The sequence below is a fragment of the Pinus tabuliformis genome, chromosome 2_1 (genome assembly GCF_031772625.1).
Source record: "Pinus tabuliformis cultivar Carrire ecotype Pingquan chromosome 2_1, CPIR1, whole genome shotgun sequence".
Lineage (NCBI taxonomy): Eukaryota > Viridiplantae > Streptophyta > Pinopsida > Pinales > Pinaceae > Pinus > Pinus tabuliformis.
The window spans coordinates 16043752-16115840 of NC_142299.1; positions in this window are offsets into that span (position 1 = coordinate 16043752).

The following is a 72089-nucleotide window of genomic DNA, read 5'->3' on the forward strand; positions in this document are numbered from 1 at the left end:
CATATATGCTCTTTGGAATTGATAAAATGGCCTCTGGTATGCTAATAAATGGAGTGATAAGCATCTCCATAAAGGCCTCTATTACTATGATAGTGTCACCTGACAAAACATTCTCAAGATCAAGTGAAATATTCAATCATTAGTGACAATAACCATAAATGCATCATAGTGGACTATACCTAATGCTAGGGACATCAAAATACTTCACCCAAAGCTCACCTTCAAATGTCTAACTAGATCAAGTCATGTAAATAGGTTGCCTCCTTGTGTTGGGGATGATTAGATGGATAACCTATTAGGCATTTCTAGCCTCCAAGAGGAATTGATGTGTCCTAAGATAGCTCATGAATTCAGAGGTGTGTGTGAGAATGGTTGCTACAAAGTGGGAATTGTAGGTTTTAACCCTATACAAAAATTACCTACATACAAATTCTAAAACACATAAAATAAACAATGCGAGAGCATAACACATAAAACACATATACACAAAGATTTTCCCTTGGATCCCAAAACTGGGACTACCAGCTTGATTTTTCATTATGTTCCTTTCAATGTTACAATACATGTTTATACATGTCGAAGCATCCAGTACCATGGACCAAAAACCATCGCATCCAAAACCATGGACTAAAAACCATCGCGTCCAAAAACATGTGCGAAAATCATGCACAAAACCATAGGTGGGTCCACCCAACCTAACATAGGTTCCAAAACCAAAATTTTCCGAGGCACTGCCTTGGACCCCATAGAGTGGGGTTACCTGTGACCCCCTCGCTACGCAATCGTCACAACGAAGGGGGGGCTCTGCCCCCTCTCTAACCACCTGGTTAACTACGTGGGCTAGTCGTGGAAAGAATAGAACACAACCCAACATTCTCTCACTTGTTGTTTTCTTTCCATAGGGGGCCACAAGAGAGCTTAGTCATTTATCCAGCCCTGAAATGCCCATTGTTTCTCTACACCAAGAGAACTTCTCAGAGCTCACATATTTTGTCAATGCATTTGCTGTATTCTTCAAATTGTCCACCTTTAGTAGCAACACCTTTTTGTCTTCTATCATATCCCTCACAAAGTGATATTGAACATCAATATGCTTTGTCTTTGAATGATATGCGGGGTTCTTTGCCAAGAAAATTGCACTTTGGCTATCACAGTCTATCCTTATAGCTCCTTGTACTAACCCAATACTTGAACACAGTCTCTGCAACCAAACTGCTTCCTTGCTTGCATGAGTGGCTGCCATGTATTCTGCCTCTGTAGTTGATAATGCCACTACAGATTGTTTCTTACTCATCCAACTGATTGCTCCTCCAAATAGGTTAAACACATACCACTTGTAGATCTTCTTTGATCCAAATCTCCAGCCTAGTTTGCAACAACAAAGCCACGGATATCCAAAACTCTGTCCAATCTCGTTCTTCCTTGGTAGCACAAACCATAATCACTAGTGCCACGCAAATATCGGAGAACCCGCTTCACTGTTGTCCAATGCTCCTTCCCTGGTTTTGACATAAACTTGCTCAATACTCCCACTGCATGTGCAATGTCTAGTCTAGTACAGACCATTGCATACATCAGGCTACCGACTGCACTTATATATGGAACACGGACATATCCTCTTCCTCTTCTTGTGTCTTGGGACATTGTTCAGCAGATAGCTTTACACCTACAGAAATAAGAACCTTCATCGGTTTACTATCCTACATATTAAACCTCTGTAGTATTGTCTCGACATACTTCCTCTGGTTTAACCAGAGCTTCCTCTTTGCCCGATCTCTTTTAATTTCCATGCCCAAAATATAGTTTGCAGCACCAATATCTTTCATGTCAAATTTGGAGGATAATTGGGTCTTCAAATCCTGGATAATTTCTTTGTCATTTCCAAACAACAACATATCATCCACATACAAGATCACATAAATAACACGGTCACCAATTAATTTAAAATACACACAGTGATCTGCTTTGCTTTAGGTGAAGCTAAGTCCCCGTATAAATGTATCAAATTTCTAATACCACATCCTTGGTGATTGTTTTAACCCATACAGAGACTTTTTTAACTTGCATACCAGTTCTTTCTTACCCTTCACCGCAAAGCCTTCAGGTTGCTTCATGTATATCTCCTCTTCCAGATCCCCGTGAAGAAATGTTGTCTTCACATCCATCTGTTCCACCTCAAAATCAAAAGCAGCAGCAACAGATAAAAGTAATCTAATAGAAGTTACCATGGCATCAGGAGAAAAAATATCACAAAAATCAATTCCTGGCACCTGGGAATAACCTTTTGCTACCAACCGAGCTTTGTATTTCTCCACCTTTCCTTCTGCATTTGTCTTCTTCTTGAACACCCATTTGCTGCGAATGGGTTTCCTTCCATCTGGCAACTACACCAGATCCCAAGCCTCATTTTTTTGTAAAGATGCCATTTCATCAACCATGGACTCTTTCCAGAGTTTTCCATTCTTTGAATCTACTGCTTCCTTCACAGTTATGGGATCATCATCAATAATAGATAAAGCAAAATTTGAACAGAAAGCAGATGGACTATACCTTTCTTGCTGCCTTCTTTCTCGAATTGATCTTCTCACACCCGGAGTTTGTGGCTCTTCATCTTCTGATTCCTCCTCTGTTGTAGAGTCTGATTCTTCCTCCTTTAGCTCAATCTCTATCTTCTCAGGTTCCTTTGGTTAGACTTCATGTTTAATAACATCTTTCACCTCTCTGAACACCACATCTTGACTGTACACAACCTTCCTTGTTACTGGGTTCCAAAACTTATAACCCTTTAAACCATCCTTATACCCAATAAAGATGCACTTTTCAGATCTACTATCCAACTTGGTTCGTTTCTCCTTTGGGACATGTACATATGCATCACATCCAAATACCCTCAGATGTGAAAGAGAGGGTTTCTTACCAGTCCATACCTCTTGTGGAGTTTTATCCTCCAATGCTGATGAAGGTGATTTGTTGACCAGGTAACATGCTGTCTCCACCGCCTTTGCCTGAAATTCTTGTCCTAACCCAGAACCACTGAGCATGCTTCTTTCCCTTTCCATCAATGTCTTGTTCATTCTTTCTGCAACTCCATTTTGCTGAGGTGTATATGGAGTAGTATTCTGCAGTGCTATACCACACTTCTTACAAAATTCTTCAAATTCCTTACTGCAAAACTCTCCACCGTTATCTGTCATCAACACCTTTATCTTCTCCTCTATCTGATTTTCCACCAGAGCCTTGAATTCTTTAAACCTGTCAAAGACTTCAGATTTCTTCTTAAGGAAATATATCCATGTATTCCTTGAGAAGTCACCTATAAATGATACATAGTACACAGACTTACCCAATGATGGAACCTTCACAGGTCCAAACACATCACTATGCATAAGCTCTAATATATGTTTCACCCTCTTACTACTAGAGGGAAAACTCACCCGATTTTGCTTCCCATATACACAATTTTCACAGAAATCAAAATACAGAGAGCTATTACTCATACCTTCTACCATGCCTTTACCATGAAGTATTCGAAGACCCTTCTCTCCAATATGTCCAAGCCTTTGATGCCACAACATGGTCTTCTCTCCAGAGACCACTAAATTTTCTGCTCCACTTTCAGGAACCACAGAACTGTTGCACACATCAACAACCGTGCTACCTTGCAGCTTGTACAGAGTTCCAATCCGAACTCCCCACATCAATACCAGTGCTCCCCAAACCATCTTGCAGGTATCCTTCTCGAACACTATTTTTACACCTGCATCATCCAACTTACTTACAGAAATCAGATTTCTGGCCAATGCAGGAATATGCAAAACACTCGGAAGTGTTCTAACCCTTCCACCTTGCAACTTCAACTTTACTTTTCCGCAACCAACGATTCTAGCCTTCCTATCATCCCCTAAGAAGACATCACTACCATCGTATTTCTCATACTCGCGGAACCACTCTCTATGGGGAGTGAAGTGAAAGGATGCACCTGAGTCAATCAACCATGCCTCATGATCTACATGTGTACTTGAAGAAGCCAAGTACACATCTCCACCTTCATCTGAGGTGGTTTTCGCCTCTGCAGAAGGAGCATCATTAGATCCCTTTCCTTTTTCAGGAGCTTTAGATTTACAGTCCCTTTTGTAGTGCCCTTCCTTTCCGCATTTCCAACACACAACCTTTATAAGTTTTCCTGGAGATTTAGATCTCCCTCTAGATTTAGATCTCCCACTCGATGACTTATTTTTGTTTCTGTTTTGGGACCGTCCTCGTACAGACAAGGCATCACCATTCTGGCTCTCCATATTTTTCCGTTTCATCTCCTCCGTCAGCAAGGATGAGACTATTTCATCAAACTACAAGGCAGTTGCATTGCTACCTATTGCAATAACTAGACTATCCCACGAATCTGGTAGAGAACACAACAAAATGATGCACTTATCTTCATCTGAAATTTTAATATCAACAGATGCTAACTGACTTACCACAGTATTAAATGCGTTCAGATGCTCTATCACTGAGTCTCCATCTTTTATCCTCAGGTTATATAGCTTTTTCCGCAGGACCAGTTTATTCACCAGAGACTTAGATTGGTACAAAGTCCCTAACTTGTCCCACAAAGCCTTCGCCGTAGCTTCCCCTGATACATTCAACAATACTGAATTTGAGACACACAATCGTATTGTGCTCTTTGCCTTCTGATCCAACTTCTTCCATTCTTCATCGGACACTCCAGTTGGTTTAGTACCCAGATCTACCGCGATCCAATGATCTTTATCCACCAACAAATCCTCCATCTTGAGTTTCCACAACTCAAAACTCTGACCATTAAATTTCTCGGTCTCTATCTTACTGCTCGTCATCTTCTTTCACCACCAGAATCGATCTCACAGATCTCCCACTGAACAGGGTCTACCATAGGCCCGAGCAAAACCCCTTAGCGACAAATGCGTCCCCTTGAAGCCAAAACAGCGCCGATACCAAATGTAGGTTTTAACCCCATACAGAAATTACCTGCATACGAATTCTAAAACACATAAAATAAACAACGCGAGAGCATAACACATATACACAGAGATTTTCCCCTGGATCCCAAAACTGGGACTACCAACTTGATTTTTTATTATGTTCCTTTCAATGTTACAATACATATTTATACATGCCGAAGCATCCAATACCATGGACCAAAAACCATCGCGTCCAAAACCATGGACCGAAAACCATCGCGTCCAAAAACATGTGTGAAAATCATGCACAAAACCACAGGTGGGTCCGCCCAACCTAACATAGGTTCTAAAACCAAAATTTTCCAGGGTGCTGCCCTAGACCCCATAGATCGGCACAACGAAGGGGGGGCTCTGCCCCCTCTCTAACCCCCCAGTTAACTACGTGGGCTAGTCATGGAAAGAATATAACACAACCCAACAGGAAAGACTTTAGGGCCAAGTTTCAAGCCATGTGACCAGCTAATGGAGGACCAATATCCTAAGTGTACAAATGTAAGGAGAGAGAAATTGTGAAGACAAGAGTTACCCCTTTCCTGAGCCTATTTTTTCTACCCCTTTAGTGCACCTTTTACTTTTTATAGTTTAACTTTATTTGGGTGCATAACTCAGGATACCAGGCTTCCTTTTGAAACTTTCCATTAATCCTTAAGGATGAGTTAGTTTATCGCTAGATAATATAAGAGTTCCTTTTCTAGATGAAGCATCATGTTCTTGAGAACTAAGTGATGGCTAATGAGCAAGGTAGAGCTCATGCTAGGATTTTTCCCACACGCTAATCAAATGTCCCAACCATCTTTTGCATTTTATATTTTTCTTTCATTATGTATTTTCCTATTTTCTTATACTTTATCTTTCTTTTAGTTCCATCAACCTCAAGGGTAGATTTTTCTAGGCCCAAACTTAAGGACGAAGATGAATGGTGCCAATCCTAATGACTAATGACCACCAACCTGACGAATGGAGATGAATAAGGGAAAAGATGGAAATGACAAGCATGGAATATACTTGATAAGCTACTTCAACCAATGGCTCCCAAGTAGTGCCCTTCCTAAACCCAAAGGCCTAAAAAGAGGTCACATTGGACTAGAGTCAGAGACTAACATCCCAAGTGAATTAAGGGAACAAAAATATAGTCAAGATCAATCATTCATCGAATTTTCCCCTTGATCTGTATTAGTATTCCCATAACATTAAGTGAAAGCACATGATTGCAAAATGGTTAAATTACTTGTCGGCGAATGACCCACCTTCCTTAAGAAGGAATGTCATATGTGAGAGAGAAATCTAACCGGTGCAAGAAGTGGAGGATCCTGGCATCATGTTATGTGTTGATCATATAGGGCTACTAGCTAGCTAGTTGTCCAAAGAGGAGAAAATTTTTCTCCTAAGGGTTACCCACTTTTTGGTAGGTAACATGCCTTACCCTTTTTGGCATATACATTGATAAGCTAGAAGAGTGTTTGAAAGGTGCAAGTTGTGTGGCCCCGGCCATGATTATTGGTAATCATAACTCTTCTCCTTTATGTTAATGATAGTGTTCTTCTAGCAAGGAGTCTTTACGATCTTAGCAAGCAACTAAGAATCCTCCAAGATTTTTTATCCAAGGTGGGTATGACTGTCAATATTGACAAAACAAGTCATGATAATTAAATTAAGAAATATCACATGTGATACTTTCATATATGACTTCAATAACTAGGAGGAAGTTCCTTCCTGCAAGTTGTTAGAATTGATATCCATTATAAGATCAATTAGAATTATAGCATTGCGAAAAGGATAAGTGGAGGATGGAAAGTTAAGTATGGGCTTAAAAACAATTGTAAGTCAACAAATCTTTAGATATGACATAAAAAGAAACTCCTCTTTGAGGCTCTCATTACTCATGTTATTTTATATCGATGTGAGGTTTGGAGTTGCAATATCTCCAGAGAGTCGTAGAGGAATATAGAAGAGATCCAAAATCAGTTTATAACCTGCAATCTCAAGATTAAAGGAAACACCCACTATCGTATCCTCCTAATTGAGACAAGCTTTCCCCCCATTGAAAGCATGGCTATGACTAGGTATCTTGTGTATAAGAAAAAATGGAACAACATGGAAGAAAAGAGGTTTCCTACAATTGCTTCTAACTCTAGCCAAAATCATCACCTTTAGCTCAAGCAAGGATGGCATAAGGATGCCTAGCCTTGGCTAGACCATTGGGCACAAAGGAGGACATCATCTTGCAAAAGAATAATAATCTTAAAAATAGTATAATGTCAAAATTTAAAGGGAATTCGTGGGGTGATAAAGAGTTAGTGGGAAGAAGGAAACTAAGATATTATAATGAGGTGATCAATCCCAATCTCAAAACTAAAAACAAAAATAAAAATAAAATATTTGTCCTGACTAGTGTAAAGAAGATAAAACATTGCTAAAATTAGAACAAGCTCTCTTGAGCTTCATAATGAAACTAGATGATGGCAAATACCCAAAGAATCAAGGGATGCAAGGGTCTATCATTTTTGCAACACTAAGAGTGTTGAAGATGAAAGCACTTCTCTTATATTGTCCAACTTGTATTCATATTTGATCTAAATTTCAAAATATTTGTCACACTAACAACACCTTTTACCTTTTAAGTGATAAAAACTATTGTGATTTTAGAATGCTTCTACACTTTTCAAGCGAAGAAATAAATGTTAAATAATTTTGAGTAATTTATTACCATCTTATGATCCAATAGACCATTTCAATCTTATTGGATGTTAACCATCATCATCTTTAACTTACTTTGTTTTGATCCCACGTGAATGAAAAATTGGATGGTTTTTGCAGGGTTGTAACAAACTAATAAATTTGGAATGAAGTTCAATTATTTTTTAGTCCAATTCATAAACCCTATTGGATTTGTTGAACCCCAAAGCCTAAAATTTGGGCTTGTCATCTTGATTGGTAAAGCACAAGTGAGCATCACAACACAAATCCACCAAATACTCTAAAAAGTGCCATTATACCACCTGCATGGAAGCATTTAACTCTAGAGTATTTAATTATGTCATTATGTAGTTGCTTAACCATGCATAAGAGGAGAAAGGGTATCATCACTACAAGGCCCTGGTGATTAGAATCTAGATTAGGGGCAAGAATTAACTCAAAAATCAAAGTGCTTAGAATCACTCAAAAGATGAATGACCGCATCCGTCTCAACGATATGATCCCAACGCAACTCGTTTCATTCAAAATGGAGTTCGTATGAGGAAGTTAGAGTCCGCTGATCGTTTCACCAAATAGTAAAAAAAATTGCACGTACTGCCTAGTCAGCAATCCATATTGCTGACGTGGCAGATGATAGGGTAGGTGACTGTGCAAGTCAATAGGGTCAACGCCCAATGAGGGATCGCCTAGTGTCACAATTTGATTGGTTTGCATCTTGGTGATGTGACACCTTATGATTGGTTGTGGAAGAACCAATGGGAAGGTGACATGTGGCAAGCTGATAGGCCGCCATGTGCCCCTACAATGGTATGTTAAAATTTTTGATCGAGGTGTCGGGGTTCAACCCCACGACCTCCCCTCCACAGTCCACATGACATACCATCTCCGCTAACTGTGTTACTTAACAGTTATGGCATGCCATACATATTTATGGTTTGATAGTTTTAAGATTGGCGGTTCGGAGGGCCAGCCCTCCATGTGAACACTACTGCGGCAAACAGTTAACGTAACATCCGGCGGCTCCAACATAAACCACGACCCCGACGGTTAGTGTAATCCATGTGAATGCTCCGGCGGGACGTTACAGTTAACAACCGACGGACAACACATAACACTCACCACATACATGTGAACGCATTAAACTCTGAAGGTTAAGGTTAAGGTTAAGGTGGTGGTCAGTTGAAACCGGCGGACAGTTAACATTTAATGTGAGGCATGTGATACCTTCGCCTAAACCGCTAGGGTTAGCGCTAACGGTCAGCCTTTAATCCGCGCGATTAGCGCTAATCAGATTTAGTAATTAATTAAACTTGAGTTAATTTCGACGATGTTTTTGGTGATGCCCCCAAATTTGACCTTAACTCCAAAATTAGCAGAGTTAACTGGAGTTCCTCTAGTTTTAGTGGAGGTTTACTAGGAGAAAATTGTTTCTCTCATAACTTGGGCAAAATTCAACCAAATGAGGATCAAGAAAAGGTGTTCCTAGATGATTGAGAGGCTCTTAACACAATGGAATAGGTCGCAAATGCAGAGAGGCACTTTTGTATGTGATTTTCCCACGTTGAAGTTTAAGGAACCCTAGGGCCACCAGGAGAGGAGTTCAAGCCTAGATCAGTCAGAGTCCAATTGAGGAGTTTAGAGAGTCATCTTAGGGGTTTTTGGATGCTCTGAGTCCATTGAAGCAGGTTTCAGGAGTTGTAGAGCATTGTAAATTGTACTTTTCTCCATTTTGATCAAATACAGAGGCTCAAGCCATGGAAGCTAGACCAAGGAGATGTAGCCCAGGAGGGGTGAACTCCTTTATCAAAACATTGTGTTAAGTGTTATTCTCGATGGTTTGTTGTTCATTTACTTGTTGTTGTTCTACACTTCATTTTTATGTTATTTTTCTTATGAATGTCACATAAAACTTGACATAAATTTACCTGTTTTGAATCACAAACACTATAAGGGAACCATGCACATGAAGCAATTGACAAGAATATTTTTATAAATATGGAGTTGATATTAGCACAAAAAAACTAACATTCAGCTACGGATCACCTAGGAATATGAGCTACCTCATAGTAAACATGTGCCATTCATAAATTTGTTGTGGTTGTAGTTGATTGATCCACTATTCTAAGTGATGGTTTGGTAAATCAATGAGCCATTAAAGCATTAACACCTCAATTTTATTCCTTAATGCTTCATTCGCCAATTGGTTTGATTCCACGTTTTTCATTCTTAGAACCTAGAAGAAATTGATTTTTTGAAACAATATCACTTCATATGCTATTTTGAAAAGGATGAAAGCAAGTTTCTAATTGTTTGGTCTAAGAGTTTTCTACATTGATTGAATTCGAATTATGATTAAAGAATGTCCTAAAACTATTATGGAGTAAATTGAATGAGATAATGATGATTCCAATCTTTGGAGGATAGTATATACCTATACTTTATTGTTAGTGCAAATTCCAAGTTCCTTTTTTCCTTCAATATCATAAAGAATTCTCCCACACTTACAACCCCTACTTCCATGAATTTGTTGAAAGATGCTTGCAAAAATAATAATAATAAATATAAGTGATTAGTTTTATGCATATCTACATACATGGAAGATAAGTGAGCTTGCTTGAAGATTGTAATTATGTGAAAACATAAGAGATTGATGAAGCATAAGCATTAATAAACTTGGGATCAAACCATCGAGATCTTGTTGGATGGTGTTGTCATTGATGTCAACCCATGGAGTTTTCCTGGGTTTGACTTTGACTGAAACACCTGTCATTGATGTCAACTTGACAATGAAGGCTTCTTATAACTATCTGAATTATATCATGTTGGTAGCTCCACAATTGGATGGTTGAAAACCAATGTCCTCGGGTTTGGGTTCCCTAGATTGAGGACATAACCTGACTTTTTTGAGTGTTTTTGAAATGGTAAATCCTTGAGGTTGGCTTGGAGATCCATGTCATTGGGTTTTCCTCAAAAATATGTTTCTGATGGTATGTGGCATGTTATCACTCTGATAATTCCTTTGAAGTAATAAGAAGGAAAAACCAAAGGTAACCACTATCCACTTTTGGAGATCAGGACCTAGCCTTCCTGATGCTCAGAGAGGGCTCTCTCTTTACGATTTAATAGTTAAGATGTTTTAGGCTAGATATGATTGTTCAAGGGGTTGTGATTTTGTATGAAATTGGATGGTGGGATCTTTTAAACAGATGGATAAATTGATGTCTTTCAGACCATTGGGCTATGGAGTCAACTGATAAGGAAACAAGGCTGGATAAACTCACTAAAGGGGATGTTCCAAGGGCAAGATAGTAGAGTGTATTTCAGATGTTTGAGACAGAGGGGTGAAAGGGTTTCACTCAGGGTGAGAGAGTAGTTAAGGGTTCTCAGACCCGGATAATGAATGAGGAAGGTAGGGGTAATCGAAATCAAAGGGTAGTTAAGAATCCTTTAATCTAGATTATTTATGAAATCAATTTAAACTAAAGAGAAATTAAGAATTCTTTAATTTAAATATCAGAAGAAAACATTCAAATGCTTAACTGTTAAAACAGAGTGTGATTTAAACAAGTTCTGAAATATATTTCAAGTTATAGCATTTAGATTGAGACACATATAAGATTATGAATAAATTCGAGAAAATGACAAAGACATATGAAAATACTTGTCTGCTATTCACTCAACACATGAATCCTTGGAACATTCTGATCTTTATTAATCAATCTAGCTTGCTGGCTCATCAACTGATATAATAACCTTCTAGTTATTCTTGATCAAAAAGTATATAGAAATGTCTAATAGAATCCACCCTACATACTTGAATTGTGAAGTATTTATACAAAAATTTATTATAGAATATCTCAAACTAATTTGAGATTTAATCTAGGAAATAAAAATATCTTCTTGTAATAAGATAGAGACAGCTATTGAACTGTTTCATGATGTCCCTTTTATTTTGGTACTGTTGGCTTTTATGGTTTGATTTTAGCCCTTTATGCTGCTTTGTTGTTTGATCTTTCATGCTGGAAGCTTCATTTACTTTAGGCTTTCATCTAATACACTTTGACACTGATACACTTTAACTCTTCTGATCTGTCTTCATCTTTTTACCTGGTTGTTTTACTTTTACTGTACTTTAACCTTTTTACTGCATATTTCTTACAGTAAATCAGTTAATTTCTCCCATACTTTAGCATCAGGTAATTGGATTTTTAGCATCCTCCTATATATTTCATCTGCCTCGGTGTACTTGGAAAAAGTAGGCTTATTGATAAACAAGTGTTTTACCTCATGCTGGAGGTAAAACAAGTTTTCAAATGTCTGATAAAGTACTTTGCATGTTGGCAATGCCTTGATTGATGGTGTATTGACTTGTTCTTTTGCTAACTCTCTGATTTTGCTGTTGTAATCCTGTTGTTTCATGAGCTTGTCATTTATTACTAAGGGACTAAGTAACCCTTTCTCTCTCAAAATTTGAAACTTAGCCATAAATATGTCAATGGCTACTTGCATATTCTGACACTTGTCCTCCAAGTTTAGCATTAAGTTTCTCTTGGAGAGGATTTTTCTCACCTTCAATATTATCTCTATTCTATCATCTATTTCTAATTCTTGAAGCTCATACTTATTCTTACTGTTAAGGAATTGGATAATTCTAGTAGCATCTTCGGGCATTTCTCCTAATTCTTCTTTTACTCTTTGGATGGCCTCTGTAGCCATCTTTATTAAATCTATATGTTCAAAAATCACTTGAATAGATGGCCAAATATCATTGACAGAGTCAATGATATTGGCCCATAATAGTTCCTTGGCCTGCCCAAGGGGTTCTTTCAATGTTAGGTCCTTCTCCATGGCTTTCAATCTCTCATTCATCCTCGCAACTTTTTGCACTTCTTCTTTGTGCATGATTTTGGCAAGCTTGTAATCAGTTTCCAAGCTTGTCGAGTTTCTTTGAGCTTGTTCATCTTTGTTGCCTGTATGGACATCTCTTCCATAGCTTTAACTAACTTTGCTCCTTCTTCACCTGATGTACATGCTGCTGATGTAGACTCTGTGGAAACTGGTTGTGTTGTGGCCATAGGAGCTGTGAGAGTTGATGAGGCTGCCAATGTAGAAGGAACAACCGTTGATACTGCTGGGATGACATTCACTGATGTAGAGGCAATATCAGTTTGATTTAATTGGATTAGGATGCCCAATTCCTTCTCTGTCTCCCTCAACTGATCATTTAGTTTGAGGACTAATTCCATCAACTCTTCATGCCTAGTTTAGTTTTCCAAGACTTCTTGTGTCTGGAGATGCTATAGTTGAGGTATCTTCAATTGCTTTTTGAGTGCTGCAATGTCATCATTCTTTTTCTTGATCAGTTGTTCAGTGGCCTTGATGTCTTTGGGATCATGTCCCAATTCAATGACTAAGTCTTCCAAAGACTTGATTTTGGTGTGTTTGGCTTGTGAGGAGGTCTTCTCCAATTGGTACTGAGCTAAAATGTTGTTCAATGAATTCTGCAACTGATGGGCAGTTATGGCTTTTCCAGTAAGGGTGGAGTAAATCATTTATCCAGCATGTTTGTGAAATTCAATTTGGTCAATGGGATGAATATCCCTTGCCAATACCTCAAAATCAATCTTATTGAAATCTGTTGATGTTCTTGGTTGTTGTACAGTTGGTTTTATGAAGGACATCTACATCTTTCCTTCTTTGATGTCAAAAGCTGACATCAACCTGGTTTGATTTGTAGGTGTAAGTTTGAGATACTATGCATAAGATTATGCCTTCAATTTCTCATTTCTCATCTTGATTTCTTTGAACCTGTCCTTTATGTACTTATCCTTATCAGCAGGCCTACTAAAAGAGGAGACTTCTACACTAAGCTCCCTTTCTAACATTTGAGTCTGTGATGTAGATGGGTCCTGTGTTTCTCCAAATCGAGTTGTGCCCTTGCTCATGTCTAGCTCAGAATTAGTTACTTTTGCTGAGCCTTCTGTGTCTTCCTGTTTTGAAACTGGATTGAGCCTTGGCCTTTTGCTCTGGCTGGCTTCATACTGCACATTGGATGTGTCCATGCCTGAACTGGAGGCTCCCTCTCTGTTCCTCTTGGGATTATTTTCCTCATTCTGAGGAGTCTGCAAAATAGTAGGGGTACTCATGGTTGCTTCTTGTTGTGGTACCTGCAGGAATGAGCTTTCATCAAGCTTGTCTTTCTAAATCACACAAGGTATTTTCAACATCTACCTTTGTATTATCCCTGTCTATGAGAGTGTTTTCCAACCACTCAGATTGATTGGCATATCTTTCTATCTCTGGTATGGGGTGATGAATGTAAGGCCCCAATTTGACCTTTTGTCTAAGTTTAGTCATAAACCCTTGAGGGTCATATCTCCACATAAAACTGTTTTGGAACTTCATTTGTTGTAGAATCTGATCTCCTTCCTGCCCTGCTTCTCTAGAATTGCAAATGAAAGGGACTAACTGATTTTTGACTTTGAACTGAGTTCTTTTCTTGGCTGAGACAAAGTTGACTTCATCAAAGTTCATTATTTGTCTATAATACTCTAGAGCAAATAACCTCATGGGGAGGTATTTGGGAAGTTTGTATGGGGCTAACTAGAAACCATAGATTCTTATTTCAGTGTGATTTTGGTAAAGGTACCAATCTCCCACCTTACCTTGCTTAGACAATTGGAGGACTCTTTTGATCTCTTGACTTATTCTAGGTGGAGGACTTCCTGTCAGCATAGTCATGACTGGATGGAAAAAAGAGTCAAAGAAGTCTGTATATGTGTATGGTGATGAATACTTATGGAACAATGGTGTCCAAAATATGACAGATCTGGGGTGGCCTCTAGTATCCAGCTTCTAGAGGGTGAAGGGGAACCTGTCTGACTGATAATACAAAAACATATGGTAAAGTACAGATGAGTATTTGAATACTCTCTCATTGTGCATTCTGCTAAACTGTTCATGCATCCTTTCAGCTATGAACTAGGCATAATTGTACAAAGTAGCAGGAGGCTTTGCTGGGGTGAAAATAGACATGAAGGCTAGGACGAGCTCATCAACAAATTCATCTGTAGTACAACCCAGAATACATGATATCATAGTCACAATATGCTTGCCCCTTTCAAAGAAAATGGCAAAAACATATGGAGGGGCATCTTTAGGAATGTGCTGCTCTTCTATAATGAAAGTTTGGCACATTTGGGACAATTTTGATGGACTCAATTCGGTGTACTGGTCTAACAAATCTCCGATTGAGAGCGGGGTCAAGTTTGGACCTGGTTGGACTTGTAACATCTCATTGGTTGATTCAACTATAATTGTGAACAAAACCTTTTGGTCATGGGACATTATAGCTCTCTGGCTCGGAATGTAATAGGCATGGCACATATGGACAATTTCATGAAAGATATGTACTTGAGGAAACTGGCATTTAGGCAAATTGGAGTCCAAAGGCCAATGTCATCAGAATGGTTCAGATATCTATCTTTACTCAAACAATGAATTTTGAACAGGACTTCATATGAACTTGTGTCTCTGATTTGAAAATCCCTGTCCGCTAGGGGGAGGTGGTCAAGGTCCAAATAGGGAGTTGTGATAGGTCTGACATCCATGGCGACGGGGCCAGCCATAATTCAGTTCATGTGGATTTGAATTTGGAAATATAGGTTTATTCAAAGGTTTTGATGGAAACTGGAAATTTTCAGAAGGGTTTGGGCACACAATTTAACTTTTAAAGTAATTTTGATTAATTTTACTTAATTAAAACACTTTGCAGACTGAACATTTTCAAATTTGAAAGGGTGACTGGTAATTTGTTTTCAAATACCTGGAATTGGGTGAATTAACTTCAAATTCAAAGTTCACGGCAATTGCAGAAGTTTGAATGGCTCTGTATGGATTTGAGAGCTTGATTGGGGTCTATGCAGCTTCTTCAAGAGTGGAATTGGAGGTCAATTGATGAATTCAGCATTTGGAGTTGTCGCACTAGTTCACAGAGATTTACACAGAAAATGAGCGAAAAAAGGCGAAATAGGGCTTCTCAGGCTTTTTATTGAGCAATGATCACTTTTTTGCAGGTAATTTATGAATGAACAATGGGCGGTTTTTTGGGTTTGGCGGGGAGGTGGTTTCCCAAGCCATCGCACCGCTTTTGTGGAGGAGGCAGTATTTGGGAGGGGTCACCTGATCTATGCTAGCGCGTGACACGTAGCAGTTGGGGGGCCAGGGAAAACCACCTTATCAGGCAGGTAATGGTCGGCCGTTGAGTGAAACCAATATGGCTGTGGACCGTCGGATGTGGGGCGATGATGATCGAACGGTAGTCGGGCGAGGGATGTGTGTGGATGATATGAGTATAGGCTTCGAGGGGGCCCATAGCTTTAATCCTTGGCAGTTTGGGATTAATTAGGATTTAATCATGGGTTTAAACAATCGGGCGAGGCTTAATGACGAGATTAGTTTAGCTTTACCGCGCACTGGTGTATTAAGTGGGTTTTGTTGGGAATATGGGACAAAGTACAGTTTATATTAAAACTAAGGGTTGGGATATTTATACAGGGGATTTATTTAATATATGGGAAAAGTTATATCAGGGATTTATATAATTAAGTTAAAAATTAATATGAAATGAATGTGCAGAGTGAACATACCACTAAGCATAATGTAATATTGATGCACTTTCTTCACATACACTTACACTTAGGATAAAGCACTTTTTGTGGGTTTTTTGAATGAAATGGAATTTTAACTTGGGGTTATTTACTTTTCCTAGGCAAATGAAGTTTAACCTTAGGAAAAGGGGTTTTATCAGGGTAATGAGGGGAAATGAATTTCATGAAGGGAATTCTAACACTTGATGTCCATAAGTCATTAAGCCAAGGGTCCGGTCCCACCAAAAGTCAGATAAATGCTCTGAGCCTTTATGACTTGAAGGATTTTAAGTACTAGAACTTACTTGTGGATGGGGAAATTAGTAAGTAAAGGGGTGAAAAGAATGAAGGGGAGTTAATTAAATTAACTTGTAAACCATTGTTTTTTGTCTTCTTAAATGCTCATGCACATTGAAACATATAATCAAGCATGATAAATGTGCTTTTATCCAATCAACTTTATACTTCAACAACCTTTCTTCTACTTACCCATTACTTACCCTACCATTTTTTCTTCATTTTATTTGGGTGCATTTAGGCTAGTAGACTCTTATCATTCATTTTTCTTTTGAAAAGTAAACTATCTAATTCTAACCTTATATCATCCAAGGGCTCAGATTAAACTGATGAGCTCCTTTTATTTTCTCTACCTATCTAATGATCTGCCAAGATTAAACTGTTTGGTCAGATTTTATTCTCTAACTATAAACATAAAATTGAAAGCATGAAATAACCAAGATTAAATAGTTTGACTACCATGGGTTGTGGCATGTATGACAAGCTGCACACAAACACTATTTAAGATAGTAAAGCAGTAAAATAGTAGTGGCATTTAGAGTTGCATATTTTCATGGTCTATTTTTGTTTTTGGGGTTCATATACTTTCATTTTTTGATCTTTTCTTATTCTTTTTGTCCTTTGAGTTTCTTTTAGGGCATACCCTCTTTACATTTTTTCAATTTTTAATATGGAAAACATTTGGAGAAAGCAAAGGTATGCACAATATTACAAGGCTCAAACTTAGCCAATTCAAAATTATGAATCCTATCACTATAGGACTCTAACATGGCACACCACGTAATTCCTCCTGGTTTGAGAGAAAAGTGAATTTGAAGTCGATGATCCTAGTTTTTGGGCTAAAACCCCAAGGGGTGGTGACATGTCATACTTTCATTGGTTAAGGGAATCTAATATCAATCATATGGGTTCCTTGGTCATTTTCTATGGTAAAATCATCTTTGGAAGGGCATATGACTAATTAGAATCCAAAAAATCCTTACTTAAACCTTATCCCTCCTCCATTAGGCTAACGATCTCTTTGCTTAGGACCTAAGATAATTAATTAATTGTGATTATTTGAGTAATTAATAACTAAAAAAAATAAACCTACTTGAAAGTCTACTTTTAAGAGCCCCTAACTAAGCCTAACCAAAACATTATAAAAGGGAGACCTAATGCCTTCCAAAACATAACATTCTCAACACATATCTCATATTTACCTCTAAAATTTCGGCCTACCTATGGAGGAATTGTTTTTGGCCTTCTGAGGATAGCATATAGGTCTCTTATTTATGAGAAGACAATGAAGTTGCAAAGCATACATTTGTGGGGTGGTTGATCTCTTTAATTTTGATTTTTTTAAGGGACACATTGAGAGCAACTCAGCCTAAGGTATGTATTGATTTTATTTGCTTGTAGACAAGAGTAGGTCTCTGGTTATAGATATTCAGACCTATCTAAGGCAAAAAAACCAAAACAAGAACCTATTGTGTCAAACCTCTTCTAACTCTCGGCTCCCTGAATATCTTACATGATCTCAGTATTTAGGTCTCATACTTGTGTATTAGGGCTTGAGTACCATTTTTAGACTAGGGAAACAAGCTTGTTTTCATATCTCAAGCATCAAACTTGTGTATTAAAGGTTGAGTAACACACTTAAAAACCATTACCAAGTCTTCATTAGGGCATCTTTGGGTTGTAGTAATTAAGGCTCTCATTGTTTCATCATTTTTTTTTTAACAAGAACGGTTATAGTGTTTCATTATTTGCTTGGCCAATGGCCACAAATTCGGTTACAAAATGAGGAGCATTTTCCAACATGCCTTTCTGCCAGGAGGGGATTGGCTTTTGCTCTTATCCACTTCCTCTTTTTACAATTTTCAAAATGATCTTTGAATGCTAATTGTCCTAGATGAAAGATGCAGACAAACTGATTTAAAAGGGAACAATAAAACATATCTTTTCATGGAATAGGAGTCCACAGAAATTCCTTGTTTCTGAGAACAGTTCCAGCTTCTAAGTGAACTGCAATGTTTGCTTGGGTGTCTGCTGCTTTATTATTTGTTCTTAGAACATGAAAATATGTCAAGCGAAGCGATTTTGAAATGCTTTTGATTCTGGAAAGAAGCCTGGCTAGGTGCAGATCAGAAGGGTTGGAGTTGGTCACCACAGCTCTTATGATAACTTGGGAGTCTCCAAGAATGTTAGCTTCCCGAATTCCCAGCTCCTTGAGGAAGATTACCCCTTGCAAGAGGGCGAGCGCCTCGGCTTGCATGCTAGATGTATGGCCTAGCCCCCAGGCAAAATTATGAGAAGAAATGTTGTCTGGCATGATAATGTGTCCTCCCGCCCCAGCCTTCCCTGGATTCCCTTTAGCTGCTCCATCAAAAAATAGAGATGGAATTAATTGTTTGGACAACCATTCCTGGAATTCGATCTCATTTTTCCTGATTTGCCAAACTTCAAGTTCTGGAGGTGAGCTTCTTGGTTTATGGAAGCTAAGCTTAAGAGCAGTTCCCAGCTCTCTGTCATGTTGACTAAGATTTGAATCGTCATCTATGCCTTCCAACCACTCGCTTAATTGGCACTTCACTGAATTAGCTACTATTCTATGATCATGAGCTTTGTCTCGAAATATCCTCCTGTTCCTTTCTAACCAAACCTGCCAACTAGTAAATTTTGGCAAAGCACTCCATGCTGCTCTGATCTTTTTGTTCTTTGGTTGAACACTTGGATATCTGGCCATCCAGCCTGCAAACAGCTCTTGAACTGAGGTGGGGAAATTGAGATCGAGTTTCCAATTGTCCAGCAGCTCCTGCCAGACAGATATTGTGAAGTTGCATTCAATCATTATATGGAGAGCGGTTTCAGAATTTGTCTTACAAAGAACGCATTTGGACGGTCCATTAAATCCTTTGTTTTGAAGTTTGTTCTCGGTAAGAATTTTTTGATGACTGAGAATCTAGCAAAAATGATCAATTTTTGGTATAGATGGGAAGTTCCATATCCCTGCCCAAGGAGCTGGGTTGGGAGGGACGTGGGGGCGCTCTAAAAACTTGAAGTAACCCTGCTTAACAGTATATCCTGAGCGACTATTCTCCCAGCCTCTCGCGTCCTTTCTGTTGGTGTGGAGGGGGGCCAGTCCATGAAGATGGGCTCTGAATGTCGTCCAATCGTTTTCCAGGTCAATGGGCACTGATAACCGCTTCCAGCCCGTCCAATAATTCTCTGTCCATTCCGAAATATCCCACAGAGTATGGACGTGCGCTGCCTCCAACCAATTCCTTAGCGCTGTAAAATTTCCAGCTTCTTCCAAAGGGGATCGATTCATGATTTTGTCCTTCCATAACTGAATTTTCCTACCGTTTCCAGGTACCCAATGAGCATAACTGTTAATCATCGGCGCGATTCTATTGAGGAGATTGCTGAAGTGCGTTCTGAGCGAGTTTTTTGGGTGGTCTAAGCACATGAGCCTTGGACCTCTAAAGTACTTCTTCCATAATGCAATCTGAGCCCAGATTGGATTAGGAGCGATTATTTTCCATACTAATTTGGCTCCCATAGCAAGATTTTTGGCCTTCAGATCTTTGATATTTAGTCCTCCTTCGAGATATGGTTTTGTGACTGTTTCCCAGCTAATTAGGGAGAATTTCTTGTCGATTTGCTTGCTTCCTTTCCAGAAAAAACCCCTGATTGATTCTTTCATCTTTTTTATAATTCCCACTGGTGCCAGGAGGACAGTAAATTTGAAGATCAAAAGACTGTTGAGAACTGCTTTGACGAGCACAACTTTGCCTGCGATGTTAAGCCAAGAGGAACCCCAGGATTGCATATTTGTTTTGAATTTATCTAAGGGAGGAGCCCAGTCTTTGCTTGACACCCTCTTATTGAAGACTGGCAGCCCAAGATATTTGAAAGAGGACCAACTAATGGAGGTAGTAAATCCCAAACATCTAGCTATGGAGTTTGCAGTGGAAGCAGGAATATTCCAACAAAATATCTGACATTTCCCCTTGTTTAGCTCACTGCCTGAGATTTTGCAGAAGTCATCCAAAACTGCTTTGAAGTTGATAGCTGATTGAGGAGTTGCAGCTCCCAGAAGGAGGGTATCATCAGCAAAAAGGGCATGATTGATGCGCTTCACCCCTCTTGTAATGCACAACCCGGTGATAGCATGATCTTGCTGCTTTTTATTCAGATAGAAACTAAGAACATAAGCTTGAATGATGAAAAGGAGAGGTGAAAGAGGGCACCCCTGCCTCAGTCCTCTAGAGGCTTTGAAAAACTTAGCGGCCCTTCCATTCACCAGAGGAGCAATCCAAGGCTCCGAAATACAGGCTTTTATCCACTTTATAAAACCTTGCCCGAATCCCATTTTAAACATTACATCAAACAAAAATTTATGACTAACACAGTCAAAGGCATTAGCTAGGTCGAGTTTGATGACCATACCTTTTTCCTTACGATGTTGGCTGGAATGGATTGCCTCCTGGACCTGCACGAAATTGTCCATTAGCTGTCTGCCTTTAATGAATCCCCCTTGATTGTCCGGGGTGATTTTGGGGAGGAATCTTTTCAGCCTGTTTGCTATCACTTTGGTGATCACTTTCTACCCAATGTTGCATAGTGAAATTGGGCGGAATCTGCTGAAGGTGTTTGCCCCTTTTTCCTTAGGGATAAGGGCAAGAAATGCCGAATTTGTGCAGCCTCCAATCTTCTAACAGTCCTGTGATTTCTGGATCATTTTGAGGAATTCCTTCTCAATAACCTGCCAACAAGTTTGTAAGAATATTGGGGTTAAACCGTTCGGGCCCGGGGCTTTATCCGGGTCCATGGCGAATAGAGCCTCCTTGGTTTCTTTAAGCGTGATTTTGATTTCTAGAGCCTGATTTATTTTGGATGTGATGAGCTTAGGAACAGCATCTAGAAGGCTGAAATTTTGATCTGCTATGATGTCTTCCCTATACAGTTTCTCAAAATGTTCTGAGGCTGCCTTTTTTATGCTTGTAAAGTCCCTTGGACACTGCTTTCTTCTTTTATTTCTCTGATAGAGTTCCAGCCTTTCCTAGCTTGAGCTTGTTTGTGAAAAGAAGGAATTCCTGTCTCCGGCTTTAAGCCAAAGACTTCTAGATTTGAGCCTCCAGTACTCTTCTTCAGCCAGGCATGCTTTGTGGAAATTTTGCTGAAGCTTGGCCTCCTTTTCCAGATCTTCTTTTGAAATATCAGCTGTTTCAAGTTGAAGGTGATGCAGTTCCAGTTCTGATTGAGTTTTTTTCCTTTCCTCAGCTGGATTGGGCAAGGTCCTGGCCCAATTTTTTAGCATGGCTTTCACTCTTCTGAGTTTTTCTTCCCACACAAAGAAGGCAGAACCCTTGACTGGGTTTTTCCAGCAGTCTCTTACCTTATCCATGAAGTCTGCCTCCTTGATCCAGAGAGAGTAGAATCTGAATGGAATAGGCCCCAGATCTTTAGAGGTCAGCAATTCCAGGCTGATAGGCTTGTGGTCTGATGTACTGCTGTGCAGAATGCGCGATCTAGCTTCTAATCCAATGAGTAGGAAGGAACTTTGTACCAAGAAGCGGTCCAATCTTGCCGCTATGTGTCCTGGCCCAACCCTTTTGTTTGACCACGTGAACTTACCGATGGAAGGCTTGATATCGATCAGGTCCCAATCCTGCATGAGATCCTCTACTGTTTCTCTTGCTGGGTCTCTGACAATACTGCCTCCTCTCTTTTCTGATGGCAGGAGGGTGAGGTTGAAATCTCCTGCAATGATGATGTTCTCCAAATCTTCCTGGTCTGCCAGATTTTTGATGGAGTCCCAACATGATTTCTTTTCACCTGCATTATTAGGAGCATATACATTGACCAGACTAATAATTTCTTTAGATTCTAAGTGTTACAGCTTTAACAATATCCAATGAGTATTTAGGGTTTTAGAGATGAGGGAGAACTTATTTGGATTCCAGAGCGACCCAAGTCCTCCTGAAGCTCCCCGGGTCGAGGTTGCATGCGCTCCGTCTTTTTTCCAAAACTTTCTACTTGCTTGGAGGAAGGATGATTCCTCCATCTTAGTCTCTTGGATGAGGAGGATGTCCGGGGTTTCCTGCCTTATCAGACTTCTCATCGCCTCTTCCTTGGCTTTGGATCCCATACCCCTACAATTCCAGGAGACAATCTTCATTATTTACTTTTGCTATGGTGAGCTCCTTTGGAGCTCTGGGTTTGTGTCTTCTTCGTCTTCGGAGTTTTTGGTAGAAGTTTCTCTAGCGTAGGCTGGCTGCCCTGGAGCTTGTCCTTGTATGTTTCTTGCCCCCTTTTTTCTTTTGTTGACATTCGGCCTCTTGTAGATCTTCTGGGGGTGGATTGCGAGTCCCCTATTTCCCCTTCTTCCTCCGAGTCCTCGGATTCTTGGGTTTCCTCCTCGTCTTCAGACATCTTTCCTTTGGAAATCTCTAGCTCACTTTTAGATTTAGGTGGGGAGACTTCTTTCGGGGTTTCTGTTTCCTGGGAAATTATGGTTTCTGATCCAAGGATCTCATATCTGTTCCCTTGACTACCCATGGGCGGCTGTTGAGCATGCGTTGTTTGGGGTGCTTTGATGCTAGCATTTGCGGACTTCCTGGAGGTAGATCTGGATCTCTTCGCCTGATTCCATCCTTCCTCCTTCCCTTTATCTTCAACTCCTTTGGACGAGCAATCTCTAGCAAAATGACCATAGACTTGGCACTTCCGGCATTTGAACGGCAGCTGCTCATAGTCTAGTTTCTGAATATGTGTCCACGGGCCCACCCTTATTTTAACAGCTTCAGGGAGACCAACCTCCAGATCCACCTCCACGCAAATTCTGGTGCAGTCATACTGGTCTCTATTGTTGGCCCTGTCAATGAATTTCCCAAGGGTGTTCCCAATGTGTTTCAGGGAGTCCCAGTTCCAGCAATGAACCAGAAGATTGGGGAGTCTTACCCATACTGAGACTGTTGAAGGTACATCCATTGCCGGGTCGAATCTGCCGTCCATTTGTTCAGGTACAGCCCTTGAGGCCCCATGAAATAGGGTCCATTTCTTAAAATGAGATCCTTGTCCTCTTTTTCTGAGAATTCAAAGAGGAAGTATCCTCTTCCGAGGAAGTAAGAAGTTACCTTGCCCTTGATCAGCGGAGCCCAGTTTCTGGAGACCCAGTTCTCTGTTGATTTAGGAGAGGGCCAGAGACCTGTAAACTGACCTACTAGGGCGTGTTCCGACAAAGAAAGAGCTACTTGGATCGGACCTTCAGGGGGAAGGGCGATCTCAGGGATGTCTTCGAGCCTTTTAACGAACTTAGCGGCTTCCACTGCTTTCTTCTTGGGAAGAGAGGCCAACAAGGATCTGAAGGCCTCAGCAGCAGAGGATGGAGGAGGGGAGGAAGATCCCGGGGGAGGATCCGGCTCCTCCATGGAGATCCAACTCTAACCCTAAACACCGCAGTTGGAAGAAAGGGAAAAGGGCGGGTGATCACTGGGCGACCAGCCAGGAAAAAGACTCACCCACGCTCAGCTACCTAGGGAGAGATGGGGCCACAGGGATCAGATCCGTTGGAGCGGACCTCGTGGAGCAGAGCCGAGCGCAGCAGCTTAGGCGATCCTCGTCGGCCCACGATCGCAGTCCGAACCTTTTAAAAAAAATGATCTTCTCATCTCATTGTTTCATCATTACAACAATATAGGTTCATATTAATCTTACGAGGATATTCTAGTGTCATTTTGATTTTGTAAAGGTTTTCATATTCAAGAGGCAAATCTATGTTGCAACATTGTAACATTTGTTATAAACGCTTATGACAGTCTCAATTGTTGTCTTAAAGGACATGTGTATGTAAGTTTGTTTACCTACATTTGTCAATGTATGACAATAATTCTCACAATAATCTCATTGTGTATCAATGAAAAACCTCCAATATCAAATGCACTAAGCCAATCATTGACCTTTCCTTACAATTTTGGACCAAAGCATAGTAAAAAATGATCATCATGACATAAGACTAACAATTACCATGACAAAAGGTTGTTGTGAAATTGTGAGACAATGACCTCATATATAAACAAAATTGACTATGTTATTATTCATGTAATGTGACATGGCACAATAAGAGTAAACTTGGCTATGAAATAAAGACCTAGTTAAAAGAGTGGATGCATGTTCTAACCATAAATCTGTAAGTGACCTTATGTTAGTAACAATGCTTGACTCATTGATATAATAACTCTATTGTATATCTATAATGTAACAAGACAAAGTGCATTGATCTAAATTGGTCAATTATTGTAATTTGGTGTTTGACCCTTGGCTTGACTTAGTTAAATAAGGTTGGTAGTTCATATGATGTAATAGTGGAAATGTGCCTTGTAAATAAGATGACATAAGCTTCACTAGGGTCCTTGTGTGAAGATTGCATATTACATAAATGATATTGACTATGACACATAGATTTAAAAACCTTGCAATTGTCCTAAGTGTAATAGTAAAATAGTGTCAATATGATGCCTTGGTTTGACGTGACAATGATAGATGAATGAGTTTGATAATGACAATGAATAACAATAGCAATGATATTACTCATGTGATGTAGCAGCAACTTGAATAGACTATATATGACACATATGTAAGAACTAGGAGTTATCCTGGATTTAAGACATCTGTGGTTTATATCTTCTAACTTAGTAACCGGAGAACCCACAGTAAAACCCATTTTTCGTCAACGTTTCAAATCCCAACAGGGATCCATCATCAGGACTTCTTGAATGTTGATAGTAGAAGAGCTTGAATGTGGGTTCTCCGATTACTAAGTTAGAAACTAGGAGTTATGTTATGTACATGCATTATGGTCATAAACCTTGATTGACCTTACTAGTAACTTGTTATGGAAATGTAATTTGATACTCATGACAACTATAGTATTGGGGTTCATTAATAAGATAGTGGAGGTAAATATGAGATGTGTGCTGAGAATGTTATGTTTTGGAAGGCATTAGGTCTCCCTTTTATAATGTTTTTGTCAGGCTTAGTTAGGGGCTTTTAGAAATAGACGTTGGAGCAGGTTTAAAATCTTTTAGTTGTTAATTATTCAAATAATCACAATTAGTTAATTATCTTAGGCCCTAAGCAAAGAGACCGTTAGCCTAATGGGGGAGGGTTAAGGTTTAGCTACGGAGTTTTTGGATGTTAATTAGTTAGATGCCCTTCCTTTGACTTTGACTAAAACACCCATCATTGATGTCAAATTGACAACGAAGTTGATGACCACAGTTTTTGGGCTAAAACCACAAGGGGTTGTGACATGGCATACTTTCATTGGTCAAGGGCATCTAATATCAAGAATATGGGTTCATTGATCATGATTTATGGTAAAATCATCCTTGGAAGGACATTTCACTAATTAACATCCAAAAAACTCCTTACATAAACATTATCCCTCCTCCATTAGGCTAACAACCTCTTTGCTTAGGGCTTAAGATAATTAATTAAATGTGATTATTTGAATAATTAACAACTAAAAGAATTTAAACCTACTCTAACGTTTATTTTTAAGAGCCCCTAACTAAGCCTAACCAAAATATTATAAAAGGGAGACATAATTCCTTCCAAAACATAACATTCTCAACACATGTCTCATATTTACCTCTGAAATTACAACCTACATATGGAGGAATTGTTTTAGGCCTTCTAAGGATAATGTCTAGGACTCTTAATTCTGAGCAAACAACGAAGTTGCAAAACATACATTTGTGGGCTGGTTGATCTCTTTAATTTTTCTTTTTTTAAGGGACACGTTGAGAGCAGCTCAGCTAAGATATGTCTTGATTTTATTTGCTTGTATACAAGAGTAGGTCTTTGGTTGTATATCTTCGGCCATATCTAAGGCACAAAAAGTAAAACAACAACCTATTGTGTCGAGCTCTTCTAACTCTCGATTCCCTAATTTCTTACAGGATCTCAGTATTTAGGTCTCATACTTGTGTATTAGGGCTTGAGTATTGTTTCTAGACTAGGGCAGCAAGCTTGTTTTCATATCTCAGGTTTCATACCTATGTATTAAAGGTTGAGTAACAGACTTAGAAACCATTACCAAATCTTCATTAGGGCATGTTGGGTTGTAGTAATTAAGGCTCTTATTGTTTCATCATTGCAACAATACAGGTTCATATTAATCTTACGAGGATATTCCAGTGCCATATTGATTTTGTAAAGTTTTTCATATTCAAGAGGCAGAGCTACAATTGTAGCGTTGTAACATTTGTTATAAACACTTATTACAATCTCAGTGGTTGTCTTAAAGTACATGTGTATATAACTTTGTTCACCTACAATTGTCAATAAATGACAACAATTCTCACTGTAATCTCATTGTGTATGAGTGAAAAACCTCAAGTATCAAATGCAATAAGCCAATCATTGACCTCTCAGTACAATTTTGAACCAAAGCATAGTGGAAAATGATCATCATGACATAAGAATAACATTTACCATGACATAAGGCTTTTGTAAAATTGTGAGACAGTGACATGATATATAAATAGATTTGACAGTGTTATTATTCATGTAATGTGACATGGAACAATAAGAGTAAACTTGACTGTGAGATAAAGACCTAGTTAAAATAATGGCATGAATTTTATGATACCTATTCTAACTGTAAATCTATAAGTGACCTTATGTTAGTAACAATGCTTGACTCAATGTTATAATAACTCTATCATATAACTATAATGTAACAAGACAAAGTGTAGTGATCTGAATTGGTCAATTATTGTAATGTGGTGTTTCATCGTTGGCTTGACTTCGTTAAATAAGGTTGGTAATTTATATGATGTAACAGTGGAAATTTTCCTTGTAAATAAAATGACATAAGCTTGAATAGGGTCATTTGTGTGAAGATTGCAGATTATATTAATGATGATGACTATGACACATAGATTTGAAAACCTTGTTATTGTCCTAATGTAACAATAAAACAATGTCAATATGATGCCTTGGTTTGATGTGACAAGGATAAATGAACGAGTTTGATAATAATAATAAATAACAATAATGGTATTACTCATGTGATGTAGTAGTAACTTGAATGGACTATCAATGACACATATGTAACAACTAGGAGTTTTGCTAAGTACATGCAATATGGTCATAAACCTTGATTGACCTTACTAGTAACTTCTTATGAAAATGTAATTTGATACTTTTGACAACTGTAGGATTGAAGTTCATTATTAAGATAGTGGAGACTTGACATGTATACTTGACCTATAGATTATAGTTGACATAGTCTTATATACCTATCAATGACTTGACATATGTAGTGACTTGGCACATAGACTTAACACACATAATAACCTTGTTGTACAACTTATTGACATGGGATATGGACAACAATATTTGATTTGTGATCAACAGTAGAAGTGAAAAGACATATGTTGATAGCCCTCCTTGGGCCATGTTTGAGAGCTTTGCAAGAAGGTCATAGGGATGACCTGAGGCACCTTGGTTTGAGTTATCATCACTCTTTAGTGCCCGAAACATGCAGTAGTATAGGCAGTTTGGGACAATGATGTTGGTAGCTAGCTTTGTGAGCTCATGAACACTCATTTATTCATGTGCAGTAAAGTAATTCAGTAGTGATGTGGAGTGGCCTATGTGAGCAGTGACATGCAATGGTTAGTGGTAGCAGGTTGTACAATGCTCAACTTGTACTGGCAATGTTGACAGTTAGGGTTTGATGTGCAGTATTGTGTAGTGATAAGTTTGGACAATATTGTTAGTGATCAACTTGAGCAGTATTGTACAATAGTCTGTGGCTACCAGGACTTGACAAGATACAAAATATCTTCTTTGCAACATTCTTATATTGATTCAAAGCATATGGGGATCTAGTTTGAAAATTTTGCAACGTGGTTCGTCGACTCTTTATGGTGATTGGAGACACCTTCAGGTAGTGGCTTGAGAACTCTTCAGGGTGGCAAGGTGGTGTTAGGGCAAGTCATAGCCTGCATAGGGCATTGTGGCATCCTTTTAGTTGGGGATGATAAAACATGGTGGCGAAGCATCCTTCTTACAACGACTGGTAAATAGTTTGTTGGGGCACTCGTGAGGTTGTGGTGTGACTTACAGGGCATTGGGGCATCCTTCCAGTTGCAACAACTTATTATGGTGTAGTAGCGTCCTATAGGTTGTAGCCTATAAATTAGGGGGTTAGAGCCTCCTTCAGTTGTGGTTAAAAACTTGATGTAATTAATTTTCTTTTAATAAAGAGAAGACAATTACTAAGAAGCATTTGGTGGTTTTTGACCCAGAGGGGGTTTTCCACCTAAATATCTTGTGTCTACTGTTTTACCTTTCTACATTTTTGTATGGTGTTGTTTATTGCATTTTATATATGATAAAGAATAATAATAATATTGTTGAAGATTAGCTAATGCTCTGAAAAAGATTAATAAAGTGCTTATTGCTAAGAAATATTGATTCACCCCTCTTAGTATTTCCAACAGATCCTTCAATCACTATGGTAAAGAACATTTGTCGTGCTCTATTTTCAACAAATTTACATAATAAAACTATAAATTTACTACAACTAGTATACATTTTACATTTTTTATAACAAGCATAAATTCTTCATAAAAATGATAAGTTTATAAACTTTTCAAAATTTATATAATTTCTTTCTTAAAATTCATGGAACAAACTTGTTTCCATAAACTTACTTTTATGCAACTTGCATATAATCATGAAAGCTTTTGTTGAATAAACATGAATGAATCGAACAAGTAAGCATAAAATTGGGAAATCCAATACATTTATATGAGCATGAAATATTCAATGCACAAGTATTGACTCATTGCATTTCATAAGGGGTTTAATAAGTTTGTATATAAACATGAAAGCTTTGATGTATTGTGTGAATATTTCAAATTAACAATGAACTTTATATTAAACCTAACAATCACGTTTTTCGATCTCTCTATGCGAAATAACATTGCAAATTTTCATGAGAAATGAAAAAAAAAAAATCACATCATTAAGCTTTTGAATGCACATGCACTAAAATGACTACTATGTCTGTGCAGCTTGGCTTTCAAATCTAGGCACTAAAACTTGGTTTGAAAATAATATTTTTTAAATCTAATGATTAAACTTTATATTTAAACTTAACACCCACTTTTTACAATATTGATGCATAAAATAACATTGCAAATTTTATATGAAAAATGCTAAAATGTCAAGCCATTAAGCTTTTGAATGAGTATGCACTAAAATGATTGTTCTGTGCAACTTGGTTTTTAGATCTAAGCAATGCAAAGTTGAAACTAGCATATTTTAATGCAACGATTCGTTATCAAAATTTCTTGTCTCCTATCATAGTTTAAAATTCTAGAATTATTCTCATAACTTAGTTTAAAGTTTTAGAATTTTAAAGTTTTTTAAACAACCAACGAATATTAAGTTTTTTTTGTTTTTACTTTTTTCAATTAATGAATGAATTTAAAATTCAATAATTTATATTTAAAATTCAATGATTTATATTTTTCAAAAACTTGTAGTTAATTATAGTTATCTTAGGTGGTTGAACGGAATGATTATTGTCTTCCCCACCTAGGTTCAAATCCTTTTAAGTAACATGCTAACTTAAATTTTTTTGATAAATATTATTGTAATGGCTTCATGCTTATGAATATTGTTGTATTGGTTTCTAGCCTTGTTGAACTTTTAAGTTAGTATACCTGTAGGTTGGTATGGTACCAACAACTTCAACTTTGGGCTTCGAGGGAGATTGATTTCTTTCCTCGGGGGAAAAAAATATTTGCAATGCAAGGTTTGAATATTAAATGTAAATGCATTAAAACCAAGTAAATAATGTTGAAGGAAATTATAAAACAAGTAAATAGTAATGAAGAAATCAACTCTTGTGGCACAAATCCTTCATAAACAAATTATTACAATAAATAAGTTTAAGGCTGAAATTTTTAAATCAAAGAAATCAATGATAATGGAGTTTTCTGAAGAGATTTTATGCCCATACATAACTATTTTAGAGAAGAAAATTGGAAACCTGAATGGAAACTTGAAATTTTTCGTCTTCAATCAATGGTGAAAAGTTTCATTGTGTAAGGTATTTGGTTTTCATCACAGCTTCAAATCTTCCACCAATCATCATCTAGTGATCAAGTCATGGCAAATTTATTTCTCAAAATTTGAGAGTTATATCATGCTTAAACTTATAACAACCTTTGCTTCCATGGCTAAAACCATTGTGGTTGAAGGTGTTTTCACTTAGATTTCTGTAACAACCCTCGTGAAAATTCCATGTAATAAAAGTTAATAAAGGCAAAATAATAACCATGGTTATGGGACACTTATTCCAAGCTTCATGGCGGGCAAAACATCCTAGTGGGTGTTCATTTCAGTTATTATGGCTAAAAGAAAATGGAAAAGGCAATGGCAAAGGCTTTGGAAAGATAAGATGATATTTTTGGCAATTTATTTATGAAAATAATGGAAATTAGGAGAGAAGGAAGGTGAAAGGTCACAAGTTTCATGTGAGGAGGAAAATGAAGGAAAATAATGGAAAAGTGAAGACAATAGAGGCCACATTGATAAAAAGGCTTTTGAGGATCAGTCGGTAACCTTTTGTCACTTCATTTTTGGTGATCTCTCCCTGTTCTCTCTCTTTCTCTCTCTCACTCTTGGACACTTAGAGTTTTCTTGGAGCACTTTAGCATTACATCAAGAAAGGCAAAGAAGACAAAGAGAAAGCAAAGATCAAGCAAGGAAGAGCAGGATTAAGCAGCTACAATGGGTTTACTTACAGGTATCGATTTTCATGTGTGGTTTCCTTGCTAGATATGGAATGCATGGTTATGCATGTGTGTTATTGGTTCTCTTGATGTCATTGGGATGGGTTTTGCCAACTATAATAGCGTTCTTCAGCCTTGCCTTGCCATTTCTAGATAGCCATGGTGAGATGGGGTTCTCATGTTTTGGTTGAGTTGGATTGCTGAATGGATTCAAAGTTGAGTGAGGTGGATCGTTGAACGAAAGAACATATGGCCTAGTGATCCCTAAACGAGACTGTGGATCGCAGTTAAGACACTGGCCTAGTGACCCCTGAACTAGACTGTGGGTTGCGGCAAAGCCAGGTATTGTGTGCCTTGGTGGGCCTAGGAATTCTTGACCAGTGAATGGCGGGATATATGGTAAAGCTTATAGGTGGTCACCCTTGTTCAGGCCTAGGAATCCTTGTCGGTGAATGGTGGGATATACGATAAAGCCTGGAGGGTGGTGTCTCAATTATGGCCTAGTGACCCCTGGATTAGACTGTGGGTTGTGGTAAAGCCTAGAGACTAGGAGACATGAAAATTCCTCACGGTGTAGGTGGAGAAATCTAGTGGCATCCATGCTTATTTATGGCCTAGTGATCTAGTGAGGATTATAGTAAAGTATGATTCTATTGATGAGGGTGAGGTGGTTTAGCCTTGGGAAACCCTGATTGGTTCTTTTGGTTTGAGTCCCACATTCATGCTTGGAATATGGCACAGGGGTGATTGGCTGAAGAGAGACTTGGATCAACCAATCTACGGTCGGGAGAAATGTGGTAGTCACACTGGTTGGATTTTGCATTCATTAATAAGAGTTCCTTTCCTTGATATTTTATGAGTAAATGTACTAGATTATATGTGGCATTTATGGCTATTGTATCCTCATTATTTTTGTTGTTTATATGTTGGTTATGAATATGTTTTATGATAGTGAAAATGTATGGTTGTGTTGTGGCCATCAACAACCCCCCCCTTTTTAGTGTTAGCAATAAAACTAATAAATGGGGACCCTTCTAATAAAAATCAAAACTTAGCATTTAAGATTTTCTTTTTGTTTTCAATAAAACATCATATCAAAGCAAAACTCCCAACAATATGAATTCATACCTTTTCATGCTTCATGCGCATAAAAACCTTATAAATGTTAAGCATCCTTATGAAAAGTGCTATACAACCACGAAAGCTAAGAAAAACCCATGTGAAATCTTGAATACTAAGCAAAACCTTAATAAACCCTTTGTTAATAATAAGCATCGCATCGCATTGCAAAAGAGGTAATGGCAGGCATCCTTTACAAAGAGTGATCCGGATTTAAACAGGAACGCAACAAATTACAGAGATAACCATATACACAAAGATGCAACGGAAATAATACTTCATTTCATTAATGGAAAATACTGAAATATGCTTACAACCAGAAATGGAAATAAACTAGCTAGGGCGATGGTAGCTTATCTCTGAGAAGAGATGTGATGGCTACATGCCTCTAAAACTGTATTACAATGAGGCTCGCAGGCCTATTTATTGTTGAGAAACAATGGAAAACCCTTAACATTCCAAAACCTAACCCTAGGAGATGAAACGCCAAACTGTGGGCCCCGTTTGGGGTAAATTGGTACATCAACTTCCCGGGGTCGTAACTTTGGCATATGATCTCCGTTTGACGCGTACAATAGCTCATTAGAAAGATATATCCGAGCACTATCATTGTTGGAACATGCAACATCAGTCCATTCCATGGACCCATGTTGCCCCCAGATTCCCCAAAAAACGTCGTTTAGGGCCTCAAAACGGCTCCGGAAGTTCACGACCCGAAAAACTGCTAAAAATAGTAAGTTGTGCTACAATTAAGGAAACTGAAAATGCTGAGAAAGACAATGGTGGGGGTCCAGGTGGACTTGGCAGGTGGCCACCAATATCCACCTGGATCATTCCTCCCCCCTTAGGAAGCAATGGTCCCCATTGCGTTGAGCTCCTCCATGAGATGAGGAAACTTCTGCTGAACTTGTTCCCTGGTGAGCCACTTGCCCTGCTGAAGGAGTTGGCCTGCTTTGACAACTCGATACAGTTGGATATTCTATTGGCGAGTGTTCTTGATCTGTGTGTCCATGATCCGATCAGTTGCAGCTTGTTCCATGCAGTCGGGATTTAATTCTGTGGGTTTGAGCTGTTCTGCAATGTCGGATGTGTCTAGCAATGGTGGAAAGTATGGCCGAAGGCGGTCCACATTGAACACTGGGTGCAGGCCAAGGAATGGGGGAATGCTGAGCTCAAATGCATTGTCTCCCATAGCCTTAGTAATGGTGTAAGGACCATATCGGAGTGGTCTCAATTTCTGATAGGCTCCAGTAAGGCGTTCCTTTTGCAAATGCAACCAGACTTTGTCGCCCACCTGAAACTTGTGTGGCACCCGGTGTTGATCATGTCGCTGCTTGTACTTGGCATTTGATTTCTCAAGAATGTCATGGACCTGCTGGCGAATATGTTGGATGCGCTCAATGAAGCTGGTGGCCTTATCTGTTTCGGACTGGACATGAGCTGAATTCATGTGAGTAGCTGCAAGTGGCATGGCCACATCAATGGGGCATAGTGGCTGGAATCCCAAACCCACCTGAAAAGGGCTATGGCCAGTGGAGCTGTGAAGAGCTCGGTTGTAGCTGTGCTGAACATAGGGGAGGCTCTCGTCCCATGTGCGTGGATGCTTTGAGTTATACATGCGCAGAATGTGCACAATCATCCTGTTGACAACCTCTGTCTGGCCATCAGTTTGAGGATGGAAGGCTGTGGACTTCGTGAGTTTGGTGTCCAGCATTGACCAGAGACTGGACCAAAATGTGCTGAGAAACCGACTGTCCCGATCTGAGATGATAGACTGTGGGATCCCAAAGTGCACCCACACTCGTTCAAAGAAGAGTTTAGCAGTGGCTTTTGCTGTGATATTCTTCTTGCAGGCCACCATAATGGCCATCTTCGAGAACCTGTCGACGACCACAAAAACACAGTCATTTCCATGCTTAGTGGAAGGAAGGCCTGACATGTAATCCATGGAGATGGATTCCCAAGGTCGACTAGGGGTAGGCAATGGGGTATAGAGGCCGTGCTTCTTAATGGTCGGTTTGGCAATGGCACAGGCAGTACATGATCGAATGTACTTCCCAACATCCTGTCGAAGATTCGGCCAATAGAAATAATTTTGCAGTACTGCCACTGTTTTCTCGACCCCGAAATGCCCAGCAGCCCGACTGTAGTGTGCTTCCCAAATCATCTTGGCACGCTCGCTTGAAGGAACACAAAGGTGACCGAGGTGGCATAATAGGGCATCCTGGAGGTGAAAATCTGCAACATGCCGACCCTCCAAGAGTGTCTGGTATGTGTGGCCGAATTCTGGGTCGCTTTTGTAGAGAAGTGGCCAATCAGAAGTCTCGTGCCCACAAGAGTTGAGCACGGTGGTTAGCGCCATGATCGGTGGTCGACTGAGGCAATCTGCAACATTATTGGTGCTGCCCTTTTTATACTTGATATTCAAGTGAAACTGTTGCAGGTATGTAGACCACTTCTGATGGCGATCATTCTGCAATTTCCCTTGGGTCTGTATGAACTGCAAAGGTCGGTGGTCTGTGTGGATGACCGTTTCCTTCCCCAAAATGTAATGCTTCCATTGTCGGTAGGCCTGTACAATGGAATACATCTCTTTATCATAAGTGGGGTACTTCCGGACTGTGTCTGAAAGTGTTTCACTGTGATATGCCACTGGATGTCCATGTTGAGTAAGGACTGCCCCAATAGCATAGTCAGAGGCATCTGTCTCGACCTCAAATGGTTGTTGTAAATCTGGTAACGCGAGCACTGGTGCCGTGCAGAGGCGATCCTTCAACTCCCTGAATGCCTTCTGTTGAGATTCAGACCAAACGAATTTTGCTTTCGCCCCGCCCTTGGTGACTTGACTCAAGGGCCAAGAAATATGAGAAAACCCCAACACAAACCTGCGGTAGAAGTTGGCAAGACCTAGAAAGCTGCGGAGCTCTGTTAGAGTGGTTGGAGAGGGCCAATCCCGAATGACTTGGATCTTGGCTGGATCGACATGCACCCCCTGTTCATCAATGATGTATCCCAGATACTGAACCTGGGTCATGCCAAAAGTGCATTTCTCCAAATTGGCACATAGCTTGTGTTGCCGCAGTGTTTGGAGAACCTGTCGGATGTGGTGGAGGTGCTCTTCCCAACTCTGGCTGAAGATCAGAATGTCATCCAAGTATACTACTACAAAGGAGTTGGTGAATGGCCGCAAGATGTCATCCATTAGCCTCATAAAGGTTGCAGGAGCATTCGTCAATCCGAAAGGCATGACCAACCATTCGAAGAGGCCCTCCTTGGATTTGAAGGCAGTCTTCCACACATCGGAGGGTTCGATTGGTACCTGGTGATATCCTGACTTCAGATCGATCTTGCTGAAATATTTCGCCCCCTTTAGTTGGTCTAGGAGGTCATCAATCCGCGGGATCGGGTACCTATTACGAACAGTGATCTTGTTCAACGCCCGATAGTCAATACAGAGTCTCCACGTCCCATCCTTCTTCTGTACCAACACGATCGGGCTCCCACAGGGCGATGAACTCGGACGGATGTGACCTTTCTGCAGGAGCTCCTGAATCTGCCTCTTGATTTCATCATTCTCCAGAACGGAGCGCTGATAAATTGGTCCATTGGGTAGCGGCGCACCTGGGGTCAGATCGATGGAGTGCTTGACTTGACAGTGCAGAGGAACCCCTGCTGGGGAGGTGAAGATGTCCTTGTACTCCTCCACAACCTTGTTCATCTGTAGTTGTCGTGCAGAGGGACCTCGTTTGGAGGCCGCGGCCACTGTCTTCTTCTTTCCTTGAGGGCGTATCATCAGGAAAACAAATTTCCTGGTTTTGGAAATGATCTTACTGCATTGTTTTGCAGTAATCAAAGAGATGGCGGCAGGTGGTGCTACCTCTGGTATCCTGAACAACTTATTTCCCAATGTAATAATAACAGCACGGGGCCTTGATTCATACACAGCATGTCGCTTCCACAAGTATGGTTGTCCTAGTAATACATCACAAACTTCAAGGGGAGCAATGTCACACAATACCTCATCCGTGAAGGGCTTGATGTTGTATGGAAGGCGACACTGCTGGCTCACGCGAAGATCTCGTCCTTGGTGAAGCCACCCAATGGTGTATGGTTGTGGATGTGCTGTGGTCGGTAAGCCAAACCGCTTCACGACCTCTGCCGAAATGAGGTTCTTTTGACTCCCGCTATCAACAATGAACTGTATCGGGGAGCCCTTTACCCACATCTGGGAGTGGAAGAGACGCTCCTCCTCCTCTGGATCTTCGGGTTCATTTTTCTGCACTGGGATCCGTATCAATGATCTGCTTCCCTTTTTCATACCCCTTATCGGGTTCTGACTCAGAGTCGGAACATGCATCTGATTCTGAAACCTTTAGCTCAGCCACCAGTGACTGCTTGGCCCGACACTCACTTGTGTTGTGAGTGGAGCTCTTATGGAACTCGCACCATTTTCCAGTGTCCTTTCTCGGCTTCGCGGCGCTGTTCTTTGCTTGCAGCTTCGGCTGGTTGTCTTGGGCTGTCCCGCCTTGGCTTTGTCCTTTGTTCTGTGGTTTAGGGGCACCTTTCCCCTGCTTTGGATTCACAGATCCAAAGTCTCGCTTCTTTTGTTTAAACTTCTGCTCGACCTTGACGGCATATTGGTATGCTGCGCCGAGCGAGGGGATGTTTAGGAATTGTATTTCTTCCTGGATGTACTTGTGCAGGCAGCCACGGTATTTGAGTATCAAATGTTGCTCCGAATCCTTAATACCCAACTTTGTGCGAAGGGTATGAAAAAGATTGGTGAACTCCGGCACGTCTTGGTCCCTTCCCTGCCGCAGCGTGGTCCACTTTATGTATTCATCCTCATAGCTTCCGACAGGGTAGTACTGCTCCTTGATGGCATCCCGGAATGAATCCCAGGTGGGTGCGGCTGAAAATAGTGAGCCAATACTTTCATCCTTCTGCTCGCAGTAGGTTTCCCACCAGTCCTTGACGTGGGGGGCTGCTTTGAGAAGAGCAAAAACAATCTTTTCCCGACTCGAAAATTCATGAACAGAAAAATAACCCTCTAGCAGATTTAACCATTTATCTACGACATCTGCGTCTATCTGACCCTCGAATATGGGGATTTCAAAATTAACTTGTACCTTAAAGGGTTTGGCGTTTCCAGAGTAGCTGCTGGAAGCCGATGCGTTGCTTCTGGGTAGCCGCTGAAGGATCTGTGTAAAGTTGTCCATCATCGCGTTTCGTTGTCGCTCGAGGGCTTCTTCGAGCAAGATTTTGATGGGATCTCCTGCCCCCTCGTCTTTCTTCTCGTCCGCCATGGGAGGCCGTCGGGATTTGCGAGGCTGGTCTTGCAAAGGTTCAACCAGTTCAAGCCCTAACTCCTTATATCCCGACCTTGTTGGGGGCATGCAAAGAAAAACAGAGAAAAAGCAGACCGCTCTGATACCATTGATCCGGATTTAAACAGGAACGCAACAAATTACAGAGATAACCATATACACAAAGATGTAGCGGAAATAATACTTCATTTCATTAATGGAAAATACTGAAATATGCTTACAACCAGAAATGGAAATAAACCAGCTAGGGCGATGGTAGCTTATCTCTAAGAAGAGATGTGATGGCTACATGCCTCTAAAACTGCATTACAATGAGGCTCGCAGGCCTATTTATTGTTGAGAAACAATGGAAAACCCTTAACATTCCAAAACCTAACCCTAGGAGATGAAACGCCAAACTGTGGGCCCCGTTTGGGGTAAATTGGTACATCAACTTCTCGGGGTCGTAACTTTGGCATATGATCTCTGTTTGACGCATACAATAGCTCATTAGAAAGATCTATCCGAGCACTATCATTGTTGGAACAGGCAACATCTGTCCATTACATGGACCCATGTTGCCCCCAGATTCCCCAAAAAACGTCGTTTAGGGCCTCAAAACGGCTCCGGAAGTTCAGGACCCGAAAAACTGCTAAAAATAGTAAGTTGTGCTACAGTTAAGGAAACTGAAAATGCTGAGAAAGACAATGGTGGGGGTCCAGGTGGACTTGGCAGGTGGCCACCAATATCCACCTGGATCAAAGAGACTCTTCGAGAATGCGAGAACGCGAGATTGCGATCCTTACAAACTCATCGCATATCACAGATTCCATTGACCCCAACACCACTTAATACAAAACACCCAAATATTGCGAAATGTGATAAAGCTTCTCACAAATCACATCTCGTAGTCGCACGATGAAACAATGATGGTTAAATGATAAAGGTTTTGCGATATTGCGATCTGCGATGTTGCGAAGCAAATCGCAAAATCGCTTTATCGCGGAATTAAAAGCTCAGAGTTCAATAAAAGTACTTCCCGTTATTCGATGTAGAGTTATGAGCATTAATGTTAACTTAACGGTCCATTGATGGTTATTTATTGAAAATGATTCGGATCTCGGTTAATGAACTATCTCACATAAGGTGATATCTTTGATATGATTTTAAAATTAAAAGCCTTTCCCGTCACCTTATTATTATTCATTATTCGTTATCTTCCTTATTGTGTCTTCGTTCTCTACTTGTGAACTTGTAGGAGCAGTACGAAGAGCAAAGCGCAGAACGTAATGGGGAAGAAGAACAAAACTCCTGCATCTGAGAAAACAGAGGTGATTATGTTATTTACAAACACTACTTGTACCAGGGAAGTAGGAATATCTACTTGGGAATGAATGTATCGACTGCTAGAAGAAGATAACCCGAGGATTATGCAAGTTATGGTTACAGCTGACGGACGTGGCGCATCTGAAGCCTCACTCATAGAGATTGCATGCTCGTTTCTACACTGTATCGCCGCAAGGCTGAAGATACTACCCTATACGGATATGGTAAAATGGATTATAGACCACGCCGATATATCTGACAGGAAATTCAAGACATAGAACCAGGAGGTCATGGGGTCATTCACCCCAAGTAATTTGAGGCGTATGTATCACCTGCTAGAACCTTAGGCTAGTTATAACAAACAATTCGTGGAGAAATTCACCAAGGAAAATGAGGATTTGGTAGAATGCACAAAAAACTGGTCCATGAAGGAAGAGCCATTAAGGAAGGATAAAAATGGTATGTACGCCACTGGCTCCCTCTCTTCTCCCTATTGTTTTGCTGCTGCAATGTTGTGTAGGCTATTCGGAAAACCTGATATCAGTAAGTTTTCGTCTGAGTGGTTACCTTTATTGGACGCAGCCACCAATGCCACCATAATGGATTGGGCCACGATTTTGTCAGATAATTTAGCTTCTACTATTTTACATTATCAAACTAAAAGAAGTTTTGCTCAGAGGTTTTACCCTCCATTCTTTTTAAGTGCCTATGTCATGGACGCCATCTGTTTCGTCTCTGATTTTCCCATTATGGGATGGAAATGGACAGTACATAACTCCCTTCCTATTCATTTTTATCACAAAGAACTATGGGAGTCCAATTTCATCCCACATTTCTATAAGATTTGTCATGGAGTAATGCTTCCCATTCATAAAATGCTATATAACAGAGAAGCCCCTAGATTCTCCCCAGAAGCTGAAATTGACATTCTACCTGTGGGAAGGTGGTTTGGGGAGGAGTTTTTCACCTACATTAGGGTATTTGGGAGCATTGCCTCACCTCATGTGCTTCCTTTGTATGTTCCCGACAAACTTATGGCCAGTGAAATAGCCTACTAGACCTGTGGTGCTGGGGGGGTGAGCAGAGAGCTCAAAGATAAGAAGAAGGCCATCTGGCCTCAATTCCCTGTAGTCTGTGGGGCTTTTGCATTATTTGATCTGGGTCATGCCTTTAAGGAGGTGGATAACATGCTGTGTTTACAGTTACCAAAATTCCCAGGGAGGCAGTACGATCCCTTTGATGTTATAAAGAATTTCACAACGATAGTCAAAATAAAGGTGTTCACTAAAGAGAATGATCTCTTCGATGATGTTTTTCAGCAGAAGAGCTCTCTCGGAGAGATTCTACATATGGCACAACTCCAGTTTGACCAGGAAAATCTCCAAGAGTTTAATCATTATAGAGAACGGAGATTAGCAAATGTCCCATTAGACAAATTACACATAGAACCAATAATGGAGCCCACTCCTAGCATTAGCATAAGTGGAAGTTCAGGAGAAGGAAAATCTAAATCAAAGTCTGAAAGGGAATTAGCTGAAATATCCAATAAAAAGTCAGGGAGTGAACATAGCAAAAGCGAAGGGTCAGTCAAAGATACACCCCAGTCCAGAGATAAATCTGTTCAGCAGGTTTTGTCCCCAAAACAGGTTGAGACTCCCGCTCCCCTCACAAAGCCGACAAAGCCAACCATTGTAGATCTGGAGAAGGAATGGGAGAGATTTAATGAGTTAATCAACACTTAGGAGCAGAGTGCAGAGCCACCGAGAAACCAGTACAGACAGCCACATAAAGGATAATTGAAGGGGTTTTTAATACTTAAGAGACATAGCACATTCCTGTAGCTCCGTCATCTGAAATTGTACTAAAAATAGAGGAGATCCCTCCTCTGGATGTATTTTATAGTCCACAACATAAAGCTATCATCAGGAGACAAAGGAAGAAGCAGAAAATAGACAATGTGCTCTTGCCAGAAGCTGAACCTTTGGACATCCTTTGGAAAGACCAAACTACTAATCCATCAGCGAACCTGACTAGACTCTCTCAAATCGCAGTAGCATATGCTTCTGCTATGATTGATAAAGCATCTGAGGTTCAAGTGTTACTCAAGGAAAATGCAACTACAACAGGCTAGTGCTAACCGAGAAGCAGATGAACGATTGGCAAAGCTACAACAGGACTTCTAGAAAATGCCGCTGGGTTATTAGAACAGTCTGGCTGATAAAGAACAACAGTTACAAACCACAATAGAACTGCACAAGGACGATCTTAAAGTTGAAGAATTCGTCACAGAAGCCCTTGTCCTAAATGACCAGCTCTTACAACAGGAAGAAATGCTTTGCCAAAGGATCTCACAATGGAGTTCCCATTACGAGAAAAGTGACTACATTACAAATCAAATCGTAAATTTACGACTTGATTATGACTCAGTTTTCAAGAAATTTTATGACTTTGTGAATTGGCAGAAATCAGAGGAAGGAAAAAGAGCAGAATTGCCTAAGATAGATTAATCCCACAAGGAAATGCTATTTGATAAATGGGATGCACAACTCAAAGAAGCAGAACAGGCAATGGGGGAGGCAGCAACAACAGCAAGCAATGTCATCGACTGTATCAATGAAAGTATGCATAGAGCAAACTTAATATCAGAGACCACTCCAGGATTCCTCCCAAAGGCACAACAACTGCAAACAAGGTGGAAGCAGACAACAGAAGAAAAGGCAGAGTCAATTAAGAAGATAACCAAGTTAAACTGGGACACTTACTGGGAGTATCTAGTAAAACCACATAGCCAGTGGATGACGCTAAAGTGCCTCATAACCTCCGCCGAGAAGATAGCGCCAGCACTCGCCGATTCCGTATTCGCAGGTCAATTGAAATCTGAGGTCGGCCAACCGACACTCTTGAAGCCCACGCTGGACATTTGCAATTTAAGAGAAAAGATGCATAGTTTATCATAGATACAATTTTAGTTTAATTTCAGTTCATTTTTGCTTTGAATGAGGATGGTCGTTTAAACCTCCTCCTATATTTTTGTAATAACTATTTTTAGATTTTAGTTAGTAGTATTTTAACCCTTCTCATTGCATTGGAGAAGGGTCCAGAAATTTATCAAAAACAGTTCTTCAGAACATGCACTTTTGCCCCGCTGAGGAGGTTTTGATAAATGAATGGAACGAGATTTATTTATATCTGATTTTGATGTCTGCTACTGAAATGGACGTTTATACTCTTAGTGGATATTGAATGATGTGAAGATAGATCTATATTGCTGAAGCTCATGAGTAGAACTTATTATCAATGTTACTTTTATCTCTTAATACTTTTTGCTTATGTGCCAAGTGATATATTATTTTCAGTTGTTTATAAATGAAAGCTTGAATGTTCAGTTATCATTTTTGCACTTTTGTATGGCGATAACTATTTTTTTTATGCTAAGTGTATGAATGACTTATTATGCGATGTGTTTATCATAATTGTTTCGGCGAATTTCTTATACGAAACAATTCATTTTTAATGGATTCTTTTCTCGTAGTAATTGAATGATCTTTATTATCGATTACTGTTGGAAACTATTTTTGATTGCACAAGTAAAGAGTTAATCCCGGGATAGTTAAAAATTAGATGTCTTCTTTCATTAGAATAAAATTGCACATGTTAGATTAGATGTAGAATAAAGCATTCTTTCCATAAACCCTTAGAAAGAAAAACATCATCCCCTAGTATCATCATAAACAAATTGGGAAACTGGTCCCATTATCCCCAGTCGGAGCCACTACTCCAAACGAAAAAGGAGCTGCTTTCAAGGTCCAGACCGGGTGGTTATCCCCCTTGTTGTATACCCGATTTTCGGGGCTTCAACATATTTGGCGCTAGAAGGAGGGCTTGAACTATGAATGGCGAGCAAATTTGAATCTATAACCCATTCTAAGAGTAAATCGCCCTCAACATATCCCCTGACTTCTCCATCGCATTCTGAGTCTCCAAATCACAAACGAGAAGTTGAGGAAACAACAACCACTGCTGAAAACCCGAAAATCTCATATAGATCCACTGTTGAACCTCCTGAAGTCCAGTCTTTGATCCATAAATTTCAAGGATTTTCAATTTCACCATAGAAATTTGAGTTATCTCAAGGCAGTGTGACTTCACAATATATTCCTTCTCACCCTCTTACCAGATTACAGAGTGAAAAGCTTGGTATTGAACCAACCAAATTACCTCTGCCTAATAGGAAAAGAGCAAGGAAAACACCGGAAGAGCCTGACAGTGAGACTCTTTCATCATCATCGACCATTTCATCTAATCCATTGCAAAGTCAGCCATCCACTCCCTCACTCCATATTGTTGTTCAACAAAGTATTGGGACTGCAGCATCGTCTTCCCAATCACTTACTTCATCCCCGCTTTCCTCTGTTAGTATCTCAACAATGGCACAGAGACTTGTTATCAGGAAAACTAGTGTCCATTCAGAGCTGCTAGTCCCACTAAGACGGGTAGCTATCTTAGAAACAAACAAACTAAAGTTACTTGTGTTTTCCTTTATGAGAGATAGATGAGAGAGAAGTAGAGAGTACCAACCTCAGTATTTCGCTAGTCTCCTTGCTTGTTTCCTCCCTCCTTTGACAGAACTTTTGCCACTCCTTTCTCACTTGTCCCGCTTCAAAGAACACCTGTAGAGTCAAAGCAACATAATACCATCAAAGCATAGAGATCTATAACCATAAACAATATAGGATCAGATGTATATTAACCATACAAATGCATACACCAATACAAGATTCAGAAATATACAAGTATATGGAGGAAAAGTCGAATAGCTTTATTTATAGAAGTAGTAGAAGAAAGGATTACAACCAAGCTATCTAATCCAGCGCCATCCTCCTAGCATGAAAGCCCTCTTCACCTCATGAAAAGCTAGATCACCCAACAATACAATGTTTCATAGAGAAACCAACAACACTTCCTTACAAAATACAAAATTCTAGCCTCTGGATCTCTAGGATGAGGGATCCATATATAGATATTTGCAGGTGGGTGAGTCAGCTTCTGGGATTTTGATTAGTGTCATTTCTCTGATAGTTCTTGGTTCCACTTGGAGATTTCATGATCTCTTACTCATTCCTGGGCGAATTCAGAGAGGCAAGTGTCAAATGAGCAGTTTCTAGAAGATTCTCTGGGTTTCCACCTAGCAAACTGCTTCTGCCATTTGTCTGCTCTCGCTCATTACACCCTACAGAAGGGCTTTTCAGTATGCATCGCACCCTCTATGTGTAACAAGTGAGATGCATCGCACCCTCAACATGGAGCAGTATGTATGGTCCAATTTTGACCAGTTCTGAACAGTTTTTTAGGGAGAACTTCTAGGAAATGATGTAATCAGCTGACCTTGTTCCTTTAGGGTATGAAACAACACTTTTAGGGGTTTAGAAGCCCTTGGTTTATGGACATATGTGATTGGGGTTGCAGTGCCCAAATATGTCTATAACAGTTGCCCCCTAAAGCATGAGGTCGTAAATCTTCTGATGTTGGGTGAAATGCTTTATCATGAGGATCCGAGGTTTTTCGAATTGGAAGGTGACCTATAATAAGATACAATAAAATACATTATCTTCATAATATTTTCATGATCTAGCTAAGGCAGGAATTCCCATGCTCAGCTTTATAAATTCATTTTCATGTACATAGGACAAACAATCGTCTGTGTGGCAGACTGATGATTCTGGTAGAGCCATCATCCCTTGGCTTGGATGATTATCTGTGCAGCTATGATGTACATTTGATGTCTTTATTTTCCTGAATATATCACAGCCCAGATGGATGAAACTAGATCCGGGGTCTTCAAACTCGTTCAATCTTCACCCGAAGTACAAGTCGATCCATGTGAAAAGATGTTCTGATGTCGAACATGGAAAGACATCGCCTGATTACCAGCCAATGATGTAAGTTGTTAACAGGCACGAGAGGAATCACTGATAATGATAATGACCCTCAAGGTACTGTAGTACAATTTACGTGGTGTGAATACATGAGTCGATGTCGAACACCACGCAAAATCTTTCGGTCGAAGGCCATTGATGTAAACCTGTCGCCGGAAGTGAGAAACTTGCCATTGAGGCATGCAAGCTTCAAAGTACTAAAAGGGTTGTTCCTAAGTCAACTTCTTGGATAATGAGCTGATGTCGACAAGAAGTGACCTATCGTAGGAGGGCCTTAATGAATCCCACATCTACAACATGGAACGGAGCAAATGATTTTGTGGAGGTGAAAATGATCTGATGATAGAAGGTTTAGGGGCGGTCATGAAAGAATGGAGCTTGAAGGTATTGTAGTGGATGAGGCGTTAGCTGGCTTGGTGAATTCTCTGAGCGACTTCTCTTGAACATATCGACGACACTGAAATGGATTGGTAGCATTAACCCCAAAAATGGATGGTACGGAGGACCAGTGGTGATATGACCAGTGAACGGAATAACCCAACCTGACTCAATCATGGTGACAGAGTGAAAGTGTCATGTTCAAGAGCGACCTGCTACCAATGAAGTTCTTCAAGTTTTCTTCCCATTTTTCCCCAGTCATTGCTGACTAGTACCTCTTTATTTTTGTCAAGCTTGAGGAGGATAACATATGCTTGTTCTATAATTTGCCCTTCGGGCAAACCTGTCGCTATGTTTTAGCGAGCCTAGAAATAGTGAAACTCGCTCTTGTCTGTAATGGACAAGTTTGTCGCTATTGTTTTAATGAGTTTAACGACAAAGATAACTCGGTCCTTTTCAGTTTTAGAGAGTCTAAAAAGAGACAGAAAGGAAACTCCAGTAATCCTTTTTCGTAGTATAATCCCTTAAGTCCGAAAAAGTATAAAATAATACGAAAGGGATGAATTTTTCGATCACTTTAACGAGCCTAAAAAGACAAGCGCTCGATATTTTTGTGTAATGATCCCTCAGGTCCAAAAATATTAAAATATAGAGGAGTGATGTGTTGGTTATGGAGCCTGATTATCTTCTATAGTACCAGCATATTGGACCCCTGTTCAAAATGGGGCGGCAACGCCGCCCGTAAAATGATCGCTGCCGCCCCCCCTGGCGGGGGGTTTCGGGGGCAGCGCCCCTGAAGCTAAAAACAACTGTAAAATTGCCTTGTAAAAGTATAGTAATTTCTAGTCAATCTGGGCCGTTCATTAGGCGGATGATCTGACGGTAGAACTTATGTTTAGTTTAGGGTTTTTTACCCTAGAAGGCAACCCCTCTCTTTATATGAGGGAATTGTATTTGAGGCTGTGATATAGATGTGTATTCGGTGAGCGAGAAACATAGAGGTGAGACTGTGAGAGAAAACAGAGGATATTACAACGGTTTTGCTGTAGGTTGTATCTCTTCATTTTGCTGGATAATAGAAAGGAAGGACTGGCTGTTCGGGGTGGACGTAGCCCAAACTGGGTGAACCACGTATATCTGTGTCTCTCTTGTTTTGTGCGTTTTCTGTGTTTATATTTCTGCAATATTATATGTGTTCCATTGCTCCATAATATATAATTTTCTAACAACTGGTATCAGAGCCGAAGGTCTATTTGGCTGATAAACTCGCAGGAAAGAAGGGTTCCTGGTTCGAGTGGGAGCAATGGCGGAAGATGGTAAGTTTAGGGTCGAGAAATTTAACGGCCAAAACTTCTCGCTGTGGAAGATGCAGATGGAAGATTATCTGTATCAGAAAGATCTATACCTACCATTGGGCGGAAAAACAAAGATGCCGACGGGTATGAAAGACGAAGAATGGAACCTTCTCGATAGAAAGGCACTCGGAACAATACGGTTGTGCCTTGCTGCGTCAGTCGCCTTCAACATTTCGAAGGAAACCATGACAGAGGGTTTGATGCAGACGTTGTCGAAACTATATGAAAAACCCTCGGCCTCAAACAAGGTATTTCTTATGAAACGGTTATTTAATATGAATATGTCGGAAGATGGATCTGTTGCAAACCATTTAAATGATTTTAATACAGTTACAAGCCAGTTAAGTTTCGTAGGGGTAAACTTTGATGATGAAGTTAGAGCTCTGTTATTCTTGTGCTCATTACCAGAAAGTTGGAATGGTTTGGTAATGGCCATTAGTAACTCCGTTTCTGGATCTAGTACTTTAAATTTTGATGATGTTGTCGGTGCTATCCTTAGCGAGGAAATGCGACGGAAAAGCTCCGGTGAGACATCGGGAAATGCTTTGAGTGCAGAGTCTAGAGGAAGAAAAATGGAAAGAGGAAAGAGCTCAGGATATCGCAGTAAATCAAGGAAAGGCAGATCCAAGTCCAGATCGGGGATAGTGTGCTGGAAATGTGGAAAGAAAGGACACCTAAAGAAAGACTGTAGATCTCGGAAGGGAAAAGAAGGAGATGCACAGCAAGAAAACAATCATGAAGCAAATGTGACAGGTGAGGTGTTACAAGATGCTTTGATTCTTTCTTTCGAAAATATTACTAATTCCTGGGTGGTAGATTCAGGGGCCTCATTCCATGCCACACCTGAAAAGAAATACTTTTATGACTATGTTCAAGGAGATTTTGGACAAGTTCGTCTGGGTGATGACAAACCCTGTAAAATTGTTGGAATGGGTAAGGTTCTTGTAAAACAACATAATGGAAACCAATGGCTACTAAAGGAGGTAAGGCATGTTCCAGATCTAAAGAAAAATTTGATTTCAACAGGGCAGTTAGGCAGTGAAGGTTGTGTGACAACTTTCACAGATAAAGCTTGGAAGGTCACAAAAGGAGCCCTGATAATAACAAAAGGTGAAAAGGTTGGTACATTGTATTTATGCAATGGTATTTCTAACTCTGTTAATGCTTTGACTTCCAAAGGAGCAGATGCAGCATTATGGCATCATAGGCTCGGACACATGAGTGAAAAAGGGATGAAGATTCTTCACTCAAGGAATTTGTTGCCAGGTTTGAAGAATGTTGATTTGGATTTCTGTGAGAACTGCATTTATGGAAAACAGAAGAGAGTCAGATTTCTCAGAGTTGGGAAAGAAAAGAAGAACGAAAAATTAGAGCTTGTGCATACAGACGTATGGGGACCTGCTCAGGTATCATCTCTCGGTGGCTCTCATTATTATGTTACCTTTATTGATGATGCAACTAGAAAAACTTGGATTTATTGTATTAAGAATAAATCTGATGTATTTGATACTTTCAAGAAATGGAAAGCTTTGGTTGAGATTGAGACAGGAAAGAAATTGAAGTGTCTTAGATCAGATAATGGAGGTGAATATTGCAGCAAAGAGTTTGATAGGTACTGTTCAGAGCATGGAATTCGCAGAGAGAAGACAGTTCCAAGAACACCACAAGAAAATGGTGTGTCAGAAAGGATGAACAGAACAATCATGGAGCGTGCAAGGTGCATGAGATTGCATGCAGGATTGCCTTTACAGTTTTGGGCAGATGCTGTAGATACTGCTATTTATTTAATAAACAGAGGACCTTCAAGTTCCTTGGATGGTGGTGTTCTAGAGGAAGCATGGACAGGGAAAAAGGTAAACTACTCTATTTTAAAACCTTTTGGTTGTGAGGCCTTTGTCCATATTGATAAAGAAAATAGAACAAAGCTTGAGGCAAAGTCAAAGAAATGTACTTTTATTGGATATGGTGTTAATGATTTTTGTTATCGCTTATATGATTATGAAAATCACAAAATCATTAGGAGCAGAGATGTAATATTCAATGAAAAGGTCTTGTATAAGAATCAGTTGCAGGAAAAGAAACAAGAAAAAGAAAACAAGGAATACACAGTTCTTGATGAAATTACTGAAAAAGTAAAGGTGCCTGAAAATAATAATAATCAACAACCACAACATCAGCAACCATCACAACAACAACAGGCACCCCAAACACCTGAAAGTGGTGTTAGAAGATCTACCAGGACAAGTAGACCTCCTGAACGATACTCTCCTTCATTATATTATTTATTGTTGACTGATTTCGGTGAACCTGAATGTTATGAAGAAGCAATGCAGGTTGAAAGCAAGAAGAAGTGGGAGGTAGCCATGGAAGAAGAGATGGACTCCTTAATGCATAACCAGACTTGGGATTTAGTCAGGTTGCCTGCAGGAAAAACTACATTGAAGAATAAATGGGTTTACAGGTTGAAGGAAGAAGATGGAGGAAAGCAAAGGTACAAAGCTAGACTTGTGGTGAAGGGGTTTGCACAGAAGAAAGGTATTGATTTTGATGAAATATTTTCTCCTGTTGTTAAAATGACTTCAATCAGAACTATTTTAAGTCTTGTAGCAGCTGAAGATTTGCATCTTGAGCAGTTAGATGTAAAGACAGCCTTTCTCCATGGAGATTTGGAGGAAGAGATATATATGCAGCAACCGCAAGGATATGAGGTGAAAGGGAAGGAGAAACTTGTGTGCAGGTTGAAGAAGAGCTTGTATGGTTTAAAACAGGCTCCAAGGCAGTGGTATCTAAAATTTGACAAGTTTATGTCTGAACAAGGTTATACTAGATGTCACTCTGATCATTGTGTTTATCTGAAAAAGCAAAATGATGGCAGCTATATTATATTGTTATTGTATGTAGATGACATGCTTGTTGCAGGATCTAACATGCAGGAAATAAATTTGCTCAAAAGAAAATTGGCAAATTCATTTGCAATGAAGGATTTGGGTGCTGCAAAACAAATCCTTGGTATGAGAATAACTAGAGACAGGAAAAATAGAAAATTAACATTGTCTCAGAATGAGTACATACAAAAGGTGTTGAAAAGATTTAACATGCAAAATGCAAAACCAGTTAGTACACCTTTTGCTAGCCATTTCAAACTTACCAAAGAAATGTGCCTAAAGACCCAAGAAGACATGGATTATATGTCTAAAGTTCCATATGCATCAGCAGTTGGAAGTTTAATGTATGCAATAGTCTGCACAAGGCCTGATATTGCACATGCAGTGGGAGTTGTAAGCAGGTACATGAACAATCCAGGAAAGGAACATTGGATGGCAGTGAAATGGATTCTCAGATATTTGAGAGGTACCACAAATCAGGCATTATGCTTTGGTGGTTCAAACATATCTCTTCAAGGATATGTTGATGCAGATATGGCAGGTGACAGAGATAATAGGAGGAGCACTACAGGATATGTATTTACTGTCGGAGGAACAACTGTCAGTTGGGTTTCAAAAATCCAAAGTGTTGTTGCACTTTCAACAACAGAAGCAGAGTATGTTGCTGCTACAGAGGCTAGTAAAGAAATGATTTGGTTACAAAGGTTTACGGGTGAATTGGGTAAGGAGCATGATATGGGCACGTTATACAGTGATAGTCAAAGTGCCATTCATCTTGCAAAGAACTCAGCATTTCATTCCAGGACAAAACACATACAGCTCAAGTACCATTTCATACGATCAGTATTGGAATATGGAGAGTTGAAGCTGGAAAAGATACACACTAGCCAGAACCCTGCAGATATGCTAACAAAAGTTGTAACCAGGGAGAAACTGAGAATATGCTCAGTTTCAGTTGGTCTTCAAGGATGACGATGAAGATGAGAAACGGCCAGGTCCAAAGAGGAGTCATTGTCCAGCAAATGGAGCAGCGGTGGACTTGCTACAATCAGTCTCCAAGTGGGAGATTGTTGGGTGTGGAGCCTAATTATCTTCTATAGTACCTGCATATTGGACCCCTGTTCAAAATGGGGTGGCAACGCTGCCCGTAAAATGATCGTTGCCGTGGGGGGTCCAGGGGGGGGCGGCAGCGACTTTTGGGAGCCCCCCTTGGCGGGGGGTTTCGGGGGCAGTGCCCCCGAAGCTAAAAACAGCTGTAAAATTGCCTTGTAAAAGTATAGTAATTTCTAGTCAATCTGGGCCGTTCATTAGGCAGATGATCTGACGGTAGAACTTATGTTTAGTTTTGGGTTTTTTGCCCTAGAAGGCAACCCCTCTCTTTATATGAGGGCATTGTATTTGAGGTTGTGATATAGATGTGTATTCGGTGAGCGAGAAACATAGAGGTGAGACTGTGAGAGAAAACAGAGGATATTACAGCGGTTTTGCTGTAGGTTGTATCTCTTCATTTTGCTGGATAATAGAAAGGAAGGACTGGCTGTTCGGGGTGGACGTAGCCCAAACTGGGTGAACCACGTATATCTGTGTCTCTCTTGTTTTGTGCGTTTTCTGTGTTTATATTTCTGCAATATTATATGTGTTCCATTGCTCCGTAATATATAATTTTCTAACAGGATGACACTTCCAATCACTTTAACGAGCTGGAGAGGCCAATTGCTCGGCAATCTTTTTATATTTTACAAGTCTAAAAAGAGCTTAAAAGAGACTCGTCTTTGAGGAACGAGTGATATTTTCGGGTAGCAGCTGGTTCCAGGTAAGGTTTGGAACTTTTCAATCACGGCAGTGTAAAGAAGATGGCTAACAGAATCACTCATCGCAGCTGTTCCTCAAAAGGGTAAACAATCAAGTGGAGGTGTATGATCGGCTAAAAAGTGGAGGTGATGGTAAGAACACAACCAAGGCTCAAAAGCTGATAGTAATGCGATCACAAAGGTTATTTACCGAAAGTGGGTTCATTTTTTAATGAGCTTGAACTCTAGGGGAACATATGCTCATAGCTAGGTTTATTTTTTAACGAGCTTGAACTTTGCGGAAACATTGCTTGTGCCAGTCGTATAATAAGGATGTCTCTCATCAGTAGGTTCATTTTTTAGGGAGCTTGCCCCATGCGCAACTTTGCTCCGGAGCCTTTTGTATGCAAGCTAGGAATGACCAACCTATGAGTTTAAAGGGTTGAGAGCCTACAAATTAAGAAAATAAGCCTACAAACTAAGAAAATAAAAGGTCGATTTTCACTTGCAAGCAAAAGGTTTGCATGCCCCCAGGTATAAAGAGAAGTAGAGTTTCCAGGTTACCATATGGAAGTTCTTGCATTAAAGCAAGGTTGTTTCGTCCGCATTTGCAGACAAAACACTTCCTTGGCTTTGTCCATCGAAATAGACAAAGGTGAATGGTACGAGCTTCCAATCACATAACCTTTGACGAGGGAATCTTTTTCCAGACTAATCCCATTTTCCTAAATGGACGGGTGTGTTAGACTAGTCATATATCCTATGCGGAAACCTACCTTATATCTAGGGTTTTCCTACCGAAGCAAACCAGGGCGCATGCCCCCTAGGTTTAGTCGCATTCACCGAATCACTCGCGCTCATCAAGTGGACGGACTGGAGATTGATGAGACATTCCTTGTCCAAAAAGACCAGTTAGGGATGGCACTTGACTAGTAGCTGTGTTTGAACCGGGGAATGAAAGCTGATCTATGAGCTGGACCATTCTGCCTTCATATGGGAAACACATCACTCGAAAGAGTGAGGAAACAATAGCTCCCATGCTATAAATGTAGTCATGCCCAAGGAGTAGATTCTAATCTAATGGCCCTTGGACTACCATCATGTTCAGATAAACTGTTTTCCTTCTTAAAGTTATAGGCAAATTTTGAAGGATCCCTAACGGTCGACTGGTTCCTTTGTTGAAGCCTGACAAATTTCGAATCTAAGGTAGAAGTGATGGTGAACCAAGCACTTTCCAAGCAGTTGAGGAAAGGATACTCACGTAAACCCCTTCATCTATAATAATACCAGCCATGATCATTCTGTAAGCTTGTACTATGATTCAGAATGGTACATTAGATGGTAGGCGGGGTCTCCCTAGTAGATTCCAATCGAAGGAAATGACTAGATTGCTTGGAGGAGGGACCGAATAAATGGCCGGATGAATCTCTGATGAAATTCCTTCCTGCGGTAAAGGAACGGGTAGATTGCCCCCATGTTCATCAGATTCTGTGTTAACAAAAAGAATTTGAACGGTGTCGTTCTCATTCTCTTTGGTGACTATCTCATCAGAAGGTGGACCCTTTGAAGACAAGACTGGGTCGACTGCCATCTCGACTTGTTGAATTTGGTGCAGTGTGGACTCAAAGGGTTTATCTTCAATGATAGGTGCTTCGACTGACAACAAAGGTGTGTCAGTCAGATTTTCAACTAGCGATGGACTCGGCAAGAGTTTCTTGTATCCAGGAGGAAGTCGCTGCGGTGAAGCAAGACGGTTATCTAAGACTCTTTTAGCTTCGTCCAGGAAAGGACAACGGTGGAGGGCATGATCGCCTTCACACAATCTACAAGGAAATTTAGATCTTCCTTTCTGTCCATTGACTTTGTTTTCACTAGTTGATGGTGTACTCTCAACATGATCGTCAGAGGTTGAAGACACTGAATTGTGCAAGCGGGGAGACCAGCCCCTCAGGATCCGTGGGATGCAGGGACAATCTTGATGATAGTGTTCTCCCTTGCAAATGACACATGGAGATTTAGGTTTGGATGGTGCAGTGTGTGGATTTTCGTAGGACAATGCATGGTTGCCCCCTTTCGCCGTTGGCTTCTTCTTCTTCTCCTTCCCTTTCTTTTTCTTCTCAGTTACTTGGTTTTTAGTGTTACTAGCTTCACCAAGCGAAAAGGAAGAAGGAGAGGGAGAAACAAACGAAGTAGAAGGTTGGGGGGTAACTCTAGTATCATTTGGTTGCTGATTTGATTGTTCAGGAATTACGGTGTTTTGAACGACATAGGTCGAGAAAAGCCATACTGGCAAGCCAATTGTGAGTCTTGGAAGGCAAAAGAAGACCAATTGTCAGTCCTGGAAGGGACAATGTAGCCATGTGTGGAGCACCAACATCTCCCCAAGAAGAGAAAGGACTAGGATTCCCCCCAAGGGGAAATCCTTGATTGGTGGACTCCATTTTCTCAACTTAAGACCAACAAGGGAACAATGATGTTATTCCGATTAAAACAAATTTTATGACGCTTTGACACAACTTACTTTTTCAATTATAAAGAGTCAAGAAAAAGCTAAAGATGACTTTAGTTGCCTTCGATTTTTAATGAGCCTAAAGTGACAAGTGCTCAGATGGACCTTTTCTTTTAAGGAGTCCGAAAAGGAACGAAAGTGACTACTCTGGAAATCTAGACAGAGGGATTACCAAACCAATCGCAAAACTGCAGAATACTTTTTACGTACGGTAGTCAATCTTCCCGAATGCTGTGTTCAGTGCATTGCAATTGATAGGGCGGCAGACACGACTTCCTAAGGATAAAGGATATAGCCTATTGTGGTCTTCCAATATATACTCGACGGTACGTGGGATCACAAGTCTGTACTGGCACTTGTTGTATCAAAGAGGAGGAATCACCCAACCTACGATGAAAACGATAGTTACCAGGCTTTATGACGCCGAAATACGTCTCTGGCCTAGACTTCTAGATGTTGTGCGTTAGGTTCCAAAGCGTTTTTTATGTTCATTGAGGTTTATTTTACAGTTGATCTTTCTTAAGAAGTTTGCCTTTAAGGTTCACCACGTGATGTAGATATGCAATTCCTAAATATGCAATCTCAGATGATAAACAATCGTTTACTTCCTTTTAGCAATGGAAATCCTAGCTACTAAGGAAAGAGAAGTAAAATTATTTCAACATAGAGCAGAGAGCACACACTAAGATGCACTGTCCTAAATCAATTTCCGCATGTAGTCTAAATGCAAATGCACATGCATGTATTTGTTTTTTTTGTTTTTTAGTTTCCTTAATGTGAGAATGACAAAAAGAAAACTAAGTACAGATCTGAACTATCTTTCCTCAAAGCGACACTTTAGTGATTTCTTTAAAAAATGAAAGGAAGATTTAGACGACACTTTCAATTTTGACTTGAAAACTGCTTTCGATACTTCAAAGAATTGATGATTCAAGTCAAATACAATGGCAAAAGTGTAATCGACTATCTAAAAGAGGAAGACTTTACGACAATCTTTTCTTTGACTGAAAACGACACTTGCAACACTTTCAAATCAAAATACGACAGTTCGATTAAGCTACTTTTTGCAAAGGAAGACTGTAAATGATGAAAAATACATAAAAAACATTCACAATTCCTTATCAATGGAGGCTGAATAATGCAAAGGAAGAGAGTTTCAACAATGATATACTGATCATAGACAACAAAACTCCTGAATAGAGTTGAAAACAATGAAGAAAAAACCAAAATCTGGAGGCAGAAACAGTCTCACTCAATCATTGCACCTGTAACATAGGGAAACATGGATGCATCTCACCTGCAACACACGGGAGGTGTGATGCATCCAGGTTGCCAATGAGAGATAGTGCGATGGTCCAGGGACGAGACTGAGCTTGGTTTTCACTCACAGTTTGCAGCTAAGTTCAGGGATTTAGGCTGAGCTAATGATAGACAGTAAACACAAAGTATAGGGGCTGATCTAATGAGGTTATTTGAGCTACCACCAGGGAACTTAGGATGTTTGCAAGTCAGATGTTCAGTTCATAAACTAACCTAGAGATTGACTGAAGCAACGTTGATCTACTTTGCAGTTGCATAGCAAAAGCAGTTCGAAGGCTAGCTGGCTTAACTTCAGGCTTTGTCTGTAGTTTATAAAGCAAACAACAGTGACTAACAATCAAACTATTCGTTCCCTAGTGGAGTCGCCATTTTGTTATCGGGAAAAATAGTGTCCATTCAGAGCTGCTAGTCCCACTAAGACGGGTAGCTATCTTAGAAACAAACAAACTAAAGTTACTTGTGTTTTCCTTTATGAGAGATAGATGAGAGAGAAGCAGAGAGTACCAACCTCAGTCTTTCGCTAGTCTCCTTGCTTGTTTCCTCCATCCTTTGACAAAACTTTCACCACTCCTTTCTCACTTGTCCCGCTTCAAAGAACACTTGTAGAGTCAAAGCAACATAATACCATCAAAGCATAGAGATCTATAACCATAAACAATATAGGATCAAATGTATGTTAACCATACAAATGCATACACCAATACAAGATTCAGAAATATACAAGTGTATGGAGGAAAACTCAAATAGCTTTATTGATAGAAGTAGTAGAAGAGAGGATTACAACCAAGCTGTCTGATCCAGTGCCATCCTCCTAGCATGAAAGCCCTCTTCACCTCATGAAAAGCTAGATCACCCAACAATACAATGTTTCACAGAGAAACCAACAACACTTCCTTACAAAATACAAAATTCCAGCCTCTGGATCTCTAGGATGAGGGATCCATATATAGATATTTGCAGGTGGGTGAGTCAGCTTCTGGGATTTTGATTAGTGTCATTTCTCTGATAGTTCTTGGTTCCACTTGGAGATTTCATGATCTCTTACTCATCCCTGGGCGAATTCAGAGAGGCAAGTGTCAAATGAGCAGTTTCTAGAAGATTCTCTAGGTTTCCACCTAGCAAACTGCCTCTGCCATTTGTCTGCTCTCGCTCATCACACCCTACAGAAGAGCTTTTCAGTATGCATCGCAACCTCTATGTGTAACAAGTGAGATGCATCGCACCCTCAACATGGATCAGTCTGTATGGTCCAGTTTTGACCAGTTCTGAGCAGTTTATTAGGGCGAACTTCTAGGAAATGATGTAATCAGCTGACCTTGTTCCTTTAGGGTATGAAACAACACTTTTAGGGGTTTAGAAGCCCTTGGTTTATGGACATATGTGATTGGGGTTGCAATGCCCAAATATGTCTATAAAAAGACCATGGAATAATCCGGGGGTAGTCTCAATGGTTGCACCCTTGAGTCAATTGCTAGCTTATCCTGAGAAATGGTTGCCAAAGTTTAACCCAGATGCAGACATACTGGCAGAAGAACACATAAACAATTTTATGTTGTCAGTAAATCTCAATGGAGTTACTGAAGAAGACGTTGTTGTTAGGGTTTTCCCATATACTTTGCAAGGAGCGGCTGGGTCTTGGTATTTTTCATTACCATCAAGATCCATTACTAGTTGGAATATTTTCCAAGAGCAATTCTTGACAAAGTTCGGAGATGATAGGTCTACAGCAACATTGATCAATGATCTATCAAATCTTAAAACTGAATCGAGAGAACCTATCAAAGATTTCAACTCACGATTTAATAAACTCCTGAATAAAATCCCTACCACATCCAAGCCTAGCAAAGAAGTTCGAAGTGAATGGTACATATCTGCCTTACCTTCGAACATAGCGATCTTTGTAGATAGGGCTGCCAAGCCAACATTGGCTGAAAACATGAAAGAAGCGATAGCGGTAGAAAAACGTATCTTAGCTTTAGAAAAGAAAAACGCTGTTGATGAAAGAAAATCTAAGAAAGTTGCTTTTAGAGATGACCCTAAGAAAAAGCAATCAAAGGACCCATTCGACTTGGAAGGATTACAGAAAGTTTTAAAAACCATGTCTAATGAAATGGTTGATATTAAAAAACAAGTGGCAGAGACTTCTTCTAAGAAACCCTATAAGCCTTTCCGGAGGAATCCTTCAACCGATCCAAAGCCTCCCAATGCTATAACAAACGCAGAATCGGAAGGAGAAGAAGAGGAAGTTTCCAATGAAGAACATACTGATGAAGATGAGGTTGTAGAACTATAGGGAATATGGGACTTCATCCTTCCGGATGAAAAAGATCAAGATGCATTACCAGTAACTACTAGAAGCAGAAATCAACTTAATCCTCCACAATCCAGTTCTAAATAGACAAACCCAAGCTCAACTTCCAAAGATAAAGTCGTAGGTAAGAAATCATCACCAAAAGCGACTCAGACAAACCTAGTCCAACCTGATTCATCAACTCCATCTAAAACACTTGTTATTTCCGACGAGATGGAATATAATATTGTTGAAGACATGAAGAAGACTAGGGCCAACATAACTTTTCATGAGCTGAGTAAATTGAAGCATCAACAGAAACTACTTTTGAAAGAGTTGCATGCAGTACATGTTGCACCTCTTCCTGCTGCTGTAATCTCACAAGCTACTCATGAAATGGGGAGACCTCCAACTGGTATTTCAAATAAGGTTGACCCAAATGACATTGCTTTAATTGGAGGTAGGTCAAAATCCCATACTCCTCCATTCCTCCTTACCTTCAAAATTTCCAATAAAAATTTGCATAACTGTTTGGTAGACTTTGGTGCTTCATCTAATATTTTGCTTAAAACAGTTTGTGCAAAGTTAAACGTCCAACCTCAAAAATATGCAGTACGCGTAGTGCAGCTGGACCGGTCGCAAGTTGAAGTCATTGGCGAACTAAATCAAGTGACCATAAGGCTCTCATCGAACCCAAAGGTATGTCAAGTCATTGATATTCTCGTTGCAGACATTCCTAAATTTTATGGTTTAATTCTTAGCAGGGATTGGTCTGAAAAGCTTCACGGTTACTTTGCGACCAATTGGTCACACATGTGGCTCCCTTACAATGGTAAACCAAATCAGATAAAGGTTGAGCGAGAAAGACACCAAAAGTACATAGTAACGGAGTTGGAAGGAGAAAATGAACCTATAGCGTACAGCAACAATATAATTGGGAACTATTCTGTTGACTCGTTCTTAGGGAATTTCAATGCTCATACTTCACCTTTTTTAGAAAATTCAGTTTTATCTCAGGTAGAAATTTTTTCTCAAATGGATAATTCTAAATGCATTAATTTTGTAGATAGTCCTGTAAATAAATCTTTGTTTTGGAAATTATTTTTCGACGGTTCTAAGTCTAATGATGGAGTAGGAGTAGGTTGTGTATTAATTAGTCTAGAAGGGAAGAAAACCATGCTAACCTGTAGACTCGAGTTTGAGTGCACAAACAACAATGCATAATACGAAGCTCTAGTGCAAGGGTTATAGAAGGCAATTAGACTCAACATCAAGTATCTACAAGTCTTTGGGGATTCTGAAATTGTTATTAAGCAGGTACGAAATACTATACATTGTCTATCAGGTCATTTAAAGCATTATCAATCATTAGTACAAGACCTGACTGCACACTTTATAGCATTTAATATTTCATCCATTCCCAGACTCCAAAATGCTAGTGCTGACCTCCTGGCTAATGTAGCTTCCAAGCTCATTCCCTCAGAAGACTATAGTCCAGACATATTCTCAATCGAATTGATCTTTAGACCCTCCATCCCGGATAATGTTACCAACTGGAGAGTTTTTAACGATGACCCTGATATTGTAAGCTTTCTGACTTCAGAAGGCTCTTACAATAATCAGATAATTGATGAAGACCAACATGACAAGCAGTTACAACAAGAAAGCACCAATAATGCTATACCCAAATCTATAGTCAAATTGGAAGACTTATATGATTTAAAAGACAGATTCAAAAGGTCCACCAATTCAAAACTTCAAAGTTCAACTCTGAGATATGAATTAGTGAATCTAGGAACTGACATAAAGCCGTAGAATATCAACTTAGGTCTAGGTCTAGCTCCAGAGGAAAAATCAGCCTTCATTCGACTTTTGAAGCAGTATAAAAATGTCTTTGCCTGGAATTACGATGACCTCAAAACTTACGATACTTCAATCATACAACATACAATTCCGATGATCTCTGACGAGAAACCAGTCCAGCAAAAGCTGAGAAAAATCCATCCTAATCTGGAAAGTCAGATTAAGTCTGAGCTGAATAAATTATTGAAAGCCAAAATTATTTTTCCTGTTCGACATTCTAGATGGGTTTCCAACCTGGTACCAGTCAGAAAGAAAAACGGAGACATCCGGATTTGTATTGACTTTCGAAATCTCAATAAAGCCTGCCAAAAGGACAATTTTCCATTACCACCTATGGAACAAATATTACAATCAGTTGCAGGGTCTGAATTGATGTCCTTTTTAGATGGCTTCTCGGGATATAACCAAATTTTAGTCCATCCAGATGATCAATTGAAAACAACATTCAAAACCAAATGGGGCACATATGCATATCAAAAGATGCCATTTGGACTGATTAATGCTGGAGCCACATTTCAAAGGGCCATGGATATTGCATTTAAAGGATTAGTGAATAAATCAGTGGTGATTTACTTAGATGACATAACAATGTATTCTAAAAAACGTAGTAATCACCTCAGAGATTTAAAGCAGATATTTCAACGTTGTCAAAAGTATGGGATCTCACTTAATCCAAAAAAGTCACTTTTTTTGCTTTAAGTGAAGGAAAGCTTTTCGGATTCATAGTGTCTAAATCTAGAATCCATATTGATCCAGATAGGATTAAAGAAATTTCTGAGATATCCTTACCCCATAACAAAAAAGCAATGCAATCCTTCCTAGGTCAAATCAATTTTGTTAAAAGGTGTGTCCCTGAATTCTTAAGAATTGTGTCACCTCCCAAGCAATGATCAAGAAAAACTCTCTCTTCAAATGGGGTCAGGCAGAACATGAAGCGTTCAACCTGATTAAACAAGCAATTATAAATGCCCCATCTCTAGCCACTCCAAACTTTTTTGATCCCTTCATTTTGTATACATTTGCCTATGAGAAATCGTATGCCGCGATACTCACGCAAGCCAACCAAGATAAAGCAGAAGCCCCGATTTCCTTTTTCAGTTCAAACTTGCAAGGGGCCGAATTAAATTACTCCGATGTTGAGAAACAAGCTTATGCTGTTTTTAAAGCGATTAAACACTTTAGACCCTTTCTTCTCAAGACCCATAAAAAGATAATAGTGCCATTTCCAGCGGTAAGAAATCTTTTGGTACAGAGAGACGTGGGTGAAAAGAGAGCAAATTAGGTCACGGCCCTGCAAGAATACGACGCTGAAATCAAGCCAGCAAATATTGTAAAAGGTCAAGGTTTTTGCAAGATGTTGGCTGGAGCATCGCATATATCAGAAATGTCGTCCCCTGATCATGAGGTACAAATGTATGAGGAACTTCATGACAGACCAGCAGGTGGACATTACGCAGGAGATGCAATAGTACACAAAATCTTGCGCGCAGGCTACTACTGGCCAACATTATTTAATGATGCACATAACTATGTAAGAAGATGTCAGATTTGTCAAACTGCTGTGGGAAGACAGAGGAAACCATCATTGCCATTGCAACCAGTCAACATCGATCAACCATTTGAGCAATGGGGATTAGATATAATAGGTGAGATCGTTCCTCACTCTTCTAAACAGCATAAGTACATCCTTACAGCTACTGATTACTTTACTAAATGGGTAGAAGTAGTTCCTCTCAAGACAACCAACTTTGAAAATATCATCGATTTTATAGATCAATTCATAATTACCAAGTTTGGCTTACCTTCTGCTTTAATGTTTGATAATGCATCATATTTTTCTGGTAATGCTATGACTGAATTTGCGCTCAAAAGAGGTTTTAAACTAAAGTATTCTACCAATTATTACCCACAAGGGAATGGGTTGGCTGAATCAACAAATAAAAACTTGATCATAATCATTAAACGAACTATTGATCAGAGTCATAGGAATTGACACAAATCTTTGATGTATGCTCTTTGGGCAGATCAGATAACTCAAAAAGCTTATATTGACACTGCCCCCTTTAGTTTAGTTTATGGAAAAGAAGTGGTTCTCCCAACACATCTAGCTATTCCTTCTTTAGCCTCAGTTCAGTTCATTGAAGAAACTCCTTCTTCATCTTTGCAACTGAGACAAATGCAGATCCTTAAGCTAGAAGAGTAACGAGAACAGGCCAAAATTATCCATGCACATCATCAATCATTAGTAAAAGCTTCTTTTGATTCAAACATGGTATCCAGAAGAGATTTTCAATTTGGAGATTTAGTGTTGAAATGGGATAAAGCCCATGAAGAAAAGGGCAAGCATTCTAAATTCCAACGGATGTGGCTTGGACCATTCCAAATTGTCGAAATCATAGGTCCATCGACTTTCATGTTGCAAGACTTAGCAGGGAAAAGAGAATCTTTACCTATTAATGGGCAGATCCTTAAAAAATACTTTCCATAGAAGATGACATCTTCCATTTTTGTAAATTATTATTCTTAGCTTATTTTTCTTTTTGATCATAAAATTGGTTGAAAATGTTTACCTTTGGTTTCCACAAAAAAGATTAGTGTCTCTTGTAAATTTTGTTTTTTTCGCTTGTATAAATGGAACTGATTAGGAAAATTAATCTTTGTTTTTGAAAATACGTTCAAGTGCTATGAAACTTTTACTTGTTCCTTGTTCCAACTTTACATGTTTTGATTAAAAACAACCTTTAGTAGGAGTTTGCTTCATATCAGTCATGAAAAGCATCAATAACAAGACGTAGATTCTCTATAGAAAAGTTACTTTTAAAACTCTACGATTATCGTCCAGAGTAACTCTTAAGGAGCCAATGACTTCCTCCCTACTTTAGGAAATTGCAAGTTTCAAAGAACAATCCAGTTATGCACTATAAACTTAAAGAATAAAAGGCCTCATCAAGAGCCGGCTTATCATGATCATAAAGATTATAACTAGATGACATTGCCAAATTGCCTAACAAAACAGGGTAATGACTCGAGATTGTTTCAATCAAAAGACAAGGGGTCTCATCACGAGCCAGCTTGTTCAGTTAGTTATAAATCAAGTGAATGGCACTGTCAAATTTGGCCACCAAACCAAGACATTGTTCTTTAAGAATTAAAAGAAAAGAAAAAGCAATAAGTGTAGATGAGGATTTATCTTTGAAAATTGCATACTTCTTAAGTAGGATACTGGATCATTGCTGGGTAACAGGTAACCGTGTTCAGGCTATGAATGCCTGCTGGTAGCAGAGGCTCTATCTACGACAAATGAGTAAACATAAAACTGATCTACAGAGATGTCTTTGTCTTATCTTTATAAACCAAGTAATGACTAATGTAAGTACAATGACTAACTTTGGGAAGAAGATAATTAGAATTAGCATAGATGGAACAAAATGTTGTTATTTTCTAATAGCACTATGTACCTTAATTTTCTACAATAAAGTTTGATTTTCCAAAAACATTTCTATTTTAGAAGTTTCAGAAAATTCAAAAGATCATCAGAGATAACTGGTTCTTTCAAGTGAATCACCAATTGTTGTGGCCATCAACAACCCCCCCTTTTTTAGTTAGCAATAACACTAATAAGTGGGGACCCTTCTAATAAAAATCAAAACTTAGCATTTAATATTTTCTTTTTGTTTTCAATAAAACATAATATCAAAGCAAAACTCCCAACAATATGAATTCATACCTTTTCATGCTTCATGCGCATAAAAACCTTATAAATGTTAAGCATCCTTATGAAAAGTGCTATACAACCACGAAAGCTAAGAAAAACCCATGTAAGCGGAAATCTTGAATACTAAGCAAAACCTTAATAAACCCTTTGTTAATAATAAGCATCGCATCACATCGCAAAAGAGGTAATGGCGGGCATCCTTTACAAAGAGACTCTTCGAGAATGTGAGAACGCGAGATTGCGATCCTTACAAACTCATCGCATATCACATATTCCATTGACCGCAGCACCACTTAATACAAAACACCCAAATATTGTGAAATGCAATAAAGCTTCTCTCAAATCGCATCTCGCAGTTGCACGTTGAAACGATGATGGTTAAATGATAAAGGTTGCAATATTGCGATCTGCGATGCTGCTAAGAAAATCGCAAAATCGCTTTATCGCGGAATTAAAAGCTCAGAGTTCAATAAAAGTACTTCCCACTATTCGATGCAGAGTTATGAGCATTAATGTTAACTTAACAGTCCATTGATGGTTATTTACTGAAAATGATTCGGATCTCGGTTAATGAACTATCTCACGTAAGGTGATATCTTTGATATGATTTTAAAATCAAAAGCCTTTCCTGTCACCTTATTATTATTCATTATCCGTTATCTTCCTTATTGCGTCTTTGTTCTCTACTTGTGAACTTCCAGAAGCAGTACACAAAGCAATACGCAGAACGTAATGGGGAAGAAGAACAAAGCTCCTGCATCTGAGAAAACAGAGATGACTCCGTTACAAAGCTCCTGCATCTGAGAAAACAGAGATGACTCCGTTATTTACAAACACTACTTGTACCAGGGAAGCAGGAATATCTACTTGGGAAGGCATGTATTGACTGCTAGAAGTAGAGAACCCGAGGATTATGTAAGTTACGGTTACAGTTAACGGACGTGGCACATTTGAAGCCTCACTCACAGAGCTTGCATGCTCGTTTCTACACCGTGTCGCCGCAAGGCCGAAGATACTACCATATATGGATATGGTAAAATGGATTATAGACCATGCCGATATATCCGACAGGCAATTCAAGACACAGAACCAGGAGGTCATGGGGTCATTCACCCCAAGTAATTTGAGGCGTATGTATCACCTGCCAGAACCTCAGGCCAGTTATAACAAACAGTTCATGGAGAAATTTGCCAAAGAAAACGAGGATTTGGCAGAATGCACAAAAAAATGGTCCACGAAGGAAGAGCCATTAAAGAAGGATAAAAATGGTATGTACACCACTGGCTCCCTCTCTTCTCCCTATTGTTTTGCTGTTGTAATGTTGTATAGGCTATTCGGAAAGCCTGATATAAATAAGTTTTCGTCTGAGTGGTTACCTTTATTGGATGCGGCCACCAATGCCACCATAATGGATTGGGCCACGATTTTGTCAGATAATTTAGCTTCTGATATTTTACATTATCGAACTAAAAGAAGTTTCGCTCAGAGGTTTTACCCTCCATTCTTTTTAAGTGCCTATGTCATGGACGCCATCTGTTTTGTCTCCGATTTTCCCATTATGGGATGGAAATGGATAGTACAGAACCCCCTTCCTATTCAGGTTTATCACAAAGAATTATGGGAGTCCAATTTCATCCCGCATTTCTATAAGATTTGTCGAGGAGTAATGCTTCCCATTCATAAAATGTTATATAACAAAGAGGCCCCTAGATTCTCCCCAGAAGCTGAAATTGACATTCTACCTGTGGGAAGGTGGTTCAGGGAGGAATTTTTCACCTACATTAGGTTATTTGGGAGCATTGCCTTACCTCATGTGCTTCCTTTGTATGTTCCCGACAAACTTATGGCCCGTGAAATAGCCTACTAGACCTGTGGTGCTGGGGGGATGAGTAGAGAGCTCAAAGATAAGAAGAAGGCCATCTGTCCTCAATTCCCTGTAGTCTGTGGGGATTTTGCATTATTTGATTTGGGTCATGCCTTTAAGGAGGTGGATAACATGATGTGTTTACAACTACCAAATTTCCCAGGGAGGCAATATGATCCCTTTGATTTTATAAAGAATTTCACAACGATGATCAAAATAAAGGTGTTCACTAAAGAGAATGATCTCTTCGACGATGTTTTTCAGCATAAGAGCTCTCTTAGAGAGATTCTACATATGGCACAACTCCGGTTTGACCAAGCAAAGCTCCAAGAGTTTAATCATTACAAAGAATGGAGATTAGCAAATGTCCCATTGGAAAAATTACGCATAAAACCAATAAGGGAGCCCACTCCCAGCATTAGCATAAGTGGAAGTTCAGGAGAAGGAAAATCTAAATCAAAGTCTGAAAGGGAATCAGCTGAAAGATCCAATAAAAAGTCAGGGAGTGAACATAGCAAAAGCGACGGGTCAGTCAAAGATACAACCCAGTCTATAGAGAAATCCGATCTGCAGGTTTTGTCCCCAAAATAGGTTGAGACTCCCACTCCCCTCACAAAGCCGACAAAGCCAACCATTGTAGATCTGGAGAAGGAATGGGAGAGATTTAATGAGTTAATCAACATAAGGAGTAGAGTGCAGAGTCACCGAGAAACCCAGTACAAACAACCACATAAATGATAATTGAAGGGGTTATTAATACTCAAGAGACAGAGCACATTCCTGTAACTCCGTCATCTGAAATTGTACTGAAAATAGAGGAGATCCCTCCTCTGGATGTATTTTATAGTCCACAACATAAAGCTATCGGCAGGAGACAAAGGAAGAAGCGGAAAATAGACAGTGTGCTCTCGCTAGAAGCTAAACCTTTGGACGTCCTTTGGCAAGACCCAACTACTGATCCATCAGAGAACCTGACTAGACTCTCTCAAATTGCAGGAGCATATGCTTCTGCTACGATTGATAAATCATCTGAGTTTCAAGTGTTACTCATGGAAAAAGAGGATAAGATCCTATTTTTGAAAGAGCAACTACAACAAGCTAGTGCTAACCAAGAAGCGTAGGAACAATTGGCAAAGCTACAACAAGAGTTCCAGCAAATGCAGCTGGGTTATCAGAACAATTTGGCCGATAAAGAACAATAGTTACAAACCACAATAGAACTGCACAAGGACGATCCTAAAGTTGAAGAATTCGTCATAGAAGCCCTTGCCCTAAATGACCAGCTCTTACAACAAGAAGAATTGCTTTGCCAAAGGATCTCACAATGGAGTTCCCATTGCGAGAAAAGTGACTACATTACAAATCAAGTTGTAGATTTACGACTTGATTATGACTCAGTTTTCAAGAAAGTTTCTGACTTTGTGAATTGGCAGAAATCAGAGGAAGGGAAAAGAGCAGAATTTCCTAACATAGATGAATCCCACAAGGAAATGCTATTTGATAAATGGGATGCACAGCTCAAAGAAGCAGAACAGGCAATGGCGGAGGTAGCAACAACAACAAGCAATGTCATCGACTATATCAATGAAAGTTTGCACAGAGAAAACTTAATATTAGAGACCACTCCAGGATTCCTCCCAAAGGCACAACAGTTGCAAACAAGATGGAAGCAGACAACAGAAGAAAAGGTAGAGTCAATTTAGAAGATAACCAAGTTAAACTGGGACACTTACTGGCAGTGTCTAGTAAAACCACATAGCCAGTGTATGACGCTAAAGTGCCTCATAACCTCCGCCGAGAAGATAGCACCAGCACTCTCCAATTTCATATTTGCAGGTCAATTGAAATCTGAGGTCAGCCAACTGACACTCCTGAAGCCCATGTTGGACATTTGCAATTAAAGAGAAAAGATGCATAGTTTATCATAGATACAATTTTAGTTCATTTTTGCTTTGAATGAGGATGGTAGTTTAAACCTCCACCTCCTCCTATATTTTTGTAATAAACTATTTTTATATTTTAGTTAGTAGTATTTTAACCCTTCTCATTGCATTGGAGAAGGGTCTAGAAATTTATCAAAAGCAGTTCTTCAGAATATGCACTTTTGCCCCGCTCAGGAGGTTTTGATAAATGAATGGAACGAGATTTATTTATATCTGAGTTTGATGTCTGCTACTGAAATGCACTTTTGTACTCTTAGTGGATATTGAATGATGTGAAGATAGATCTATATTGTTGAAGCTCATGAGTAGAACTTATTATCAATGGTACTTTTATCTCTTAATACTTTTTGCTTATGTGCCAAGTGATATATTATTTTCAGTTGTTTATATATGAAAGCCTGAATGTTCAGTTATCATTTTTGCACTTTTGTACGGTGATAACTATTCTTTTTATGCTAAGTGTATGAATGACTTATTATGCGATGTGTTTATCATAATTGTTTCGGCTAATTTCTTATACGAAACAATCATTTTTAATGGATTCTTTTCTCGTAGTAATTGAATGATCTTTATTATCGATTGTTGTTGGAAACTATTTTAGATCGCATAAGTAAAGAGTTAATCCCGAGATAGTTTAAAAATTAGATGTCTTCTTTCATTAGAATAAAATTACACATGTCAGATTAGATTTAGAATAAAGCATTCTTTCCATAAACCCTTAGAAAGAAAAACATCACCCCCTAGTATCATCATAAACAAATTGGGAAACTGGTCCCATTATCCCTAGTTGGAGCCACTACTCCAAACGGAAAAGGAGTTGCTTTCAAGGTCCGGACCGGGTGGTTATCCCCCTTGTTGTAGACCCGATTTTCGGGGCTTCAACAGGTTGTCATCATGTTTTGATTTGTGAATGAATGAGTAATGAATACCCAGTAGATGATAATGCAACTAATGTGATAAGGCACCAATGCTTCTTAGCGATTCTCAGATAAGTGTAAGACCCCTATGCACAAAGCTGTTTTTTAAACTTGTAGAATGCATAGTTGTGATATGTTTGACGAAATGCCTATCACGGGTAGTAGGGGTCTAGTCAAGTCCTTGTTTAAGAATTTGCATTGGCATCATTGTCTCTATGTTTCTTTTCATTTTTGTGAATTCCATGAAGTTTTTGATAGTAACTGGGTCCTAGCCCTTGACTTTAGTCTTAAATCTCACAGTCGTTGGCATAACACTGGCAGAAAAAGGCTATAGTCACACTTAGGTAGGATCATGGAGGCGATTGGGACCCTTAGTTGCTTGGAGGTCTTGGCAAGGGAGCGATTAGGGCTCTAGGTCATTGAAATGTTGAGTTTCCTCAGGGGTTGGTCACCTAGAAAGGTGGGGTAGCTCTTGGAGGTTCTGTTGGATGTGTGGATGGTCAGTTTGGTTGTGTTTTGTCGGTTCCACTTCCTTAAGGTGACCTAGGAGGTTGAATCAAATCATAGTAGCCTCTTGTCACATGTTTACCTCAGTTGGCCGGTTACTTGGGTAGATGTGGGAGGAGGGTGTTACAGAGTGGTATCAGAGCATGGTTCACCCCTTGGACTGGATGGGTGGTGTGTTGGTCATGCATTCATGTCAGTTGCATATGTGTTCTCATGTTTGTGGTCTATGTACTAGCTGCGTATGCGCAGTGTTAGTTATGGTTGTAGTGGTGTTTCCATGTGAAAAGTTAATGGCGTTGTTGTTGGATGTGTTTATCATGAGTTTATGTCAGTTATGCACTGGATATTCATGTCAGTGTTTGTATGTAAGGTGTATGTGTGTGTGTCATACATATGTTGTTATGCATACATTGATATGGGTGTAGTTTTCATGCATGAGGTCATGATGTGTGGTTAATATGGTCATGCATTGATGACTGGACTATGGTTAGGATGATATCTACATGTTGTTATGATTATGTTTATAGATGTATTGTGCTAATTTGGCCAGTTTTGCAAATGAGATATCTTCGCTGAGTTTTGCTAAGGTACGTTGGTCTGTTTATGATTTCGTTTAGCTGACATAGTGTGCCTTGCAGGAAGAGATCAAGATGACTAGAAATATGGTAGAATACAAAGATTCTCCCTATGAATTAGATGAGCAACATGGTGTTGGGAGTCTTCTGACTTAGCATACATGTTGAGGAGTTTGAAGGAAGAAATAAGGAGTTGTAAAGTAGATAATTACATAATCATGTAGACACAGGAGAAACAAGCAAAAGTCAATGTAGTAATCCTTCAAAATTTGTCAAATTTGCAGAGAGAGGGGCCAGCCTGGATTAGCTGTGGACATGAGAATGGGGCTAATGGGGTATATGGCAGCAAGTCTCAAGGTGGTCATAGGTCAGATAGAGATGACACCATCAAAGATGGTAGATTCTTGGATACTCCGGATAGGAGAGGTGATGGACACAAGCACTATGCTAGTTCTGGTTCTGACATGCATTATGATCGTCATTGTTACAACCCTTACAGGAGGACTGATAGGGGATAATTCCCAATTGAGTTTAAGAAAGTGAAGCCATAAAATTTTGATGGAGAGTTGAAGAAGACTGAGGATGCAGAGGCTTGGTTACTTGGTATGAATAAGTTAAATTAATAGCATGAGTATGTAGAGAATATGAAGGCCAGAATAGCTATCTTCAGCCTGAAAGGTAAAGCAGACATTTGGTGGGAAGATGTAAAACGGGTCAGAGACATTAGGAAAGAGGAGTTGGTTTGGCATGAATTCAAGAGACTCTTCAGAAAGAAGTACTTGTCAAAAAGGTACTACAACAACAAATCCAAGGAATTCTATGAGCTTAAAATGGGATCAATGATAGATGAGGAGTATATGACCAAGTTCTTGGAGCTATTGAGGTATGTACCGTATCTTAAAATCTAAAACAATAAAGTTCATAGATTTGTCAGTGGATTTCCATTAACATTTAGAGATCAAATTGAGTATGATGAACCTGGGTCACTTGAGGAAGTTATTGGGAAACTAAAACATTTCTATGAATAGTCAAAGTGTAAGACAAAATATCAGCAAAGATGGAAAGGGGAAGATAAACGTAAAGGTAAATGGCAACTGAAAAGAACAAGGCCTAAGAATGCAGAAGAGAAAGAGAGTGTTGTACCACATAAGAAGTTCAATGTAGCTAGACAGGGGCATGGGTCACAATAGCAGAATAGAGGTGATGGTATAAGACAGTTGGAGTGTTGGATATGTGGTAAGGAGCATCTTAAGAGGGATTGTCTGCAAAATCAGGGTGGTAGGCCTCAGGTCTATAATGCACAGGAGGCGTAGACTGTTGGGGATGTTGGGCAGAGCATTCCTTGTATCTATGCAACGTTGGATAACAGGCAGGAAAATCATTAGGCATCTATCATTGAGACTGACGGTAAGCTTTGTGATCAAGTTGCTTCTATTTTGATTGACCCTAGATCTAATTATAGTTATGTTAACCCTGAATTGGTGGATAAGTGTGGTTTGAATAAAGAAGTGCATGCAGAATCTTGGTTAGTGCAGTTGGTTACAGGTACCAAGAAGAGAGTTCATCATTGGGTAAGAGCTTGTGCATTTGAACTGAATGGTATGCCTACATCAACACATCTAAATGTATTACCATTAGGGTCATATAATATGCTTTTGGGTATGGACTGGATATATCTTTATAGGACCAAAGTGGATTGATATGACAAATCCATTGAGTGCTTGGATGACAATGGGGAGTAGAGAATCTTGCAGGGTAAGAAGACAGAAACATCAGTTAGGATCGTGACAGCTATGCAGGCAAAACAAAGTCACATAAAAGGGTGTGTTTTTTTTGCAGTACAAATTTCTAGTGATAAAGGTAAGGAGGATGAGGAAGCAGAGATATTGAGAAGGTACCCATTCTTGCAGCAATTTTAGGATGTGTTTCCAATAGAGATTTCAGATTTTCTACCTCACAGGGAAGTAGACTTTTCTATTGAGTTGGTACTAGGGGCAACACCAACATCAAAGGCACCGTACAAAATGAACACTCCAGAGCTAGTAGAGTGAAAGTTGTTGTTGAAGGAAATTGTTTGTGAATAAGAAAGATGGTACTCTCAGGTTATGCATTGATTAGAGACACTTGAACAAGTTGACCATCAAGAACAAGTACCCATTGTTGAGGATTGATCCAGGTGGCTCCAGAGACACACACAGGACAAAGAGGGATTATGGAAGCTCAAAAATCAAAGTGATAATAATTCCTTTGAACCGGGACCAGAGCGTATATCTCGTCATACTGATCGCGACGGTGTGAACGGTTCATCAATCTGAGCTCGTATGAGGGAGAATGAGCCAGTCAAAGTTTTGGTCAAAGTTGGATTGTGGGCCAGGTTTAAGTGTCCTACAATTTGACCGACCCCGGGGCATGAAACCTAGCTCCCGAAAGTGGGTGAAATTGTTGCCTCTTTAATTTGTCTAATAACCCTTATGTTAGAAAAAATTAAAGAAATGACCTTGTTCTAATTATATATATATATATATATATATATATATATATATATATATATATATATATATCTATATATATATATATATATCTATATATATATATATATATATATATACGTATGTATACATACGTATACATATATATATATAGATATATATATATATATATACGTATGTATACATACGTATACATATATATATATATCTATATATATATATGTATACGTATGTATACATACGTATATATATATATATATATATATAGATATATATATATATATATATATATATATATATATATATATATATATATATATAATATGAGGTGGCAGGCCATGACCCCTGCCACCTCCCTTCCCAACCGCGCATTTAAAATATAAAACAAACTTTATTTTTGGGTCGGTGGCCATTACCCGTCGAACCCTCCAACCACATTACATAACCAAGAACCGATGGGCCATGGCCCCCGCCGGTTCAACCAACACTATACACATTAAACATTATGTAATGGGGTGGGTGGGCCACCTCTGGTGGACCCGACCCACACCCCAAC